The sequence below is a fragment of the Bidens hawaiensis genome, unplaced genomic scaffold (genome assembly GCF_021521415.1).
Source record: "Bidens hawaiensis isolate Kalapana, Puna unplaced genomic scaffold, B.hawaiensis_p1.1 tig00057772_1, whole genome shotgun sequence".
Classification (NCBI taxonomy): domain Eukaryota; kingdom Viridiplantae; phylum Streptophyta; class Magnoliopsida; order Asterales; family Asteraceae; genus Bidens; species Bidens hawaiensis.
The window spans coordinates 6,685-78,773 of record NW_027500414.1 but is presented as its reverse complement, the minus strand read 5'-3'; the positions used below and the strand labels follow the sequence as shown (position 1 = coordinate 78,773).

At 38.0% G+C, this 72,089-nt stretch overlaps 1 protein-coding gene across 1 annotated transcript; it reads left to right on the top strand.

The window, feature by feature from the left end:
• The first annotated feature begins 31,931 nt into the window (after nucleotides 1-31,931).
• Nucleotides 31,932-44,898, top strand: LOC143602016 (phospholipase D beta 1-like). The gene is given in 9 exon segments (XM_077079274.1): nucleotides 31,932-32,954; nucleotides 33,041-33,185; nucleotides 41,589-41,776; nucleotides 42,185-42,445; nucleotides 43,240-43,387; nucleotides 43,467-43,615; nucleotides 43,762-43,938; nucleotides 44,165-44,362; nucleotides 44,442-44,898. Coding segments are annotated over 9 exon segments (2,583 nt in total). The 3' UTR covers nucleotides 44,736-44,898.
• Nucleotides 44,899-72,089: the final 27,191 nt, after the last annotated feature.

Sequence of the window (72,089 nt, the reverse complement as noted above, 5' to 3'; positions counted from 1 at the left end):
ATTCAAGGCAAAGTGTAACGATTCTTGATGGTGAATTTATTGAGTTCACGGTAATCGATACACATGCGAAACGAGCCATTTTTCTTTTTCATGAAGATAACGGGAGTGCCCCAAGGGGAAGAGCTTGGACGGATAAAGCCCTTATTGGAGAGTTCTTGAAGTTGATTCGATAACTCTTGCATTTGTGAAGGAGCTAAACGATATGGAGCCTTGGCTACGGGTGTCGCGCCGTGCACAAGGTCGATTCAAAATTCAACAGGACGAATGGGTGGGATGCCAGAGATGTCTTCGGGAAAAACGCCGGGAAACTCACAAACAACGGGAATGTCTTGATTTTTTTTCTTCGGGGTCTTTCGCCACCGCTTTGGCTAGAAAAGGAACGTACTTTTGGCGCAAGTACTTTCAAGATTGAGAACATGACATGAGGTTGAGTTTCTTGGGAATTTTTTGCCAAAGACTTGGTTTTGCCATTGAAGAGCGGGATTCAAATAAACTTGTCATAACAAACGACTTCGGCACGGTGCAAAGCTAACCAATCCATACCTACTATGATGTCGACGCTTCCCATTTGCATTGGGATGAGGTCGATCGAGAATTCGTGCTTGCAAAGAGTGAGGATACAATCGCGAATAACCGAATCGATTGTGATGGAACTACCATTGGCGACATCGACGAAAAAGGGCGAGAAAGTTTAGTGCGAGACACAGAGATGATAGCTTCAAATTTAAAAGAAACAAAACTCCTATCAACTCCGGTATCAAATAAAATTGAAGCTAAATGCTCATTTACTAAAAGCGTACAGTTCACCACATCGTTGGCAACCTAAGTTTGGTTGTCGTTCATCATAAAAGCACGCCCTTGGTTTCCGTGGTTGGCTTGTTGAGCTGGAGGAGGAGAAAGAGCTTGCATAGCTTGCGAAAGGGCTTGATCTCTTAGAGCGGTTGAGCCGGAGGAGCCAAGAGTTGCGGTACTTGAGGTTGATAGGTTTGAACTTAATGGGATTGGGTTTGGTAGTACAGGGTAGGCATGATTTGAGCTTGGTTAACAAACGCAAGTCGAGGACAAGCATTGCGGAAATGGTACGGGTCTTCACAATTTAAACAAGCTCTAGGTTGAGGAGGAGGATTTGAGCAAAAGGCACGGAACGGTTTTGGTTAGATGGAGCAAACCTTGATGGAGCGACTTGCCCATGGTAGGTTTCCCCACACGTGATGCTAAGGTGACCATAGCGGTTACACTTCGTGCAATGGCGACAAGCAGAGTAAAAGGGATGATGGCGTTGGAAAGTGTTACACAAGGGATGCGAGCCGGATACGGTTTTCGGTTTTGGGGTGTTTTGGATTGAGATTGAGGTTGAGATGGATGAGTGACGGCATAGTTTCGGTAGTTGGGTTTGCTTTCTTCTTGGAGTGGTGGGATGAGTTGGAGTAGTTTATGGATTGAGGTTGAGGGTCAACTTTGGTGAGGGTTGATGGTCCAGGTGTACTCTTTCATTGGGTTTCTTGGAGCTTTTGATAGTGAGGGTACCAGCTTTGACATGGTTTTTGGAAAGAGCACCGGCTAAGGTAATTGCATTGTGGAGGGTTTGCGGTTTACTACTCATCACCGAGTCGCAGATTTGCATAGGCAACCCGCTTACATACTTGTCAATTGCCCATTCGAGAGGAGTGACCAAGTGAGGAACCAAGAAACTAAGCTCATGAAAGCGGTTGGAGTAGGCGGAGTTGTCACCACTCTTTTGCTTAAGTTCCCAAAATTCGAATTCGAATTTTTGGAGTTCATGTTTTAGGCAAAATTTCTTCATCATGACTTCCTTAAGCTTGGTCCATGAGTAGGCCATAGAAACTTCCGTCACATTGGTGAACATTTCGCTATTCCACCAAGTGCAGACGATCTCCTCGAACATGCTTGAGGCGTACGTGGTTTTCTTGGATTCGGGGCATTCACAAAGATTGAAAATGCTTTCTATCTTTTCGAACCATTGCAACAAGGTAGTGGCACAATTCTTGCCATAAAACGAAGATGGGTTAGCACAGGTGAAATTTTTCAAGGCGAAAGGTGCGGAGCTAGGCATGGCTTGGGTAACGGTGGGTTGGGTGGCTTTAATTTGAGTTATTAGTCCGGGAATCACATCGGCGATTTCTTTAGCAACCATAGCGGCCATCTGACGACCGGAGTTAAGCTTGCAAGTGTGGCGACGAAGAGGAGGCATTCTAAAATAATAAAAGAGAAATGATATAAGTTTTGGGTAATTGATATAAGCATGAGGATAATGAGTAAATATGGGGTTTTAATGATTGTGAGTCCTAAAGTTATGAGGATGAGAATGTTAAAAAAAATTTGTCAGTAAATCAAGTAAATAGATAAAATGTTAAATAGTTAAAATTTTGGAAATTTTGAAAATAATGTGTTAGGATTTAAAAGCGGGAAAACTTGCATGAACCACCATGACTTGATGTCCCAATATTAAATAAAATAATCGTGGTAAAGTGGGGAGTTGAACATGTGCACGTAATCACCATGTTTTACACGTTTTGTCCCAAATATCGTAATAATAACAGTAACAAGTAAACAATGAGGCAATCGAGATGTCGAAAACATTAGCCCACGTATCACCGTGTCTCTTATGGTTCCAACAAAAAAACATAAGGAGCCAATCGGAATGCTTGCATTCGACAACATAAAGTTTGACGTGTATAACATGGTTCGCTGGCTAGAAGACGAACATTACAATTCAATCATCCCAGGTAAGTAAATCACCTTCGATTCTTGGAATCTTTTTGTCAAATGATTGTTTCATAGTGTTTCGCCCCCTATGTTGGCTACAATCCCGTCATACAGTCAAGCTTTAAGGAGATTATAAATAACGGGATCCAAGTTAAGTTTATTATCAATAAAACATCATAAAAATCAACTTCTTGCGGTAAGGTAAGGATACCTTGGAATTCTATGAGAGTGTATGCATGTGTATATTTTTGGGATTAATGAAATAAATAAGTAAATAAATATATATAAGTGAAATGAACAATCAAGTAGGGCAACACGTATAAGGACCCTAAAGCAAAAACTATACTAGGTCGTTACGTCTAACCGTCTATCCTATAGTCATGGCTCTAATACCAATCTGTCACACCCCGACCAATGGCGGCAAAACATGTCGGGGTGCAACGGATTGCTCAAGAACACAAAACACTATTAAAGTGACTATATTTAAACAATCATTCACTTCATTTAATAGTAAAAAATAACACAACATCGTTCATACAAAATAACACCAAATGCAAGAAATACATTGTTCATTCTTCTAATAACCTAAACGGTCTCATAATAACTTAGCGTATTCCAAACTCCAATCAACCAATAATCAAACCTGTAACAATGCATAAGATTTTGAGTATATATAATATGAGGCAAAATCCACAAGTTGTATATGAAACTATAAATAAAAGCAACAATTGCGGTATATAAATCATAAATAAATGAGGATCCTTTCTAATTAGTAACAACCAACATACTCGGATAATGAGGCCCTATTCTACTAACACAAGGCTAAATAGTTAGGGGTGCGTGTGATCATACATATTGAGGCTCAACAACAACAAAATAAAAACTCGTGCACGTAAAGCATATGAAACATATAATACACAATAGAGCAAGTATTCTAAGTATCATACACCCTAGAGTTTGTGGTTTGAGGATCGAGTATATTAAATCATTCTTGTTTTGAATAAGTATGAATGTTACCCCCAAAATAAAAAAGTGAAAACGGGGGATGAAATGTACTCGCGTGAAATAAGTAACTTGAAGGATTAGTTGCGAATAAAAGGAAAGGTAAGTTCAACGAGCAAAACCTAGATTAAGAGGGTCATGAGTTAGTGTTAGTGCACGGTTTTTCGTCTATAGTCTTTGTATTTATCGTTAATGTTTTATTTATGTTTAATGTAATAAATAGTTTATTTATTAATCAGTTCGCTAACTTAAAGGCTAGTTCGCTGGGGGATGTTAGCGAACTAGCCAATCAATGTATTCCCTCCTTATTCGTTAGGGGATGTTAACGAATCAGGGGGTGCTTCGCTATGATTATTTATGTAACGAAAGGGAAGCTGGTTCGCTAGGGGATGTTAGCGAAGCAGATCACCTTCTATATATAGTGAACTACTGTTCACTTTTAATGTAAATTTTTGAAAAGAGTTTTTGAGTGTTAATTAACCAATTGCTCTATCTCAAGCTTCACCTTAACATTATTCATCTAATATATTGATAATATATACACATATTTATAACACTGAATCGGTTAATTATGAGCTAGATCCTTAATAGTACTAATCGGATATTCACATATCTGAGATCTGTTATTGTTATTGATTGGTAATCCGAGTTCAAACAAGTAGTATCAGAGCTGTTGGTGCTCATTACACTTGATTTGGTGTTTTAATTATTTCATTCTTGTTATTTTACTGTTTTGTTTGGTTTTGAATCAATTTTGATTTGAATTGATTGAATTATGGATAATTTGGATTGAATTCGTGTTGGTTAAGGTATTGTAGAGGTTCGGATTAGAGGAATTGAGGTGTGGTTTGGATTTGTGTTGTTTGGTATTGATTTCGGTTTAAGTCCGAAACAGGGTTGTGTTTTGGTCAAAATTGGTTTGGCTATTGATGTTAATCGGTTACGAGATGATGTGTATTGGATTCGGAATTTGATTACGAGAAGATTGATAGGTTGATTGTGCGATTTGGTTGAATAACAAAGTAGTATTACAGATTTGGTATTGTTGGGTTTCTGGGTTTGATCTTCAAAGTTTCTGGAAAAATTCTTTGAATGTTTGAAGATTTGAAGATGAACGTAATTCGCTATCATCTGTATGGTGATTCGCTATATGTTTATCTGTGATTCGTTATCAATTTTGCTACTTCGCTACCTAGTTCGTTAATCAGTTCGTGTGAGCTATTGATTCGTGTTATCTAATTCGTTAACTAGATTAACTGATTCGTGTGACACACGTCCAACTTGGGATTTGTGTCCTAACAACCTTTGCCACGTGGCATAAGGTGTCAGAGTTTGTTACAAACGGTTTTAACAACCTGATTCGCTATAGTGTGATTCGCTAATCAACTGTAGTTGATTCGTTATCTTATTTCGCTAAGCATTCCTTAGTGATTCGTTACTGATTATCATCTGATTCGCTATGCTAATCCTTTGTGATTCGCTAAACTAATCCTTGTGATTCGTTTGGTCAATTCGTTAAGTTGACTTGTCATTCGTTATCTGTTTCGTCATTTTCTTGATTAATTTTATTTGTGATTCGTTAACTTTCAATCTTAACTTCGTTAAGACTAGATTCGCTACACTATTCACAGTTCATTATAACTGTTCACTGATTCGTTAACTTGACTTGTGCTTCGCTAAACAAGTTTCTCATTCGTTAAGTTACTTCGCTACTGATCAATCTTAACTTCGTTAAGGGTTGATTCGTTAAACATTGTTCACAGTTCGCTATAACTGTTCACAGTTCGCTATAACTGTTCACAGATTGTTAAATTTTATTTACACCCTTTAATTTTTTTTAAACTTTTCAAAGATGGCCGGTATGTATGCATTAGCGTCTCAAAACATGTTGATGCAACAGATGTTGCAACTTGATACCGAGATAGGTTCGCATTCTAAATGTCCAAGATTGATGAAGTTCAGTGACTTTGCCAAGTGGGAACCTCGATTTCGTGCACATTTGGGATCTGTTCATCCTGATTGCTCTTACTGTCTTGATGAAGTTTATGTGGCACAAATGATTGGTGATGATACTATTGGGTATACTCCTAAAGCTGTTTCTCAATACTCACAAGAAAAGAAGAACGCTTTAGAAATCAAGATAAAAGCCTATTCTACTTTGACTATGGCATTACCAGAAAATATCTTTCATCAAGTTGGTAGTATCAAGAGATGTGCGTCTTTATTTCAACATCTGCGTATAAGAAACATGGGAAACACAGCTTAAAGTAAGAAAGTGATGCTCAAGTTTCAGTTTCGAAACTTTAATCTATTGAAGGGACAAACAGTTGAAGAGATGACTACAAGATTTAGTCATTTAATTGCTGAAATGGACAAGATGAAAATGGAAATTTCTGAAAGGGATAAAATTGACACTATTAAAAGTGTGCTTCCAAGTTCTTACTCAACATTTCTAATGGTTTTGAAAGAGAATGACTATTTTGTGAATGAAGACTTGACGGCACTTGAATTTCTACAAAAGATCGAAGCTAAAGAATACGATCTTAAGTGTCAAAAATCCTCCAAAGAAAATCAAGATCCTGCTTTCTATGGTGGAAGTATGCCTCTTAGTTCAACGATCTCTCCAATCACTGCTTTTCTTACTCATGCTGCAAGTGAACAAGAATCAACTATGTTTAATGATCCAAAAGTTTGTTTCAACTCTGCTGGTAATTCGGGTGGTTCTGGAAGTTCAACTAATACAAATCCATTTGCTACACCACCTAGTGTTAATATGAAGGAAGCTGAGAAAAACTTTGCTTTTCTGACGGCTTTTATGTCTTCATATGAAAACTTAGTGAGTAGTAAGATTGCCACAAGTGATTTAACAAATGAGGACTATGATCAGATAGATCCAGATGATCTAGAAATCATGGATTTAAAATGGAACATGGCTATGATCGTTCGTAAAGTTAAAAGATTCATGCAAAGAACTGGAAAAGATCTTCCAGCCTTAAACAAGAAGTTGGGTTTTGACAAATTAAAAGTAAGGTGTTATAATTGTCAAGAATTTGGGCATTTCGCGAAGGAATGTGACAAACCAAGAAAAGAATACAATGGACCTCGTGGTCAAAGTCAAAATGCTTCTACACCACGAGGAAGTGATGCTGAAAAGAAACCATCTTCTTCTACAACACAAGCAATGTTAGCAGATGGAACTGATTGGTCACAACGGTTATTATGCAATGATGTTCAAGCAAATTTGGCTATGTTTGGGTTACATAAAGATTGTCAAGATGCAACTGGTAGTGAGATGTCTTCCGATAATGATTCTGGATCTGATTCTGACGACTCTTGCGACAAGCCTTCCGAATCAATGTTTGCTTGCATGGCCAAGATCAATGAGGTTAGTAACTCTATTTCTACTACTTCTTTTGTTAAAACATCATGTGTTGACTGTGAATCTAACAAATCTAAGTTAGAATCATTGAAAAATCAAAATGATAGTCTAATAAGAGAAATTGCTTCTCTTAAGGATACTTATCGACAATCTCTTGAATCTCAAAGGAGATCTCGAGAAAAGATTGAAGCATTGTCGACAAATAACCATGATCTCAAAGCCGAGTTATCTGTGAAAATGACCATTAATGACCAAAAGTTTCAGGAAATCTTGAAACATCGTTCAAAGATAACTGAGCTTGAGAATGAGGTTCTTGAGTTGAAGAACAAATTGGGGAAATTTAGAAATTCATCTTTTCTGTTGAATGAAATCATTGAGGTATCTGGAAAACAAAAGGATTCCAAGAAAGGTATTGGTTTTGTTGAAATTCCACCACCTTTTCATAATGATTATAAAATTAATCCTTTTGCAAGAAAAGAAGAGGATTTGATTCAAAAAGAATCTGTGATTTCTGAAAAAACCTAAATTGGTTAAACATGAAATTGTCAAACCCCAAGTTGCTCCTCAAAAACCTCATGTGGAAAGTAAAAAGGTCTTTGTTGAAAATGATGACAAAGTGATTATTGAAGATGTGTTTGAACCTGAGATTATACACAAGAATAAAAACATTCCTAGTTCTAATCATATTTTGTGCGAACCTCAAGAGTTTGAGGAAGCTGTGTATGGTTCATTCAAATCTCAAATGAACAAGGAAGAAACTGTGAAAACCAAACCAGTGAGGGCAAAGAAGTCAGTTAAACCAAAGATTTCTGACGAGGACTTAATGCGTTTCATTAATCCTCCGAGTTCTAACTCTTCAGCGGATAGAGTTTTTAAGTTAAAAGGAATGGACATGATGTTCACTGAAAAAGATATTCCAATAAGTATCATCAAACCTGAATTTATTGAGAGTGTTTTTGTCAATGAAACTTCAAAAATTCAAGAACTTGAACGTGTGTATGCTCAAACAAAAACATCAGTTCAATCTGATCCATTAACTAAGGCAAAAAAACTTTTAACACATGCTACAAAAATTAACTTTGTGAAGTCAAATGGGAGAGATACACTAAAAAGTTTTTCGAACTGTTCTAATTTAGATTTTTATTTAAAGAAGAAATCCGAATTATCTGATGAGTTTTCTAAGAGCGTGACTAAAAATGTGAGTCATCATTAACCGTCTGCATCATTCATTCCAAATACTTCACAACATCATCGTGTAGACATGCGAACTTGTTTCTTGTCCGGTCAACAGGGTCATGTTGTGAGGAATTGTAGTCAACAGAACTATCAGAATCTTCATCCTTTTATCAAGGACAAATCTAAGCCAATTCCATTGGTCAAGGAGATCTTGAAACGACCTGTGTCGTATGCTGATGATACTCATATTTTGTTCTCTAATGTGAATCCTCGGAAGGTTCTTCATGTCAATGAGACACATGGTCAAGTGAAACCAAAATTCGTTCCAACTGAACCCATATGTCAGAACAAGAATTCAAACATTGTTCAGGCAGCTTACTTAAGACGAAAGTCTAGGAAGCCAGTAACTTATTCACAAGTGGCTGAACAACAGTTGAAATCTGTTCAAGTTAATGATCAAAGAGAAAACCAAAAGGTGCCCAAGACTGAGGCCTGGGCTGCCTTTTTGAACTAATCACTTTTGTTTGTGTGTAGGGTTCATCCAAGACCATTTCTGGTGAAAAATGGATCATGGATAGCGGATGTTCTCATCATATCACTGGGAATCTCGGCTTATTAACCAACGTAAGAAATATTGAAGGGGGTTATGTAGCGTTTGCTGGGAATTCTGGGGGCATGATCACACAAGAGGGTGAAGTTTCAAATGGTCACATTACGTTTGAGAAAGTAAATTATTGTGACAAAGTTGATCATAACTTATTGAGTGTATCGCAGATTTGTGATAAAAAGTACACTACGGTATTTACTGACAAAGAATGTCTTATCTTGAAACCGGGTTATGTTATTCCCGAAGACATGGTTGTCATGCGATCACCACGATCAAATGATATTTATGTCTTAAATATGATTTCTAAGGTATCCACATCGATCGAAACATGTTTTGTCTCGAAAGCAACCGAGAAAGACTCGATTCTATGGCATCGTAGAATGGGTCACATACATTTCAGAAAGATGAATTATTTGATGGCCAATGACTTAGTTGAAGGTGTCTCGTTAAAGAATTTTTAGTTATCCGATCACTGCATTGCATGCAAAAAGGGCAAGCAGAAGAAGAAGACACATCCCTCTAAGTTATTGAATTCCATTGATCCTCCTCTTGAACGACTTCATATGGATTTGTTTGGTCCAGTGAATCGTGCGAGTGTTTCTGGAGAATGTTATTGTCTTGTCGTGACTGATGATTATTCAAGATACTCTTGGGTGTTATTTATGAGTTCGAAGGATCAAACACCGGTTTTGGTACAAAACCTTATTACTAAGATCGAATCACTGTTAAACAAAAGGTGAGGAGAATCCGAAGTGATAATGGTACTGAATTCAAAAACACTATATTGGATTTCTTTTGTATTCAAAAGGGAATTCACCGAGAATATAGTGCACCTTATGTACCTCAACAAAACGGTGTTGCTGAACGGAAAAATAGAACTCTGATTGAAGCTGCACGCACAATGCTTGCTGATTCTAAGCTTCCTGTTCAATTCTGGAATGAGGCAGTGAATACAGCTTGTTATACGCTTAATCAAGTTCTAACTGTGAAACGACTCAAGAAGACAAGCTACGAGCTTTTAAATAATAGAAAACCTAATTTAAAGTACCTGGAACCATTTGGGTGTCCGTGTACAATGTTGAAGAAGGATTCGGGTAAATTTGAAGAAAACGCTATCGAAGGGTATTTCTTGGGATATGCATCTCCAAAGAAAAGGGTTTTTAATTTCACATCTGGTTGTGTTGAAGAATGGTACCATGTGGATTGTCAGAAGTACACTACTCCTTTATAAGGAAAAGGTCCAGACTGTATGTTTGACTACGATAGTTTATTTAATTCATTTACTCCTTCGACTGAACACATTGACGAAGATCTGGTTCGAGCATACTTTGAAGATCATTTTACCATTCCAAGATTTTCAAGTTCTAATGATGTTGAAGCTCAACCAGATGCTCCAACTGAAGAACCTCAAGTTGTTTCTCCAGTTGCTATTGATAATGTTTCTACTTCTTCTGATGATGATCAAACTGAAGTTCAAGTTATTAACCTTGACAGTGATAATGTTTCATCTCCCGAGTTAGGTGAACATTACACTAACTTATTTGAAAATGTTGTTGTTCTGTAAGGCCCCGAACCCGGTAGCCCTACTTTCGCGTCGGATTTACTCATAAACACAGTTCTTACAAATCAGAGTTCATTAAAACTTTCGCGGAATATAAAAACTTTCTTAAAACATTTCATATCAAAACACGTCTTGCCTTAAAACATCATTTTGTCTTTCAAAATAAACGAAACATTAAACTTATACGTCATGAGTCTTCCGATGCCAGCCTCTTATTCAGTGCCACGTGTCTCCTCAAGCAAGCTGCCTCATCCTACTTACCTGCGTGCATACTAAAAGTCAGCTACGCTGAGTGAGTTCTAGTTAATCACATAATCATACAATACCTTCTTACATTTCATACTTAACCTCTTAACTTTCTTTCATACACACATAATTGCATATACTTTCGTTCTTACCATCATACTTTCTTTACATACATAATCATACGTTTTAAAGAGCCTTTCGCCCTATAACCTCACAGATATTATAAGGGTCTGGTCCCTAACATCACAGATATTATAAGGGTCTGGTCCCTAACATCACAGATATTATAAAGGTCTGGTCCCTAACATCACAGATATTATAAGGGTCTGGTCCCTAACATCACAGATATTATAAGGGTCTGGTCCCTAACATCACAGATATTATAAGGGTCTGGTCCCTAACATCACAGATATTATAAGGGTCTGGTCCCTCTTTCCTCGAATATTAGTAGGGTTCGGTTCCCTAGTTCTCGAATATTAGTAGGGTTCGATTCCCTCTTCGTTACCATACAACCATACATCATACCTCGAGTATTATTAGGGCCCGGTACCCTCTTCGTAACCATACAACCATCCTTTCATTCTTTTATTAACTTTATCACATTCATACACATAAGCATACATATCATACTTACCTTATACTTAGCGTTACAATCTGACAGTACGTGCAATATCCGAAGATCGTTCACGTACCGTCAAACCATCATTCATACATATCACATTATTCACATAAGGCATACACTTATCTCTTAGTATAAGCGTATTAACAAACATATCGAGTATGCACACAGCCCCGAAAACATAACACACAAATGGGGCTAGAAACTCACCTGGACTCGGCTTCTTCCTCCGATAGTTGTAAATCCTTTCTTTAACTGAGCTCGGCTGACTTGAACGAGTCGAACTACAAACCCGGTTAAGCCTTGATGTTGTTTTGGTCCGTTGCGACGTTCCAGCACCAACAAGCTCGGGTTTTCGCCTTCGGATCTTGGTTCGGGTTATAAGATGGTGTTGTGTGTGTTTTGGTAGTGTATGGAATATGTGAGAATGAGGATTAAATAGTGATTAATGGTATTTATATTTAGGGATCATGGGCTTAAGCCCATGGACTCTCCTTCCTTCTTTCATAACCCAAGTCCATAACCCATATCCATTACCCAACACTAGCCCGACCCATACCAACTCCTACTCTATTTATTTATTTCCCGATAACCCGAGTAAACTTTCCCTCTATTATTAAGTAATACAATTAATATTATTTTGGAAATTTCGGGATGTTACAAGTCTTCCCTCCTTAAAGAGGTTTCGTCCCCGAAACCTAACTTATTCCCTATAAAAGGAAAACTTCTTATATTTACACACTTTATTGAATCGCCTTTGCTTTCTGGGTTATCCCTCTTACTCCTGACTTGTAGTCATCGAATGGTGGTCATGTGTTTTAGCTATTTAAGGTAGCTTGTCCATGAGACCCTCGATGTCTCAAGTCTCGTCTCGTCTTTCCAAGGGCTTCCTTTGATGCTTTTGTGACAATTTGGCATCTCTCTTAGCATATCTGACTACAAGCTCCAAGCGTGACTTCTTCATTACTTTTTGCAGTTGAAGTCATGTTGTTTTCGTATATCGCTCTGCCTCAGATTCTTCTCGTGTCCGCCTCTTTTGTAACAGTCATCTATCTTATCTCTAAGGAAACACAAATGTTATCACTCTAGGAATTATTTAGCACGTGATTCGTAAGGTAAGTAGTTAATGACGTTGATCAAGTGTAATTAACTATTTGCGTTACTCCTCAGGTTCTACATACTTCCCTTCATGATTTCACTTGTGCTTTTTTATACTCTTAAACAGTTAATCAGTTAAGATCAATTAATCCTATCCCTAACCTGCACTCATTCTTCATTTAGCAAATAAGCCAACATTAACATACACCATTTACCATACACTTTACCTTTACTGAGCTTGCTTGAGTGACACATGGCTATCTTGAACTGGCATCTTCTTTCTTTCTCATTTTAAATCTCATTCTCTGTTCGAGTCTAAGCATGTAGGATGCTTAAATCTCTCGAACTTATGCTCTGATACCAACTTGTAAGGCCCCGAACCCGGTAGCCCTACTTTCGCGTCGGATTTACTCATAAACACAGTTCTTACAAATCAGAGTTCATTAAAACTTTCGTGGAATATAAAAACTTTCTTAAAACATTTCATATCAAAACACGTCTTGCCTTAAAACATCATTTTGTCTTTCAAAATAAACGAAACATTAAACTTATACGTCTTGAGTCTTCCGATGCCAGCCTCTTATTCAGTGCCACGTGTCTCCTCAAGCGAGCTGCCTCATCCTACTCACCTGCGTGCATACTAAAAGTCAGCTACGCTGAGTGAGTTCTAGTTAATCACATAATCATACAATACCTTCTTACATTTCATACTTAACCTCTTAACTTTCTTTCATACACACATAATTGCATATACTTTCATTCTTACCTTCATACTTTCTTTACATACATAATCATACGTTTTAAAGAGCCTTTCGCCCTATAACCTCACAGATATTATAAGGGTCTGGTCCCTAACATCACAGATATTATAAGGGTCTGGTCCTAACATCACAGATATTATAAGGGTCTGGTCCCTAACATCACAGATATTATAAGGGTCTGGTCCCTAACATCACAGATATTATAAGGGTCTGGTCCCTCTTTCCTCGAATATTAGTAGGGTTCGGTTCCCTAGTTCTCGAATATTAGGAGGGTTCGATTCCCTCTTCGTTACCATACAACCATACATCATACCTCGAGTATTATTAGGGCCCGGTACCCTCTTCGTAACCATACAACCATCCTTTCATTCTTTTATTAACTTTATCACATTCATACACATAAGCATACATATCATACTTACCTTATACTTAGCGTTACAATCTGACAGTACGTGCAATATCCGAAGATCGTTCACGTACCGTCAAACCATCATTCATACATATCACATTATTCACATAAGGCATACACTTATCTCTTAGGATAAGCGTATTAACAAACATATCGAGTATGCACACAGCCCCGAAAACATAACACATAAATGGGGCTAGAAACTCACCTGGACTCGGCTTCTTCCTCCGATAGTTGTAAATCCTTTCTTTAACTGAGCTCGGCTGACTTGAACGAGTCGAACTACGAACCCGGTTAAGCCTTGATGTTGTTTTGGTCCGTCACGACGTTCCAGCACCAACAAGCTCGGGTTTTCGCCTTCGGATATTGGTTCGGGTTATAAGATGGTGTTGTGTGTGTTTTGGTGGTGTATGGAATATGTGAGAATGAGGAATAAATGGTGATTAATGGTATTTATATTTAGGGATCATGGGCTTAAGCCCATGGACTCTCCTTCCTTCTTTCATAACCCAAGTCCATAACCCATATCCATTACCCAACACTAGCCCGACCCATACCAACTCCTACTCTATTTATTTATTTCTCGATAACCCGAGTAAACTTTCCCTCTATTATTAAGTAATACAATTAATACTATTTTGGAAATTTCGGGATGTTACATGTTCCTGAGAATCCCACTCTTCGGATTCATGGATATCATCCACATGAAAACATCATTGGAGAACTTGATGTGGGTGTTCGTACACGTCATCAAGTTGCTTCGTCAAGTGATAATAACATATTGTGTGCTTATACTAATTTACATTCTTCGGGAATTGTAAATCTTGCTAAATTCTATTGCTTTCTATCTCAAGTTGAGCCAATGACAGCTCGTAAGGCACTTGAAGATCCTTCTTGGGTAGAAGCTATACAAGAAGAATTACAACAATTTGCACGTTTGGGTGTTTGGGACTTAATAGACAAACCTGCTAGAGTCAAGAAAGTCATTCCGACTAAGTGGATATTTAAGTGTAAAAAGGATGATCGAGGGGTAGTTGTGAGAAACAAGGCACGATTAGTGGTGCAAGGTTTTCATCAACAAGAGGGTATTGATTACACAGAGGTATATGCTCCAGTTGCAAGATTAGAGTCGATTCGAATTTTCCTGGTATATGCAGCTTATAAGAATATCAAGGTCTATCAAATGGATTTTAAAAGTGATTTTCTCAATGGTGAATTACACGAGGAAGTGTTTGTTGTACAGCCTCCTGGTTTTGAAGATCCTGATTATCCGGACCGTGTTTACCGATTAAACAAGGCCCTGTATGGTCTACATCAAGCTCCGAGAGCTTGGTATGGCACGCTCGCCGACCATCTGACTGATAATGGCTTTAAACGAGGGACTGTCAACTTCACTTTATTTCATAAGACTGTTGGTGACGATCTTCTTCTAGTCCAGATTTATGTCGACGATATTATTTTTGGGTCTACAAACGACACATTGTGTAAGGAGTTCGAGAAGTCCATGCAAACAAAGTTCGAGATGAGCTCGATGGGAGAGATAAATTTCTTTTTAGGGTTGCAGGTTCACCAGTCTGCTCATGGAATGTTTATTCACCAGACAAAGTATGTGAACGACGTCTCGAGCCGATTCAAGATTACTGCCGGAAAAATCCCTTCTACTCCTCTTCCAGTAGGGCACAATTTATCACCGGATGAATTGGAGGATTCCGTTGATCCTACCCTCTATCGTGCCATGATTGGTTCTTTAATGTATTTAACGGCTTCTCCCCCTGATATTATGTTTGTTTTTTGTCTTTGTGCTAGGTATCAAGCAAGTCCACGAGTGACTCACCTAGCTGCAGTCAAGAGAATTCTTTAGTATTTGAGGGGAAATCCAGACATCGGGTTGTGGTACCCCAATGATGATACTTTCGATCTTACTGCCTACTCAGACTCAGATTATGGAGGATGCAAGATCAATTTCAAGTCTACTACAGCGGGATGTCAATTTTTAGGAAACCGGCTTGTTTCCTAGCAGTGTAAGAAGCAGACAACGGTCTCCACTTCAACCGCCGAAGCTGAGTATGTTGCAGCCTCGAGTTGCTGTTCCCAGGTTTTGTGGATACAACAACATCTTCGCGACTACGGTTTGAAGTTTCTTACTACTCCTATTTTGATTGATAATTCTGCTGCTATTAGTATCACCAGAATCCCGTACAACATTCTAAAACGAAACATATCGAAATTCGATATCACTTTATACGGGATTGATTTGAAAAGAAATTAATCGATCTTGAGAAAGTACATACAGATTTTCAGAAAGCCGATCTGTTTACTAAAGCTTTTGACAAAACGCGTTTTAAATTTTTGCTTAATTTAAACGGATTGAAAACCCTCGCTGATATCCTTAAACAAGGATGACTATCTTTATTTTCTGTCATATTTTTCTTTTAAAATTTATTTTGGTTTTAGGGGGTGAAAATCTAGAAAATACAAAAAGAGTGTGTTTTTCGTTTGTATAGATAAAATCCAAAAACATTAAAAAAAATTGAAATTTAAAAAAAAATATATGTGATTTCTGTTCTTTAATGTTTTTCTTTTAAATATTTAGAAAAACCAAAAACATTTTAAAATAACCAAAAAGAATGTGATTTATGTTTTGTACAGAAAATTCCGAAAAACCAAAAAGATTATGAAGTTTATTTTGTTTATAAAAAAATTGAAAAAGACAAAAATATTGTGTTTTTAAAGTTTGTATAGAGAAAAACCAAAAAGATTTTTGCAGGCGTTTTTAGATTATTTTCTCGCTGAAAATTATGTCGGTTATTTAAGTTTGTGAAGCATGCTTGCATGTTTTGGTCCTATTATTCACTTGTGAATTGATGGTTAGCCATTTATTTATAAACTTAAGTTAACTGGGCGATTAAATTTGTTTTTTTTATTATTATTTTATGCTCCTCAAAATTTTGAGTTTTTGAAGCAAAAAGAGAACATGATAGTACATTGATTATTTTGACCCCAAATCCAGCAAAAAGTAAGCTTAAAAGACTGTGTGCTTAATTGCATTGGTGCATTGGTAGGTCTTAAAACAACCTAGTAGAGTAAAGTATGTGATATAAACATAAAGAAACGCCAAATTGAAAGGGGTGTTAGTCTCTAACAAAAGTCTCGGTGAGGATGGCAGAAATGTAATAACCAGTCATACACAAGCCTTATATTTGTTGATCGCCCAAAAATATAATAAAGCAAATAACAAGCGTTAGGATTCTGGATACTGTGAGTCTTTATGCGGCTTAATTATCTGGGTATTCATAAGCATGAATATTTCACTCGCTTTCAAGAAGCAAACCCAAAGTCATTAAACTTGATCACCGCTGTACTTCGTACAATTTAAATTACTGACTTGATCAAAATCCGCTGTTAGTCAAACAATTTGTTCCTCCCTTGTGTAACACCCCGACCAAAGGCGGATTATACATCGGGGCGCCACATATTGTTTCATTACTCGTGACACTATCGGGTGTCAATATTTAATAAATATATTCATTCACGCACGCGCAACGTAAACACGAGATAACATAAATCAATATATTATAAGGCAAAATATTCGAACAACAATAACTTGTCTTGATACATTTTAATCTAGGTCCAAAAGTAAAAAACGTCCTACGTGTCCACAAGCTCCAAATGTAGCTACAACAAACCTGAACATGTGTTAAAATAAAACGTCAAACACTTGCGTGTTGGTGAGAAATCAAGTTTAATACAATACATAGATAACAATAAATCTGCGCGCAACATGTGTATGTCTGGTTTTCAACAAGGGTGTAATCCGATCGGGACCAACTCTAAGATTCATACTCATAGACTGCCAGTGCTCACAATTGAGCTCACAAACAAGAAAGACTGTGCAAGTGTAAACAAAAGATAAAATCATAAACGATAGTTCTCCCGTGTTCATCTAATGGTACCATGAGAACTACGGAATAGACCGACAAGACGGTTAATGATCCACACATACAAATAAACAGCCAAGTCTACGTCCTCAACACATGGGATACTGCGCGACTAAAGTTCATAAATAAGTTTAAGACTCTAAGTTTGTATGAACACATGAACATCCCAAAACATTAAAAATAAAAAGGGATTAGGTACGAGATTACTCACTTGATAAACGATGCGGTGTAAGATAAAGCAAGAACCAACTTTAAACAAGCACAAGTTAACCTATAAATAAGATTATTGTTTTAATGATTTGATTTAAGTCTTGATTATAAGTTAGCATAATTAATAAGTAAATTATTATATATAATATATATATTACCGGAAAAGCAGGGCAGAACAGGATAGAAGACGAAGGCAAATAGAGAGGAGACGGCAGAGGAAGAACAACGGCAAGGAGCAAAGGAAGAGAAAGATAATAAGTATTTGTGTGTGTAGTGTTAAGAAAATAGCATTATTATTTATAGAGAAACCCTAGGGAACACAATCCCTAGAAAAGGGGAAAAGATCTCCAAAAAGCAAAAGATATCAAAAGATATGGCAGCTGCAGGGGGCAAAGGAAAAGCTGACAGGTAACAGTAAACAGGCATGGGAGGGTCAGATAAAGGTACAGGTCAAGCATGGAAAAAAGCAGATTCTCAAAAGATAATGTCAGTCACTTTTTCTGTCAACCAATGGGGTTGGTGCGCATGCTGCGCCAAAAGTGGCTTTTCAGACACAAGATAGGTCAGGTCAACAACACAGGAGATAAGACATCACAAAAGTAAACGGCTAGATTAAACAGAAGACTTAAAGGGTTTAGCGCGAGAAGGCATCGAGCGCACGCGCGAGGGCGAAGGCAGACAGAGAACAGTCCACAGCGCGCCGCGGGAAGAACTAAAATCCTTAGCGCGTCGCGGGAAGAACTACCATTCTTAGCGCGCTGCGAGAAGAACTACAATTCTTAGCGCGTCGCGGGAAGAACTTCCGTTCTTAGCGCGCTGCGAGAAGAACTACAATTCTTAGCGCGCTGCGAGAACAGTTCGCCTCGCGTATCGCAGGAACAACTGGTCTTCGCGCAGGCTTCCTTGTAAGGAGTCTGGCGCGTGGAGCTGCGCAGACAACCTTAGGCGGGAAGGAACAAAGGACAGTTAGGGGTTCAAGGCTTAAGGGCGGAACAACGACAAGAGAGAGAAAGAGGCGGGATGGCAACAAGAGGGAAAAGAAGGCGGAAAGAGAGAAGAAGAGGGACGGGACGGCGGGAAGGAAAAGAGAGAAGAAAAAGGAAGGAAAATATATTATTAAAAGTAAAGTATAAGTATAAATAAATATTAAATCATAAAAGAAAGAGATCGGATCGGAGAAACGGGTACCTGGGTCGGGTCGGATCGGGGCAGATGTCACAGTCTCCCCTACTTTAAGAAATTTCGTCCCGAAATTTATCTCGAAGTAGGTTGCACAGAGAACAGGTGCGGGTACTTGATCTTCATTTGATCTTCCCTTTCCCATGTAAACTCGGCTCCGCGCTTGGACTCCCAGCGAACTTTCATGATAGGGATGCGACTGCGCTTGGTTTGCTTAACCTCGCGATCCATAATCTCAACAGGCTTCTCAACGAAATGCATAGATTCATCAACTTGAACTTCATCAAGTGGAATGTGAAGGTTCTCGTCAGCTAAACACTTCTTGAGATTGGATACATGGAACGTTGGATGCACCTTACTGAGCGCGGGTGGCAGGTCAAGTCTGTAGGCAACTTTTCCCACACGCGCGAGAATCTTGAATGGACCAACATAACGAGGAGCAAGCTTACCTTTCTTCCCAAAGCGGACAACACCTTTCCAAGGCGACACTTTGAGGAGAACAAGATCACCAACTTGAAATTCGAGAGGCTTTCGCCTGCGATCTGCGTAACTCTTCTGTCGGCTTCTGGCAGTCAGCAGATGATCACGGATCTTGGCGATTTTATCGGTTGTCTCTTGAACAAGTTCGGGTCCTGTGATTTGAGCTTCACCCACTTCGCTCCAACAAATCGGGGAGCGGCACTTACGACCGTAAAGTGCTTCAAATGGGGCCATACCAATACTGGAATGATAGCTGTTATTATAAGAGAACTCGATCAAAGGCAGGTGCGAATCCCAATTACCTCCAAAATCAAGAACACAAGATCGGAGCATATCCTCAAGAGTTTGAATAGTTCGCTCAGACTGACCGTCAGTCTGAGGATGATATGCCGTACTCATGTCCAAGCGAGTTCCTAGCGCAGATTGGAGAGATTTCCAAAAGCGAGATATAAAACGGCCATCGCGATCGGATATGATGCTCAAAGGAGTACCATGGCGGCAGACAATTTCCTTGACATAAAGCTGCGCGAGTTGCTCAACACGGTAGTTTTCACGAATGGGCAGAAAGTGAGCAGACTTAGTCAAACGATCCACTATTACCCAAATGCTATCATGTTTGCTTGCTGTCAAAGGTAACTTGGTAATAAAGTCCATCGCTATACCTTCCCATTTCCACGTAGGAATTTCTGGTTGTTCGAGCAAACCAGATGGGCGTTGGTGTTCAGCTTTTACCTTAGAACAAGTCAGGCATTTAGCTACGAACACAGCAATATCCTTTTTCATACCGGGCCACCAATAAGTGATGCGCAAATCTTTGTACATTTTATCAGCGCCGGGATGAATAGAATACCGAGATTTATGCGCTTCACTCAGGATATCAGCGCGAAGATTCTCATCAAAGGGGATCCAGATGCGATTTAGATAGCAGAGAATTCTACTCAGATTAGGGACAAAGTGCGCTTCCGCGCCACACGCTAACTCGGCGCGAAGGTTATCATTACTGATGGATGCGCGCTGCGCGTCGCGAATGCGTGATTCAAGATTGCTCTGAATCGGCGCAAAGTGAAGCTGCGTGTGCGGCAAGATGCAGTTAAGCTGGCAGGGTTTGCGGCTGAGCGCATCGGCTACCACATTAGCCTTACCAGGATGATACCGGATCTCACAATCATAATCGCTGATGAGTTCGTTCCATCGGCGTTGCCTCATGTTGAGTTCCTTTTGGTCAAAGATATGCTGAAGGCTTTTATGGTCAGTGTAGAGGATACACTTAGTACCATAAAGGTAGTGTCTCCAGATCTTCAAGGCAAATACAACTGCGCCTAGTTCGAGGTCGTGAGTTGTATAATTCTTTTCATGAACCTTGAGTTGCCTTGATGCGTAAGCGATAACCTTGCCTCGTTGCATAAGTACACAACCGAGACCTTGGTTGGAGGCATCGAAATACACGACAAAATCATCATTACCCTCAGGTAAGGCAAGGACAGGAGCTTCACACAACAAACGCTTGAGCGTTAGAAAGGCTTCTTCTTGCTTCGAGCCCCAAATATACGGTTTACCTTTGTGCGTTAGAGCTGTTAAAGGCAATGCGATCTTTGAGAAGTTCGAAATAAATCGCCGGTAGTAACCAGCTAAGCCCAAGAAGGAACGGATTTCGGTAGGAGTGGATGGCGTAATCCAGTTCTTGATTGCTTCAATCTTGGATGGGTCGACATGAATACCCATCTTGTTTACAACATGACCAAGAAACTGTACTTCATCCGACCAGAATTCACACTTGGAGAGCTTGGCAAAGAGCTGCTCGGCTCTAAGCTTTTGCAATACCAACCGAAGATGTTGCTCATGCTCGGCCTTGGTCTTAGAATAAATCAGAACGTCATCGATAAACACAATCACGAATTTATCCAAGAAAGGCCTACACACCCGATTCATTAGATCCATGAAAACGGCGGGTGCGTTGGTTAAACCGAAGGACATGACCAAGAATTCAAAATGGCCATAACGAGTTCGAAAAGCAGTCTTCGGAACATCCTCATCGCGGATGCGCAACTGGTGATAGCCAGAGCGGAGATCAATCTTGGAGAAACAAGAGGCACCTTGGAGTTGATCAAAGAGGTCGTCAATACGCGGTAAGGGATACCGGTTCTTAATGGTGAGTTTGTTCAACTCGCGGTAATCGATACACATGCGAAACGTACCATCTTTCTTTTTAACGAACAACACCGGAGCACCCCAGGGCGAAGAGCTAGGGCGAATGAATCCCTTAGCGGTCAACTCTTGAAGTTGGCTTGCCAATTCTTGCATCTCAGCGGGCGCAAGACGATAAGGAGATTTGGCTACGGGGGAAGCACCAGGGACAAGATCAATACGAAACTCGACTTCACGAGCGGGAGGGATACCAGGAAGATCATCAGGAAAAACTTCAGGGAAATCACGCACAACAGGGATATCGCGAAGCTTCTTTTCTTCAGCAGGTTTAACCACATGGGCTAAGAATGCAATACACCTTTTCCGCATGAGCCTTCGGGCTTCGGCGCAAGTCATAAGCTTAAGACCACTGGAGGGTTTCTTGCCGTAGATATGAAGATCACCATTTTCTCGAGGAATGCGAATCAACTTCTTGGCGCAAATAACTTCGGCGCGATTCTTCGAGAGCCAGTCCATACCAATAATAACATCAAAGCTTCCAAGAGGCATGGGGATGAGGTCGATCAGAAAATCGTTTTCGTTAAGGTTAAGCGTGCAATCCTTAATCACGGAGTTAATTAAAACAGTTTCACCATTAGCCAATTCAACTGAAAAATTTTCTTTTAAATCGTTGCGCGGTCGCGCAAGCTTCTGCTCAAACGCGCGAGAAATAAAACTTCGATCGGCGCCAGTATCAAAAAGTACAGAAGCATAAAATCCGTTAAGCAAAAATGTACCATTAACTACGTCATTATTCGCTTGCGCTTGGTGCGCGGTAATGTTAAAAGCTCGTCCACGCATCACTTGGTTCGAAATCTGGTTCACCGGATTCGCTTGCGTAATCTGAACTTGTAGCCTCGGGCATGCGTTCCGGAAATAACTGGGATCACCGCAGTTGAAGCACGATCTGGGTCGGGGGTTTTGGTAGATTGGTTGTGGGTTTTGCGGGTAGACTGGTGGTGTTGGCGCAATTGGATTGGCGGGAAGGACTCTACAGTTTTCTGCAAGGTGACCAGCGCGGCCACATCGGTTACAAAGTCGACATGGGACTTGAGGTGGGTGGTGGAGTCTACAGGTTGGGCAAAAGGGGTGGTTTCCTGTGTAGGGTTTCTTAGTTGGCGGGGCAGGGAGTGCGGGATTGGTTAGGGCATAGTTGTGGACTATAGGGGGAGTTGGGTAGGCTGACAGTGGGTTAGGAGCGTGTACTAGGGGTTGGTAGGCGGGTTGTTGGACAATGGGCGGGTTGGTAAGCGCATAGGCTTTGCGCCTGCGCTTGAGGTTGTTACGGTTTGAGGGTTCTGGTTTGGTTTCTGCGGGTTCAGGGACAGTTTTGGTGGGTTTGGTCTTCTCAGTTCCCCGCAGGAACAGGGTTCCTGCTCTGACATGGTTGTCGCTGAGCACAGCGGCCAATTCGATGGCGTCAGAGAGGGTAACTGGGTTTCTGGCCCATACAGAATCTTGAATTTCCATGGGGAGACCCCCAAGGAATTTCTCTATGGCTCGGCGGGAAGGGGTAACAAGGTGAGGGACAAGCAGGCTTAGTTCATGGAAGCGCGTCGCGTACTCGCGCGCTTCGCCACTGTACTGCTTAAGATTCCAAAATTCTTCCTCCAGGCGCTTAACTTCGTTGGGAGGGCAGAATTCTCGCGTCAAGATTTCCTTGAATTCCTCCCAGAGCATGCTAGAAGCAGCCTCTGCGCCACGCGCATGAGCTACTCCATTCCACCATGTAAGCGCTCTAGATTCCAGGACACTGGAAGCATATAGGGTTCGTCTGTCAAGAGGGCATTGGGTATGGAGGAAAGTGTTCTCAATCTTCTCGAGCCATTGGAGCATCACGGTGGCTCCTTCAAGCCCTGTGAATTTCGGAGGGTTACCCGCATTAAAGGACTTAATGTTGTAACCGGAGGTATTGTTTTGGCTCAAAGCTTGGGCTATTGCGGCGGCCATTACCTGGGAACGTTGCTGTCTACGCCTGCGCGAGGCTTCTCTCCTCTGATGACGGCGAGATAGCGGAGGCATTCTATAAAAGTTTTAGTTTTGTTAATATCTTAGCGCAAAGTATAATCTTATAAAGCTTGGTTTCGCGGGGTTAGATACCATCAACAGTTAAAGTAAAACATGAATTTGAATGCAAACTTATTACAGATAACAAATTCGAATCGAGAATCGACAATTCATGTATCACCATGACTTTCCGAATTCTCAATTTAAAATGACTAGTAAACGAGTATTGGAGATTGACGATTCATGTATCACCATGACTTTTCAATCCTCAATATATAATATACAAGAAAATGAGTATTGGAGGTTGACAATTCATGTATCACCATGACTTTTCAAGTCTCCAACCTCAGAACATAATCGTAAATGGAAATTGAAAATCAACTATTCATGTATCACCATGACTTTTCGGATTTTCAATCCCAACAAACGAATATGTAAGTAAAATCAATAAAAATCAAAATTCAGCAAAAATCGAAATATCGCGAAATAAAACATAAAACCATACGCTGCGTCTGCGCAAGCATATTTATAAATAACGAGTAATTAACAATAAGCGCGCAAACATGAGATTTCTCTCATGCGCGAGAAGGGACTCTTAGGTATTCTAGGCCGTTACGTCTAACCACCTATCCTAAAGTCAACGAGCTCTGATACCAATCTGTAACACCCCGACCAAAGGCGGATTATACATCGGGGCGCCACATATTGTTTCATTACTCGTGACACTATCGGGTGTCAATATTTAATAAATATATTCATTCACGCACGCGCAACGTAAACACGAGATAACATAAATCAATATATTATAAGGCAAAATATTCGAACAACAATAACTTGTCTTGATACATTTTAATCTAGGTCCAAAAGTAAAAAACGTCCTACGTGTCCACAAGCTCCAAATGTAGCTACAGCAAACCTGAACATGTGTTAAAATAAAACGTCAAACACTTGCGTGTTGCTGAGAAATCAAGTTTAATACAATACATAGATAACAATAAATCTGCGCGCAACATGTGTATGTCTGGTTTTCAACAAGGGTGTAATCCGATCGGGACCAACTCTAAGATTCATACTCATAGACTGCCAGTGCTCACAATTGAGCTCACAAACAAGAAAGACTGTGCAAGTGTAAACAAAAGAGAAAATCATAAACGATAGTTCTCCCGTGTTCATCTAATGGTACCATGAGAACTGCGGAATAGACCGACAAGACGGTTAATGATCCACACATACAAATAAACAGCCAAGTCTACGTCCTCAACACATGGGATACTGCGCGACTAAAGTTCATAAATAAGTTTAAGACTCTAAGTTTGTATGAACACATGAACATCCCAAAACATTAAAAATAAAAAGGGATTAGGTACGAGATTACTCACTTGATAAACGATGCGGTGTAAGATAAAGCAAGAACCAACTTTAAACAAGCACAAGTTAACCTATAAATAAGATTATTGTTTTAATGATTTGATTTAAGTCTTGATTATAAGTTAGCATAATTAATAAGTAAATTATTATATATAATATATATATTACCGGAAAAGCAGGGCAGAACAGGATAGAAGACGAAGGCAAAGAGAGAGGAGACGGCAGAGGAAGAACAACGGCAAGGAGCAAAGGAAGAGAAAGATAATAAGTATTTGTGTGTGTAGTGTTAAGAAAATAGCATTATTATTTATAGGGAAACCCTAGGGAACACAATCCCTAGAAAAGGGGAAAAGATCTCCAAAAAGCAAAAGATATCAAAAGATATGGCAGCTGCAGGGGGCAAAGGAAAAGCTGACAGGTAACAGTAAACAGGCATGGGAGGGTCAGATAAAGGTACAGGTCAAGCATGGAAAAAAGCAGATTCTCAAAAGATAATGTCAGTCACTTTTTCTGTCAACCAATGGGGTTGGTGCGCATGCTGCGCCAAAAGTGGCTTTTCAGACACAAGATAGGTCAGGTCAACAACACAGGAGATAAGACATCACAAAAGTAAACGGCTAGATTAAACAGAAGACTTAAAGGGTTTAGCGCGAGAAGGCATCGAGCGCACGCGCGAGGGCGAAGGCAGACAGAGAACAGTCCACAGCGCGCCGCGGGAAGAACTAAAATCCTTAGCGCGTCGCGGGAAGAACTACCATTCTTAGCGCGCTGCGAGAAGAACTACAATTCTTAGCGCGTCGCGGGAAGAACTTCCGTTCTTAGCGCGCTGCGAGAAGAACTACAATTCTTAGCGCGCTGCGAGAACAGTTCGCCTCGCGTATCGCAGGAACAACTGGTCTTCGCGCAGGCTTCCTTGTAAGGAGTCTGGCGCGTGGATCTGCGCAGACAACCTTAGGCAGGAAGGAACAAAGGACAGTTAGGGGTTCAAGGCTTAAGGGCGGAACAACGACAAGAGAGAGAAAGAGGCGGGATGGCAACAAGAGGGAAAAGAAGGCGGAAAGAGAGAAGAAGAGGGACGGGACGGCGGGAAGGAAAAGAGAGAAGAAAAAGGAAGGAAAATATATTATTAAAAGTAAAGTATAAGTATAAATAAATATTAAATCATAAAAGAAAGAGATCGGATCGGAGAAACGGGTACCTGGGTCGGGTCGGATCGGGGCAGATGTCACACCTTGAGCGCGTCTTAATACCATTAAGAAACGGACCCCAGGGGATACAATGTATGTAAGCCGACAGATGGACTCGTGCATACTCACTCTCAGTAAAGGAAACTTGATGCATTGCTCAAAATTTCAAAATTGGTATAAAAAATTTTGATCAACAATATAATGGTTTAAGTCAAGTTGGGGTGATTTGGCAAAAATCAAATTAAGCTTGAACCGAGATTAGAGGCTGATAGTTTCTGATATTATGTGCTTTAATTGAACAAATTAATCATATCACAAAAATACTTGAATGTGTGTTATTATACTTATGTGGATAACAATACCAATGACCGACTTATCGTCAGTCATAATATCGCTAAAATATAAAACTGTGATGGAAGGGCAATTTGGTCAATATGATTCTCTGCTCAAACTCGACAAAAATACAAAAAATATGTACTGTTTTTGATAAATCTTTGAAAAAGACAAAAAGATTGTCTATTTTTTAATTGTTCGGATATTCTTTTGTAAATACATTCTTTATTTTTTTTTTAAAATACCAAAAATATTTTCGTTTTTCTTTGTACATATTATTTTAAGTTATGTTTCGGAAAACTAAAACGTTTTTAAGGTATTTGGTTGTCGGGATAAATAGATTCTCGATAACCTAATTTATTTATTTTATTTAATTATTTAATTCATTTAATTATTTAATTTTAAATTAAATAAAAGATTTATTTTAATAATTCGTTATTTATGGATAACGAACTAGGTGATTCTTTAGCGAACTAGCTTCTGGTTCGCTAAACTAATTCGCTTCCGCACTCTGTAACGAATCATCCCTTCGTTATGCATATTTAACGAATCATGACACGAATCACTCGGCCTCAAGGACCTGTTCAACCTGTTCACCCGTCTGTATACAACTTGCCACCAGGTCGTCAAACTGAAATGCTGCTAAATCTGCTACATCTATATGAAAATCAAATGGCAGCTGATCGTCAAACTCAAGAACGACTCATAGAGAATCAACGACGAATGATGAGTTATATTTCTTTCTGTCAGAAGGAGACTAAGTCGTTGCGTACGATTGTTGAGTCTCAGGGGGTGGAATTAAAGGAACAAGAAGAGTTGATTTTACAATTAACTTGCAACGAAGATGCCCTCAAGAAACTTAAGAATGACGACGATGATCCTAACGAATCTGATGCAGGAGATGAGCCTAAACAATCGCATGGTTCATCCTCTAGTGCTGGTGTTAGTGGCGGTGATGATTCGAGCAAGCAGATAATTATTTATCAAGATCCAACAGCTGCCAAGCCAATTGAAATGATTGCAGCTAACACAGTGATATTTGTTGATGGATCAGGGGTGGTTCGTATTGTGGTAAACAGAGATGAGATAGAGGTTGGTGAGTTTGTGGTTAGATCCTTGACACGGGAGCAGATTTCGATTCTGCTTGGGCTGAATGACGATCAGTTGACTGCTTTAGAGACTGAGCCCGATGTCGAAGTAATAACTGAGGAGGATTTGGAATTTGATCCGTTGTTTATGAATACGGATTTTTTTTATGAGGATGAAGAGATTGAGATAGAGGATGTGACTGCTGATGAGTACCCGGACTTGTATCAACACACGAACGTTGATCAAGGTGCTTCGGAATTTCAAGAAGAGGTGTTTAAAGAGACTGGGGATGAATTGGAAAAGGTTGTGCAGCGAACAGTACCCTCACTCAAAGAAGTGACTGATGAGGACGTAGAAAGATGGTTCAAACGTCATAAAGTGGGTAAAATTATCAGTGCTTATCGTTATGTAGATCAAGAAAGAAAAGATACTGCTGCTGCTTGGGTTAAGGCTAATCAAGTGACTACCTTCAAGACCGTTTCAAAGGTACATGGTGATATTGTCTCCTGGCTCTATGATTCAGACCTTAAAGTATGTATAGTCAAGTGGGAAAAGGGTGTCCAGTATTACGAGAGGATAATGGATGTTCTGACATTACTGCGGTGGGACATTCGTACCCTCGCGAGACGTCCATTTATCAATCGTGGGGGTTACCGAACAGCTGAGTGGTTTGACCAACACTTACTGTTCGAGGTCAATCATGGCTTCAAATTCTTCAAGCCCCAGGTCCCTAGACGTAAGCGCATTGACGAAATTGATCCAAGGACCGGCTGGAAGAAACTTGTCTTGAAAGTGAAGCCGCCAAAGACGATGAAAAAGGTTCATGTGAAGACGATGCCTCAAGATATTTATCTGTCTTTCAACCGTTGGTACTATGACAATCGTACTGGCGAAGCCGTTATTGTTCGTGGTCGAGGACTGCAGACCGAGCTCATCAAGATAATCGACCCGATGTGGTTGGTTAATTTATCAAAGACAGACAATGATGTGCTATACAGGAAGCAGATTTTGATCGAGCGCCAAGAAGATTACGACCTGGCTATTCAATTCCAACGAGTCGTTCATGTGTGTCATGAACATGGAATTCATAGTTGCAGAAACTGGCAGTCCAAGCGCTTCAAATAAGTTAAAGACAAAGAGCTCAAGACGAGGGGGTGTTTGTTAGTGCACGGTTTTGCGTCTAGAGTCTTTGTATTTATCATTAATGTTTTATTTATGTTTAATGTAATAAATAGTTTATTTATTAATCAGTTCGCTAAGTTAAAGGCTAGTTCGCTAGGGGATGTTAGCGAACTAGCCAATCAATGTATTCCCTCCTGATTCGTTAGGGGATGTTAACGAATCAGGGGGTGCTTCGCTATGATTATTTATGTAATGAAGGGGAAGCTGGTTCGCTAGGGGATGTTAGCAAACCAAATCACCTTCTATATATAGTGAACTACTGTTCACTTTTAATGTAAGTTTTTGAAAAGAGTTTTTGAGTGTTAATTAACCAATTGCTCTCTCTCAAGCTTCACCTTAACATTATTCATCTAATATATTGATAATATATACACATATTTATAACACTGAATCGGTTAATTATGAGCTAGATCCTTAATAGTACTAATCGGATATTCACAGATCTGAGATCTGTTATTGTTATTGATTGGTAATCCGAGTTCAAACAGTTAGTAGATGGTATTAAAAGCTTTAAAGTAAAATAACATACCAAGTAAGATAAATAATTAATATTTGGGGGTTAAAGTGTAAATACATAATAAATTAAAGTAATTGTTTTTGAAAAGTAAGTTTACTCGAAATCGGGTCTCGGTATTCTATCCATTAGTTTTACTTAACCTTTGTTAAGTAAATATTTGAGTATAACTACGATATTGCAAGACCCTTTGTTAAATAGATACTAAGACGAGATTTTACGAGTGTTCGGATTTGTCGGTTCGAGTCTTGATAATTGGTCAAACCCGAAGCCGAGATTCAAAGTGATAAATGTTATGAGATAACTCAATGAAATCAAAAGAAACTTAACCAAGTGTGTAGTTCTATTAGGAAGAACCTCAACGTCCGTTAAGCGGGTGTCTGGCTTTGTTGGTCCAAACTTGTTATAAGACCGAGTTGGATCCAACATGCCAAGTTTTTTTGAGAAAATAATTAAAATTAGTTTATAATATAGTTTTAGAGAAAAATACGAAATTCGGTGGCCCAAAACACAATTAGTGTGTCTTAACCGAGTGAACCCGGTTTAGTTCGGTCTTGGTTTGGTCTTTGACTCAGAATCAGACCAAGTATGGTTATCACATACTCAATACCATAGAACTTACTAAAATAAATTTAGAAATGATAATACTCAAGTCTTACATAAAAACATGTTAATAATAAAGTATTTAAAAAAAAGAGTTCGGTTTTGATTCGGTCCTTGACTCGGAATGAAACTGAGGATCATACCCAAATACCATTGAACTATTAAAATGATTTGGAAACTAAAATGACTAGAAACTAAACAATTATAATAAGCTTAAAGAAATTTAAAGTGTTAACAATGACAATAATAGTCTTTCATGTAGCCTTGCCTAGCAATACACCTAAACCAACCATGGCCGGAGAAGGAAAAGCCAAGGAAACAAGCGAAGTAGGTTTTAAACAAACTATAATAACAAGCTTTTTAATTACGAAGAATTAGTTAGAACAAAGATTAGCATTAGTTTGACCTTCAGAAGTCAAACTATCAAGAGTTTGAAAGATGAATACTTTGATCTAGATTGGGAGAGTTTTAAGGAAGAATGAACAACAAAAATTGGTGCATTAGACTTGTATTTATAATGAAAAAAGCAAATGTTACCCAAAAGAGTTATGCATGCATTTTGATTGGTTAAAATGATCAAACAATGTGGATGGTGGTGGAAAAAGTAAATGTTATCTATTAGTTTAAAACACCCATTTAGCTTTGGTTGTTTGGTGATTTGGGTCCCTGACGTTCGTTTTAAGTGGTTTTTAATAATAAAAGGGTGTTTTAAGGTGCCTTAAAGGGTTTTTTCTTGATCTGACAATTGTGAAACATAAAACCCAATATTTTATTATTAACGAAGGATCCAAAAGACAAAATGGGTCGGGTTTCCGATACAAATACAAGTTAAACTGAAATTGACGAATATCACAATTTTACTATGTTACTCCTCCACAACTTGTTTTGTTATTTGGTACCCATGTATTGCGCTATTGTTAGTTTAGGTTGTTTGGTTGGTTGTCTATTGCTTGTTTAGTGTTGATGGCCTCTCTGTAAGCATTTTTTCTATCCATATGTTTGGAGCTAATGTTTCGCTTCCCACCCTCCTAAGAATCTACCAGCAGCGATGCTATTCGTGGAATATACTGGGTACATGTACGGTTGTATTATTTTTTGGTTTATTGGATTTTAATAATACCTTTTAAATTGTATTGGCCAATAACAATCTCAAGTCGGTTTATCGTCACTGACGGTCCCAAATTTAAAAAAGATGACCCCAATGATCTCCCGTAAAACGGACTTAACGACATTAAGTTTTTTTTTGAATTTCAAACTAATGTTTTACGGTTTTTATAGAAAAAATGATACAAGTCGATTGATGTAAAAAGGAGGTGTTTGAGTAATATGACTTTTTAGATTTTTGAAGAAGGAAAAAAATGATTTTAATAAGTTAGGTGAAAGTAACTAATCAAAACAACTTAAAATAAAAGTCAAAAGACGGCGCAACTTGTTGACGAGTAAACATGTCCAAAAAGTTAGTTGGAATGGTTCTCCAAAGATTATTACCGAAATGCCAAAAGGGGAGGACAGTTGACAATCATGTAGTTAGATCATTAATTCAACCTTGTTGACTGACTCCTTCAGCTTTCACATACATACATAATGCAATTAATTCATTCCTTCATCGACAATTTCAATTTCAATTTCAATATCCGTGTCTAGAAGCAAGATAATAAATAAGTTTCTTGGCAACTACTCTACTACACCTTTCTTGTCATTTGATATAATCAGGTTAGATTGAATTAGAAAGCCAGCCTAGGTTCTATCAGTTTGATTGAATTAGAATCCCTAATTCAGTTAGAAACCCTAGGTTTGAATTAGAAGCCCTACAGCACAGTACAGTGTGTGTTATTAAATGGATCATAATTACAACATTAATCCATATCCTTATTATCATCATCCAAATTCTGCTGCTCAGTATCCACCACCTGTCGAATATCCTCCGCCTCCATCAAATTATCCCCAATATCCACCAGAGTACCATTACCCTCGTCCACAAGTACCCGTTTCTAGTGTCCAATACACTCCCCATCAAATAACTATCCCCACCACCAACAGAGTTATAGATGATCACTTTGCTAATTTATCAAATGTACCGTCCACTTTATCATAGCGCGAGTTCAAAATATGATTCCCACGCGCATCGTCCTAGTTATCAAGGGTCTCTTTCTCACAGTGGATCTCTTGATTTCTCTCATCGCCCTATGTTTGCACACTCGTCTTCTTTTTCCGGTCCACAAAGCAATCAACAGTATCAAATGGTCCCTAAAAAGGCGTTAAAAGTTCTGCTCCTACATGGGAATTTGGATATATGGGTTCACGAGGCGAAAAATCTTCCAAATATGGACGCTTTCCATAGTACAATAGGAGAACTTTTCAATGCATTACCGGGAAGCAAAAGTAAAATTACTAGCGATCCGTACGTTTCTATTGCTTTAAAATCTGCAGTGATTGGAAGAACTTATGTGATTAGTAACAGCGAAAATCCTGTTTGGAACCAACATTTTTACGTCCCGGTTGCGCATCACGCTGCTGAAGTTGATTTTTATGTTAAGGATAGTGATGTTGTCGGGTTCCAACTTATAGGAACTGTATCAATCCCGGTTGAGCAAATATACTCGGGAGCTAGAGTCGAAGGGCTGTTTCCGATAATTGGTACAAATGGAAAACAATGCAAAGCTGGAGCGGTTTTGGGACTCACAATTCAATACTTTCCATTAGAAGAAGTGAGTTTATATCGTAATGGGATCGGAGCGGGCCCACAATATTTAGGAGTTCCCGATACTTATTTCCCGTTGAGGCGAGGTGGGAAGGTGACTTTATATCAAGATGCGCATGTGTACCCCAGGTCTCTACCTGACTTTAAGCTTGACCAAGACATGCATTATGTGCACGGGTCTTGCTGGAATGATATATATGAAGCAATATGTAGCGCCCGGCATCTTATTTATATAACGGGTTGGTCCGTGTGGCACAATGTAAAATTAGTCCGTGGGGTGAAAAATGAAATTAGTCTTGGAGAACTTTTGAGAATGAAATCACAAGAAGGCGTGAGAGTTTTGCTTCTTGTTTGGGATGATCCTTCGTCAACGAGCATTTTGGGCTACAAATTTGTAACTTATTTTGTCATTTACAAGCTCTGTTTACGCTATGTATGGCTAAGTAGTTAATAGTTTTACATTTATCTTAATATTTTCAGGATGTACAAATGGCTACCCATGATGAAGAGACTCGGAGATTCTTTAAGAACTCCTCTGTGAAAGTAATTCTTGCTCCTCGTGTGGCTGGAAAAAGACATAGCTGGGTGAATGAAGAAACACTAATCGACCCCGGGCAGATTACGGGTAACCTGGGGGTTGAATAGATGTTTCCCACGAGGGGTTAGACCCGGCAAAGATGGTTCTTCTGATAACCTGCAAAACAGACACCGTGAGCTCGTCACTGAGAAGGGGAGGTTCCTCCTTGTGACCACCCTCCGGCGTGAGAATCAGACTAGATTGCTCTTGAATATAAATGTATATTAAGAGATTGCTAGAGCAGATATCAGGTATAATATGTAATACGAGATAGTATATGATGATAAGATGATCATACCATTTGGGGTATTTATAGCCGAAGGTAGGTTTCCAAGAAGGTGTGGCCGGCTGAATAGTATTCCTATTTTACCAACTGTGGCCTACGCACGTGCCCTGCTGGTAGTTGGTGGGTAGGCAGCGGCTGACAGTGACCAGGCCTGCTGTGTACTATTCCTTTTCCACCAACTGCCGGCTATGCACGTGGTATGACAGGAGTTGGTGAGGAGGCAGCGGCTAATAGTGACGTTCAGTACAAGAGCACGCTGCTCGCCATACTGTTGTCAATGAGCTGTCGTATCTTTGGTCAGATCTTTTGCCCATACCTCGTCAGGTACAGTACAGAAGATCTTCCCGTATCGTACGGACTGGCTTATTTGGGCAGGAGTATTCCCCCTCCCGCCTTTGTGCGGGATTGTTCCCGGCTTTGCTCATTCCTTCAGGTGACAACTGAATTATTGAGAGCTAAGTGCCTTGTGCGTGTAGCCTTGCTGCGCGGGTGGCCTTCCCTGATGGCTTGTATCCGCAGCTGCGGGAACAGGCAGAGTACTTCACCATTGGGAGGCATTTCTTGCGGGAACAGCTTGCGTACTGCGCGTAAGGACGTCACGTCTCTAAGCATGGTGGGTCCTGCGGATCCAGTTGGTTTCTACGCAGACGTCTCTCTTCAAGGTGAGTCTTGCGGGTCCAACTGGGCTCTGCTGGGACCTACCTCTTCAAGTCCCCCCAGTCCAATGTTCTTCTCATGAATGTTTAATAAAGTGAGGTGAACTTTTGGACTTAAGCAAAGGGTTTTGAAAAGGGTTTAGTTTTAAGGTTTTCCATGGGGATTCTTCCCGCGGAAGTCCTTGTCACTTGCAGAAATTCCCGACTTTCCTGCTTGATCTTTGGGTATGATGCGGGTAGGTCTGTAACCTCCTCGCAAGTCAGGAGCGTTGAGTCCCACTTGTGTGGATTCTCCATGAGGTTTTGTTAGTTTTGAACATAGTGATCAATTATGTTAAAACCACCAATTCCATCCTGGAGCTTCAAACATTGTAGTTCTCGACGTTCCCGCTATGCGGGGATGTTATTTCTGTTTCCGCAAGCATTGCCCAGAAGATCCTTCTTGGTTTCAATTCCCTGCGGAGCGCTAGGTATGTGTAGGGTTTTGCCTTGACACTGTACCCGCGCTCGTCTTACGGTTACTTTACTTCCAAGGTATTCCTGGCGTCAATTCCCTGCGGGTGCTAGGTATGTGAAGGGTTTTGCCTTAACACTGTACCCGCACCCGTCTTATGGTTACTTGGTTGCCAAGGTATTCCTGGCGTCAATTCCCTGTGGGTGCTAGGTATGTGAAGGGTTTTGCCTTAACACTGTACCCGCACCCGTCTTATAGTTACTTGGTTGCCGAGGTATTCTTGGCTTCAATTCCCTGCAGGTGCTAAGTATGTGAAGGGTTTTGCCTTAACACTGTACCCGCACCCGTCTTATGGTTACTTGGTTGCCGAGGTATTCTTGGCTTCAATTCCCTGCAGGTGTTAAGTATGTGAAGGGTTTTGCCTTAACACTGTACCCGCACCCGTCTTATGGTTACTTGGTTGCCAAGGTAAGGGGTATTTTCCCGCTTACTTTTGAATCTTTTTGAATTTTTGAAATTCGAAGAGTTGGTGAAAGGATAAGAATAGTCCAAACCTCTGAAACGTCGTGCGACGGTTTCTTCTGACTGTGTCAGGACGTGCAGGAAGTTATGGTGACGTGACAGTACATGGTCATTCCAGACGCTTTTTCAGGCGCGTGGGCGCGATTTTTCGGGCGCGTGGCCGTGAAATTAATGGTACGCGTCCTTTCAACAGCTGTTGCCAGCTTGCTTTTTGCCACGTGTCATAGTTTCATTGCACCTTCGATTTCTCTCTCTTCCGCATTAAATTCATCGCATTAATTGCGATTAGTATATAAAGGGGGAGAGGGTTCTTTGTAATCCACACTTTCACTTTTCTCTTCATCCTCAAAACGATTTCCGGCGAATACTCACCTTTTCAGTCGAGCATTCTCTTGAAATCGTTTTCTTCTTTCATCTGCAAGATGTCTTCTCATGATCTTGAGGCTACAGCCCAGGAGGCTGGGGTGTACGCCGATGACAAGAGTACTACTGGCGAGTGCCAGTGTGCTCTGCCTGTCGATCTATATCAGTACATCGTCAGGAAGTTCATGCTCGAGTCTCTCGAGCCTGAGTTTCCTGAACCCCATCAGACGGTGTATGATGCCCCCAGAGGCAAGATCGGGGTATATGCTGCATTCTTTGTCTATGGGAATCTTAGGTTCCCGTTGACAAAGTTTGTGTACCATGTCCTAGAGAGGCACGGTGTACACCTGACCGAGGTGCACCCGATGGCGATCGCGAAGATTCGCCACTTCTAGTGGGTGTGCCGGATTCTGGGCATTGAGCCCTTCGTCGACCGCCTGATGACCTTCTACTCTTGGAGGTGCATCCAGGGGTGGTATACGCTGATAACCCGGATCAAGGGTTTGAAGATTTGCGCAACCGAGCGCAGTCTTCGTTCGTGGAAGCGGGAGTTCTTCTACATCTCCGCTCGCGCCATCCCCCTTGCCATGAAATTTAAGAATGGGCAAGCTCTCCCCAGCCTTCACGCCTCCAACTACCAGGAGGCGGAATGGTTTTCAAAGATATCCCGAGTCCAATCTCCGGTTTACCGCTTTGCGGAGTCCGGGATGGTGATGCTCGGGATGAGCCGGGTGTGGAAGGATGCGGATGCGCGAAAGATCCCGATCGTCCTCAAATACGGTTTGAACTCTGTTCCTTACGGTATGCTCTGCTTACTTTGTTTATATAGGTTTGTCTTCTAACTGCTTTTCTTGTTTATTTTAGAGGGGAACGACTTGCAGTCGCTCCTGTATCCGCGGGAGGCTGACAGTCCCGCTCGGATGGGTACTCGCGCTCTAGATGAGAACGAGTTGCCCATCCTCGAAAAGACGGCGGATCGGTTCGTGGAGGTCTACCCGCTAGGCCACGAGATCCTGAGCGCCAGGCGGCCAGGTAAGGCGTTATTCAACCCTCGACCCCTCAATGCTGAAACCTCTGCTGGAATTCCTCTAATCTTATGTTCTGATGAGGAATCCGCAGATGGTCCTCCGTTGGTGCGGAAGAAGAAGGCTGCCGGCGGGAAGGGGAAGGCGAAGGTGGCCTCCACTGCCGATCCGGTGCCTCGGTCCGATTCAGAGACCGAGAGCGAATAGGTGGCGGGGAACCCCGGTGGTGATAAGACCACTGCTCCGGAGGCTGCGACGATTGTCACCTCCGGAGAGCCCAGGATGAAAACGGTGAGCGGCGTGAAGAGGCCGGCTCCATCGGGTTCATCCCCGCCTGTCCGCACTTTTAGGCTCAAGAAAACCCGTAAGTACAAACTTTATTTTTAACTTCATAGCTTTCCATCATTAATATTTATCTTCTTTGTAGGTTGTGCATCGAGTCTTCACGGAGACGTCTTATGACGATGCTATGAGCGCAGCCCTCAACGCTTCTCATGAGGATGGGGAAAAGGCCGGCTTCCTGCTTGGTCTAGGGTTCGTTGAGAAAGGCATCCCGCCTTCCAACTTCCCTTTATTTGATGTGGATACTGAAGCTGTATACGACCAAGCAGTGAATCAGTATGCCGCCTTCCCGCATCCTGTGGTGGAGAAGGTGAACGAAGCTGCTGCTGCTGATGATGGGCTATCCTTAAAGCTTTCCTTGAACTGCCACGCTCTACTGATGGTGCTGGTCCAAGTGGAAGTGGCCCTGAAGCTTGATCCTGAAGATCCCTTCCCACTGTTAGGATAGGTTTAGCTTGTATAGCTTTATATTCTTGTAGGCGGGTAGTTACCCGGCCATTCTTGTAATGAATATTATGAAATATAAATCTTTGTGCGGGTAAGACCGCTATTTTCACTGGATTCCTTGCTTTATAAACGTTATATGACTTGCATACTTTAGTTTAAATTAGCAATTTTCCAAGTGTTTAGAATAAGTTAACCTTTGAACGTGGTAGATAATAGGTTGAAGTTTTGCTTCCTCTTTCGTGATTGTGCGGGTAGGACCGTCACTTTCACTTAGTAGGATGGCTAAACTTTACCTATATCTGACCTGCGTAGAGGTTTTCCTCATCTTTTTAGAAATTTTCTAAGTGTTTAGAATAAGTTAACCTTTGAACGTGGTAGATAATAGGTTGAAGTTTTGCTTCCTCTTTCGTGATTGTGCGGGTAGGACCGTCACTTGCACTTAGTAGGATGGCTAAACTTTACCTACATCTAACCTGCGTGTAGGTTTTCCTCATCCTTTTGTTAGAAATTCTCTGTTTTGAATAAGTTAACCGTTCGACGCGCGGTTGTCAATAGGTTCGGTTTCCTCTCATGATTTGTGCGGTTAGGACCGGCACTTTCATTTAGTTGACCAAAGTTTACCTATGACTGACCTGCGTGAAGGTTTGCCGTTTTTTGGGTTTATGCGGGTTTTGCCGCCTTCCCCACGCAACTACTTTCCACGTAATTATGCGGTGAAAACCGGCATATCCGTGTTGAATAAATTAACCGTTCGACGCGCGGTTGTTAATAGGTTAGTGTTCAGTTTCCTCTATCATGATTCATGCGGATAGACCGGCACTTTCATTTAGTGGGATGACTGAACTTTACCCTTCCACTGACCTGCGTGAAGGTTTGCCGTTTTTTGGGTTTATGCGGGTTTTGCCGCCTTCCCCACGCAACGACTTTCCACGTAATTATGCGGTGAAAACCGGCATATCCGTGTTGAATAAATTAACCGTTCGACGCGCGGTTGTTAATAGGTTAGTGTTCAGTTTCCTCTATCATGATTCATGCGGATAGACCGGCACTTTCATTTAGTGGGATGTCTGAACTTTACCCTTCAACTGACCTGCGTGAAGGTTTGCCGTTTTTTGGGTTTATGCGGGTTTTGCCGCCTTCCCCACGCAACGACTTTCACACTTATGTATGCGGTGAAAACCGGCATCAGTGTTAAATATATTAACCGTTCGACGCGCGGTTGTTAATAGGTTAGTGTTCAGTTTCCTCTATCATGATTCATGCGGATAGACCGGCACTTTCATTTAGTGGGATGACTGAACTTTACCTTTAACTGACCTGCGTGAAGGTTTGCCGTTTTTTGGGTTTATGCGGGTTTTGCCGCCTTCCCCACGCAACGACTTTCACACTTATGTATGCGGTGAAGACCGGCATATCCGTGTGGAAAGTTCATAAGTATAAATGTAAAATCATCAGCGTCGGTGTTCTAAGGAGAATCATTTCCATTAGAAGTGGCTCTGGGTCTTTTCTTTACAAATTTGGAATTGATCTACATGCAAACTGTGTAATTGAGCTCCCTTCCATGTTGTTGGGATGGGAGTGCCATCGAGCCGATATGCACCTGGTTCGGGATCTCGTTCTTTACGCAGCATGTAGTCTCCAGATTGAAGCTGCAATTTTATTCGTGTTTTCCCCAGCTGGGGTTCTACACGCATCAGCCTGCTCAGCGTTCATTGCGCCACGAGGTGCGCAAGCGTCCCATCTCTGACAAATGCTTCGACCATGTCCTTTACGTCTGTGCATTCTTCAGTGTTGTGGCCTTTTGTCCTGTGAAAGTCACAGTATTTGTTCCGATCAGCATTGTGACGATGTCGGATTATTGGAGCCTTTGGCCATGGGAGCTCCTCAGTGGCGAATATCTCGGTGACGCTTTTGGTGAGTGGCGTCCATCTGGAGTTCTGGTTCGACTGTACGTTATCCTTTCCGCCTAACTGATGTTGCAAGCCGGATGAGGTGTCAAAGTTTACCCTTGACTGCCAAATGCCTAGCTTTCGCTTTTTGTTTAATCGGGCGGTAAGGACGTTGTCTTCTCTTGTTTTCTGGGTGTAGAGGTTTGTGCTCTAGGGGAGATCTCTACCCAGTTGCTTCTCCGTTTCCGCAAAGCGTTTAGCTGCTGTCATGATGGCATCCCATGTGGATGGCATGCCATCTTTACCCGTTAAGGTGCGGATGAGCTCTGGGTCGTTCGCGCCCTGAATGAAAGCAGCGCGAACAAGATCTTCGCTAATATTACCCAAACTTAGCTTCTTTGAGTTGAAGCGAGTGATGAAGTTTGGCAAAGATTCATCTTCCTCTCGAATGCATTTGAGGATTGTCCATTGTTCCTCGGTATACTTTCTTTGCTGGCTGAAGTGTTGGCTAAACTTTTGCTGGAAGTCTTCCCAACCGTAGATGTGGTGGACCGGTAGACGATCGAACCACGCTCTAGCAGCCCCAACAAGCGTCATTTGGAACATGTAACACCACGTAGGTTCCGTCCAACTACTGACGGTTGCCCCCGCTATGAATCTGTTCAAATGATCGTCTGGATCAGATATACCATCGTAAGTGCCGATGTTGGACATCTGTTTGGCACTTTTCGGGACGATTGCTTCCGCAATGTCCTTTGCAAATTTGGACGTTCCCGCCTTTGCAGCATTTGGTGTAAATGCTTTCGAGAAGTCACGTGGATTTCCACCTATGTTTTTTGGTTTAAAGGTTTCTCCAAAACGCCTTCTCGGTTGGGAGTCCGTTTCCTTACGCTTCCCTTTTGCCCTATGGCGAGGGTTCGCGTCGGTGTCGGATTCCTCCAAGTCATTGTCCCAGTACTCTCCGAATTCCTCAGGCTGTTGGAGTGAACGTAAGCGTTCATCCAACTCGGCTTGGAATTCTTTTTGACGTGCTTCCGCCCACGCTTTAACTTCATCGAGTGTTTGGCGGGGGAGCCTCGTTCGTTGTCTTTCTAACTGGGTATCGGTGAATCCCAGTGAGCGATTATTTACTGCACTTGCCCCAGCTTGGGTAACTGGGGTAGTGTTCGTAAAATTTACTGCACTTGCCCCGGCTTGGGTAACCAGAGTAGTGTTCGTAAAAACTGTGTAGTCGCCGGTATTCCCCCCAGTAGCTGGGGTTGTGGTTACCGGAGTTTCTTTAACCATCTTTCCAGAAGTTTGAAAAAACTGAAAAGAAATGAAGTTCTAGCTTTTATGCACGGATGGCACCAATGAAGAAACACTAATCGACCCCGGGCAGATTACGGGTAACCTGGGGGTTGAATAGATGTTTCCCACGAGGGGTTAGACCCGGCAAAGATGGTTCTTCTGATAACCTGCAAAACAGACACCGTGAGCTCGTCACTGAGAAGGGGGGGTTCCTCCTTGTGACCACCCTCCGGCGTGAGAATCAGACTAGATTGCTCTTGAATATAAATGTATATTAAGAGATTGCTAGAGCAGATATCAGGTATAATATGTAATACGAGATAGTATATGATGATAAGATGATCATACCATTTGGGGTATTTATAGCCGAAGGTAGGTTTCCAAGAAGGTGTGGCCGGCTGAATAGTATTCCTGTTCTACCAACTGTGGCCTACGCACGTGCCCTGCTGGTAGTTGGTGGGTAGGCAGCGGCTGACAGTGACCAGGCCTGCTGTGTACTATTCCTTTTCCACCAACTGCCGGCTATGCACGTGGTATGACAGGAGTTGGTGAGTAGGCAGCGGCTAATAGTGACATTCAGTACAAGAGCATGTTGCTCGCCATACTGTTGTCAATGAGCTGTCGTATCTTTGGTCAGATCTTTTGCCCATACCTCGTCAGGTACAGTACAGAAGATCTTCCCGTATCGTACGGACTGGCTTATTTGGGCGGGAGTATTCCCCCTCCCGCCTTTGTGCGGGATTGTTCCCGGCTTTGCTCATTCCTTCAGGTGACAACTGAATTATTGAGAGCTAAGTGCCTTGTGCGTGTAGCCTTGCTGCGCGGGTGGCCTTCCCTGATGGCTTGTATCCGCAGCTGCGGGAACAGGCAGAGTACTTCATCATTGGGAGGTATTTTCTGCGGGAACAGCTTGCGTACTGCGCGTAAGGACGTCACGTCTCTGAGCATGGTGGGTCCTGCGGATCCAGTTGGTTTCTGCGCAGACGTCTCTCTTCAAGGTGAGTCTTGCGGGTCCAACTGGGCTCTGCTGGGACCTACCTCTTCAGTGAAGCAGCAGGTATAACAACTGAATAAAATCCAAATATATTCTCAAATTGTATCCACTGCTTGGCCATTTTATGATAAATTCACGATCGTTCTATTTCTAATTTTCATTTTCTTAATTTGTTTTAGAAAGCTGTAATATTTACACACCACCAGAAAACTGTGATTGTTGACACGGATGCGGGATATGGTAAAAGAAGAATTCAAGCTTTTGTTGGAGGACTTGATCTGTGCAATGGCCGATATGATACTCCGCAACATCCCTTGTTTAGGACTTCACAAACAGTGCATGCAGATGACTTCCATAATCCTAATTTCTCGGTGTCGACTTTGATCTTTTTAAGATTATTTTCCAGTTTTAGAAAATTGCAGTGGTCTGTTATATTCTAAATCTTTTTTTTTTAATAATACTACCATAAAGATCAAATATCTTTATTAACTTAGATGCAAATTTGGAAACTAAAAAAAAAGATCAAAATTTTAGAATCTTACCACGATAAAGATCAAAAGAATATCCTAAAGATTAAAATATTATAATCCTACAACCATAAACATCACAACTTTATAATCTTACTACTATAAAGTTTTATCTTTGGTAATTTCTCCACAAATTAGGAATTAAGTGGGGATAATTGGATAATAAATTACTTTATGATGTATTATGGTTTCAATTTCTCTGTTTTGACCCACTATCCAATCCTCCTGACCCGCTCATGTTGTTATGTATAGGGTAATCTTGTGGGTGCTCCAAGAGAACCATGGCACGACATGCATAGTAAAATTGATGGTCCCGCACCATACGATGTCTTGACCAACTTTGAGGAACGATGGCTGAAGGTAGACAAATTGATACTAATTTGATCGGGAATTGGGATCCTGCATTAATGGTTTCTGTATCATAACTTCTTGTCCCGAATGCAGATATTTCGTTCGATTGATTCAAACTCGGTTAGAGGATTTTCAAAGGACCAGAGGGAAGCTCAAAGCAAGGTATGAAATATGTAATTATTATTTTTGTCTGTAAAGGGTAGGTGGGTCGGGCGGGTTGTGTCAGGTCAAATTGGGCTCGGGCGGAGTTGGCTTGGGCTTAAATGGTTCATCTTTTAGTATGGATCTGGTTGAGTTGAACTGTATATACTTCTCTGTCCAGTTTTGAAATTTTTATAACTAACTAACGCATTAATTCTAATTATAATTACAAAAAGAATTGCTATATCAAAAATAGTCTAAATCTCTAAACCATATGGTTTTTGAGATTGTATGCAGGACAGAGAGACTTTGAATGACTTCCAAACTGGTTGACCCATAACCCATTTGAACCATTTAATGACAAATCGACCCGTTCATGAGTAAAATGTCGAGAGTTTTGAAAATATCACCTCTAGTATTGAAATGGCACAACTTGCTATTTCCTATTTTTTTGTTAGTATCCAGGTTTTATTCTTTCAAAAACAAATTGTTATTTATAATTATTACTAGTCAGTATTATTTTCGGTTTGGTTGTCTTTTGCCTACGGACCCGTTATAGGTTTGTCTATGGTTTCTAGTTTTCTATACATTTGGACAGTACAATAAAATATTAATTATAGGTTTTCTGATTACAAAGGAATTCGTTACAATAACAACTAGAAATTCAAGTAAAACGGATCATGAGGCTGTATTCATTACCAATCGACTTTGGGCTAATTTTGTTCATTTGGCCCATATGGGATAAAACACAACCAGAATTCAGTTATCGCCTTCATAAATGAATAGATTGTTTAAAAGTAAACTTTTATGAACAGAATTTGGTTTGTGGGAAGAATGTGATGATTGATATGAGCATACACACGGCGTACGTGAAGGCTATTCGTTCTGCTCAACATTTTATATATATCGAGAACCAATACTTCCTTGGGTCATCATATAATTGGAGTTCACATAGTGACCTAGGTAAGGGTCATTTCGTTGACACGTACTCCGCTTCAGATTTTGTTTATCACAGTTATTTATATATGATTTTGTCTCTTAGGTGCCGACAATTTGATTCCAATGGAAATTGCCCTTAAAATTGCTAGTAAAATTAGAGCACATGAAAGGTTTGCTGCATATATCCTGATTCCTATGTGGCCAGAAGGTGCCCCTACAGGCTTTGCTACGCAACGTATTCTATATTGGCAGGTATGCACATGTAGTTTTGACTCTGCAGTTTGACTTTATGGTCAAACATATTACATTTCAAATTCAGTTTTTCATACGTCTTGTTACAAGTTTATTTTAAAGTTTACATTTTGTAGAGAATTATATATAATCTTTTAACTTTGCAGAACAAGACTATGGAAATGATGTATGAGACAGTTTACAAAGCTTTGGTAGAAGTTGGGCTTGACGGAGTGCATTCACCGCAAGATTATTTGAACTTTTTTTGTCTTGGAAACCGTGAAGCCATAGATCCATATGATAATGTACGTCAGGAGAGCCTTGGTTCTGTAAATACTCCACAGGTAGACCACACCCGTCTCTTTACATTATCAACATTGATAGATAAAGAATTGATTATTATTATCATTATTATTGTTGTCGTTATTATGATTCAATAAACAAAGAATAATATTATATATTTATGGTGTAAAGAATCAATATAAGGTGCTCTTTATATAGAGAACAATGCTACACTTGGATGCCTTCTAGATATGAAAATTATATAACTAGTTTATATTATTGATTCAGGGATTTGCCCGTAAGAACCGACGGTTCATGATCTATGTTCATTCAAAGGGCATGATAGTTGATGATGAGTATGTAATTGTTGGATCTGCAAACATTAATCAACGGTCTATGGAGGGAACCCGAGACACAGAGATTGCAATGGGTGCCTACCAACCTCATCATACATGGGCGACAAAACTCTCGTATCCACGAGGACAGGTATTTATCCTTAAATTACACCACCTTTTTATAATACAAAGACCAAGCATGTTAGTTTGTTAACCCTTTTTGTTTCTAGATATATGGATACCGAATGTCTCTTTGGGCCGAACATCTTGGGCTCGTGGATGATCGCTTTACACAGCCCGAATCAATCGAATGTGTAAGACATGTTAGATCATTGTCTGAAGCTAACTGGAGACAGTTTGCAGCAGATGAGGTGTCGGAAATGAGAGGACATTTACTAAAATACCCTGTTGAAGTGGATCAAAAGGGCAAGGTAAAATCTCTTCCAGGATGTGAAAACTTCCCTGATGTTGGTGGTAAAATTATCGGGTCGTTTACTGTGATTCAAGAGGATTTGACTATTTGATGAGTGTTTTTCGAGAGTTTTGACTTTTCAAGGTTAGGTTTCTTGAGATTTCTTGTTTTTGGTATAGCTTATGAGTGCAAATATATTCTCTATAGAGTGTTTGTGGTGTTAGACTTCGTGGTTGCAAATAGTTTGATGTTCATCTTTTGTTTTGCATATATAGGATAAATGCATGTGTTAGAACCACTTTTAATAAACTATAATCTGGTTTATGGATAACAAAATAGTTTTAAATGCAAATAAGCTCTTGAATTATGTAATGTAAAAAATGGATTAAAATTTAAAAATACGATTCAAAAAAGGGTAGCGGCGCACCTTACTCATTTGCCTTCTGTTTCGATATAAATAGTATCTTTTATTAGAAATATAAATGCATTTCCGCTGGTTTCTTACAACTAAAATAATTTGTGTCGTAACCTATTTTATAATTTAAGCAATAATATTTATTTAAGATTACATTATTAATCTCGTATCTCAACTTTGAGGCACATGTTATCAAGGTTGAATCTTAAGCTATGTCATTTTGCATATTTAATAACATTAGACTAAAGCAAATAGATTTCTTGATTTTTGTTCCATTATGTGTCACTTTTTGAAATTTTACCAAATGTTAAAGTTGTCATTTGCATGTATGATGTTTGCATCGATATGAAACCAAGTCATCTAAGATCCACAAATGAATAATCACCTCATTCTCTTAGCAAATATCCGAAGTAGAAAATGAATTTCATAAACAAAAAATAATGATCGTTAATTCCTTAAAAATTGCTACATAATAGCAAATTATTCACTCGTTTGTAGCCATTACATTATAATATTACATGAATTCATTTAGATAATTTAAATGATTCAAAATACATAAACTTTTCCCAATTAAATTATCAATGTATTTTATAAGCCAAAAATGACATTTAAAGTTATGTTTTATATGAGGTTGTGCTTTATCTCAAATGGCCCCTTTGCAACCTTAAAGTAAAATTGTCATCACCCGATTTCCTTAGTGCTTTATCTCCCTTATTTTGACATCTCGGCTACTGCATTATGATTAAAAAATAAATGTGCATGCCAAAGCAGCTTATCTCCTAATCTAGTTAAGTTCGTCTATGTTCATTTATATAGTTAATAAACAAACAAATACGGACATTGTTGGTTTCACTAAAAGAGGGAACATGAACTCCTGCATCGTTCGTTCATTTATGCATGTGAACATTCCTTTATGGTTGTTCATTAGAAACATGTTCATTTATGTTCGTTTATGCGCATTTTTTGTTAAGTATCAACTGAGCAAGTTGGTTGGTGATGGAAGGTGGGAGGTCGTCGGTGGCAGAGAATTATTTGTGTGGTGCATAGCGGAAGGAAGAGACGAGAATGAAAGCACTAAGATGACAAGGCCTTGTTTTAGTAAGCAACAATCCATAGAGAATTCATAGAGGAACAAGAGATTTTTTTGGGACAATTTTCTAATATATTCCAATAATGAAAATAAACAAACTATTTAAATATGCATAAGACTAGGTTAAACACCCATGTCACTTATTTCATGAAGAACATGCACTACACTATCTAAATGCAGTTACAAGACCACTTTAAAACGTGGAAATAAAATAGGAAATTGCAAACTAAAACTTGCAGGTTAACTTGCGAGGTTCTTGTGTTCATGCATGGGCCTTTCTTGGATGCTCATATCGGATGGGCTCGATTGATAGATGGTCCGGCCCAGGTCATAACAGATTACATGTGTGTGCCATTGTGAGTTTTACAATTATTAAAGACACTTATAGTTAGAGGTCTACAAAACTGGTTTCTGGGCTAAATAGGTCAAGTTAGGTCAACGCATGGTCAAAACCGGTTTGACCGAAACCTGTTCAGTTTAGAAACTGGTTTTGGTAGTAACATTGTTTGAATCGATCAAACCGGTTTAGTTCGGTTTATAAACAGGTTAACTGTTAAAAAACTGGTCTGAGGAAAAAACTTGTTATTTTCCAAGTCATATCGTTTTAAAACCAGTTTGGTTATAAAATATCTGAATCGCTATACGAACCGCTGGGCTGGGTCGGTTTGGAAACCGGTTGGTCCCATTCCAGTTTAAGTTGGTACCAGGTCGGGTTCTAAACCGGTAAATCCGTTTGGAACCGATTTTTTTTATCTCTAGTCACGATCACTTTTATTAATCTCTCACATGCAATGGTTAGGGCTAGATATGTTATAATTGCAAACTTTAGTATTTGTGATACAGTTTTGGAAGCAATCAATGGCTCAAGAGACTCATGATTAATCAAAGACGATAATTCGAACCAAAGTTCCAAAAACAATGTTCTTTTATATTAAAACTCAATCAAAAACTATTGAAAGCGTTTACAATCAATCCTATTTATACTAGACAAGAAAAGATAAACATGGAAACTAGATGAACATAAAATAATAAAAGATAATAAAAATCAGAATTTAAATTAGGAGATGTTCCTGCATCATACTCCCATTCTTCGAAAAACTCGTCCTCGAGTTTTGCCTTAAAACCAAAGCCACCTGGATCGAAAGGAACATCAACTCGCTCTTTATTTATCAACGCCATTCCCCGCCCAAACTATTCAACTTTACGGGTCGTCTCACCCGGATCTAAATTCATACCAGGTGGGTCTATCGGGTTCCCAGGATTTTTCACCTCCTTCTCCCCGTCTTCGAAAAAAACTCGTCCTCAAGTCTTGAGAACGTCGAAAAAATCATTGACAACCCGAGATAATAGACCGGCTCCTATGTTCTTGTTACTAGACAACTTAAAAATCTTTAAAAACAAACTTAAAAACTTTAAAGGCAAGCAACTAGATTCACACGGAATATTAACTCGTCTCTTACCCGCTTTTGAAATTTGCTTGGAATCAACAGTAGACGCCTCTGGTATTGGGCTTGGAATAGAAGGCTTTTCGTCTTGAACATTACCATCAATTTGAATGGGGGCCACCTTTGGAATTTCCCGGATTAATGATTCGTCTTTGAACATTCACATCTTCATTTTCCGACTTAAGTTTGAAATGAGATTTCATAAAATAATTTAAAGTATTCAAACCTTCCTTATCTTGTGCAACCACAACCTCTCTATATTTGTGAGTGGGTCCGCCAATTGGAATGAGTAAATTAAATGGCCTTTCACGTGATACACTACCATTATTATCATGAAGCATATTCACATCCTTTGTAACCACAATAATCTCAATTTGAAATTGCAAATTAATAGGAAATTGCAATCTTTGTAAATCAAGATTCAAATCTTCCATAACTACCGGCATTACTGTTGGAACTTCCAAAGCAAACTCATCACCACCAGTTTCCTCCTCACCACAAGTAGCCACCACCGAAGAAATTATCACGGACAAAATATGAGACCCGATAGCAGTCGCCGCACCATCTAGAACAACTATATATTCTTCCTCATCACCGTAGTTATCAAATACGGGTGGCGAATCCCAGCTAAAATCACCACCGGAAGGATCCTCAAATAAACACAAATCTTCATCATAGTCAATTCCATCTTTATCAAATTTAGGTTTGTCTTTCGAAAAACCCTCATGACAAGATTCATCTTCATAGATCGGTTCATAGAACCGTGGTGGGTGATTGCCAAACGGATGCTCCTCTCCGTCGTCACCTTCGTCCCCGATAACGGTGCTCGACTCGGTTTCCACCTTGCGCATCTCCCGTTGTAACTCGAGATCACGGACTCGCTTTCGGATCCGTTTGATTTCTTCCAGATCACGGACTCCTTGTCGGAGTCGTTTGATCTTCTTAAGATCCCGTGGGTTGGAACGGGCTACACCGTTGCCTCCGTCGGTGAATCTGCGAATAGGACGTCGATCTTCTCCACGAGCACATGAATACAAAACCCTCCTTTCGTTGCCCCTGTTGGCGATTCTACGAGCAAGAAAGTATTCATCTTCATGTCGAGCCATTTGAACAACCAAAGCTCTGATACCAACTGATGCAGTTTCGGAAGCAATCAATGGCTCAAGAGACTCATGATTAATCAAAGACGATAATTCGAAGCGAAGTTCCAAGGACAATTTTCTTTTATATTAAAACTCAATCAAAAACTATAAAAACATTTACAATCAATCATATCTATACTAGACAGGAAAATATAAACATGAAAAATTAGATAAACATAAAAATAATAAAAGATAATAAAAATCAGAATTTAAATTAGGATATGCTCATGCATCAATTTGCTATTTATGTCATCTAGAAGGTACAAACTTGTATACACACAAATCTTTGTGTGATATTGATTAGGGACAAACTTGGTCATGATATCAATTGACTAGGTTTTAGCCCGTATTATGAGAGGTTTTCTTTATCGTTACTAATATTATGAATATATGTTTTGGATTTTAATTTAATTTGTTGTAAGTAAGTTAGTAATATACTTGCAACTATTTTGTTCGATTTATGTTTGGTTATGTTCGTTTATATTCATTTTAATGAAACATTGAATGAATCATCTACTTAATGTTTTATATTTGTTTGTGTGTGTTCATGTAAATGTGTTTATTGATATTTGTTTATGCTGTTTGTGTTTGTTTAGTTTTTCATATATGTTCGTTTACCTTTGTTCAATTATGTTCGTTTATGTTCATGAACTATTTGTTTAAAATTTAAATGAACGAACATTTAACCCAGGTTTATATCAGAGAGCATTAAGATTCAAACTATATCATACATGCTTTTATAAATTTAAGATAACATAGTATGTTAGTAATCTGGCACCATTAACAACCGTTCTAGGACTGAAATCAAGGTTGGTGTGGTGGTGGTATGAGTGATGAAGATGAAAACGGGTTGACCCGGATATGATTTCATTAATTAAGAGGAGGTAAGGGGCGGCCATATCTGATGGTTAATTCAGCGATTCAGGAGAAATTCAACAAAGAATGGGCAGTTGATGTAGGTAACCATGGTGGTTAATGCAAGATAGTGGAGGTTGATGATATTGGATGGTAGGGGTGACAATCTTGATCCAAATCATTTCAAATTGATCAGTTTGGGTTGTTTTAAACATTATATGGGTTGGTTTGGGTCATAGATTTTAACTAAATGGGTCAAAATATGTCATCTGAAATTTGTTTTGGTTCTGACCCGAACCAAAACAACCTTTTTTTAATTAACTCATTCCGCTCCTATCCCGTTTCGACCCTAGCCCGTTCCGACCTGAACCAAAACAACCTTTTTTTTAATTGACTCATTCTGGCCCTATACCGTTTTGACTCTAACGCGTTCCAACATATGACCTGTTTCGACCATAACCCTTTCCGACCAACCCAACCCATTTGCCACCCTAGTGGGTGGTAATAAAAGTTAACTGCGATGGAGGGGATAGACTGGCGACGAAGAATATGTAGTGGATATATTAGTTATATTATAGTGTGACGATAAAAGAGTTTTACACATAAATGAGGTGTTATAAACAGTTTAAAGGCCATACCAGGGTTTGCCATTATATAGATTAACAATGAAATTCATACCTTTCTCTTCTCAATTCAATTACTTGTTATTAGTGTTATCAATCTACATCTCAATTTCTTATATCCTAGGCAACATTGGCATTAGAGCCACATTAATTGTTTCAATTAAAGATTCTAGTTAGCCATCTGTACGTTGATTCGATTTGGGTTCTATAAATTGGTTTGTGGAATTGTTTTAGACGCTAACAAAAGATCAAATTCAATCGTTTTTCAAACCGGTGAATCACATATTCGTGATTCTGAAGATCGGTTAAAAACTGGGTTGCTAAAATTCGAATCAGATTAATTACTATATTGTTTGTTGAAATTGTAATTGAATTCGAATAGAATGTTGTTCTGAGTCCTGGAAATTGGATATATTATTCAGAAAGCACTAGACATGTTCTTTTGGTTGAAACATAATCCTTTTTATCAAGGCCGGTTTTGGGGCGTGCAGCTCGTGTAGTGACACGAGGCCTAAAATTTAAAGGGCCCAAGAGATTTTAATTTGTTCTATTGTAGATATACATGTCCAGATTGAAAACCCCTTAAAAATACTCTAATGTTTATTATTATTATTATTATTATTATTGTTATTATTATTATTATATTGTGTGATATATATATATATATATATATATATATATATATATATATATATATGGTTCTACAACACCATTACACCCCTAATTGAAATGACAGGTTATCAAAGATTTTATCTATATATATAAACTAATTTTTATCCCCCGTATTACGGGGGTTGTTTTATATTGTTTGTTCTAATATTTATTTAATTTTTGAATTTTTTTTATTGTATGAAGTTAATAATGTACTTATAGTTTGATAATAAATTGTTTCATAAATAAATGAGATGTTATAACCCGATTTAAAAGTTTTGATAAGACCTAAGACCCATTTATTTTTTTACTATAAAATTGGTTTTTTTAATTATAAATAATATTTATGAAAGTTAATAATATACTTATGGTTTGATGAGACCCAAGACCCGTTTATTTTTTTTCTATAAAATTGGTGTTTTAATTTAAATAATATATATATCTTTTTTAAAATAAATAAGATATTAATTTTTAGTATATCCTATTTTATAGGATTTTTACATCAATAATTTGGTGAGAATATTTTTTAATTTAATGAGATGTTATAACCCGTTTAAGAAATATTTGGGTTTGGTAAGACCCATACCCATGAATTCGGGTCAAATGCATGAGAAGCCTCAATTTAAAAATCAAGCAAATCTAGTGACTCCAAAAAAAGGGGGAGCAACCACATCGCGACACGTAGGATTTTTATGTTTTCGTTTATATATATTATAAAAGATTAGAAACCTCTCACTCTACTCCTTCACTCTCTTCAACCACCGGACCAGTACCACCAGGCCGCCACCCGACCACTTTGACTGTTGCACTGCCAACCCACCACCCCATCATATATTTGTATAAGATCTGCATGTTCGTCAGGTATCAAACTAGATCCTGCAAGGGTTTTAAAATCCTACAACACAGGCCCATCGTCTTTCCGATCGCAACCTGTTCGTTTTTAGCTAACTCCATCGTTTTTTCGATACGGGCTTCACACCCCCTCGTTTTTACCACATGATTTGGTTATAACATCTCTTGTTGGAGGCGAGGCGCCAATGGTGATGGTAGTTGGCCGGAAAATCGATTTGTAGTTATGTTTGGGGTTGACAAAATGTTAAATTAGGCGGTGGTGTTGTTAATTTTGGCTGCTGTGGTGGTTACAGTCTTGGTGGTGGTGGTGGTGCTGATTTTTTCCGGTGATGGTGGTTAAAGTCATGTTGTGGTGGTCGGCAGCTGAAGGTGGTGGTGAGTGGCTGAGTTAGCTTAAAGGTGGTGTCGGTTGTTGATATTATAAACTGGGAAAAAGATGTTGAATGAAGTCATGAACTGTCACACCCCGACCTAAGGCGGAACATGCCGGGGTGCAACGTGATTGGACAAATACACAAGACACTATTTAAAGTGACAATATTCATTTAACTCATTTTATTTCAACAAATCGATAAACAACACTTCTCGTCTACACAAACAAACTGAATACAAGTAATAATTATATTGTTCGTTTTGCTAATATCCTAAAGGTCTTGGTAACGTTTTCCGTCAATCACTCGAGTCAACAAAAGTCAAACCTGTAACATTTCATAAAATAAAGTTTGTCAACACAAAGGTTGGTGAGCAATTCATAAGTTTGAGCATATAAGTGTATAGTATGAAAATCCACAAAACTTGTATACAAAACAATAAATAAGAGCTATAAACTGGAATAAATAGTTATCGCTAAACAAGTTAGCAACACCTAGCTATTGGCAATTAGTCTAGGATTTTATGACAGTTGCTAATAAGCTTACATTAGCACCACCTAGCTACAAGGGGATGCCGAGTAGTCTAGGATTTATAGTTATCGTTAATAGCATACGTTAATGACACCTTGCCATTGCCAGATGGTATAGGATTTATAGTTTCACCATCCAAAAGCTGTAAACACATAGTCAAATAAGCATACAACACCAAATCGAGCAATTATTCAAGTAAGGTATACAATCACGTTTGTGGGTTTAAGATGCAAGTAATTAAAGCATTTAGTTTGATAAGTATGAAATGTCACCCCAAAATGAAAGATAGAAAAAGGGGTATGAAAGTACTCACCTCGATTGATGAACCGAGAAATAAATAGATAAATAAATGAAGCTCGAATGGTAAACGAACAGATCCAACTTGAAATGATAAACACCGTAGCTAAAATAAATAATGTAATATATATTAATGAACTTGAAACCATAATGAAACTATATTGGAAACATTGGAGGAGAAGGTTCGGTTGTAAATCGGATTACCGGTTAATTTGTTAATGATTAAGGACTCGTACTTAATTGATAATTTAAAATAAAATATTATTATTTTATTGGGCTTTTAAATAACTAAATCAATATTAAATAGCAACGATACTGGTTTTAAATTAAGAGTTCGGTTTTTATAAAAAAAAAATAATAAAGCTTATAATGATGTTATAAATGATAAGATAGTAATGATAATAATAACTCTAAAAGATATGTTAGATATATATATATATATATATACATATACATATATATATATAATATAGATAGATAAGATAATGATGATAATAATAATAATAACGATAATTATTAATAATAATACCAATATGGTATAATACTAATAATAAAAGTTAAAGAATAACAATCTTAGTATTAATAACGAAAGTTGTTGATAAAATAATAATAATAATAATAATAATAATAATAAATAATATTCATTGTAAATAATGATACCACCCTCGATGTCGGTTCGAGTTCTAAACGAGTTCACAAAAATAAATATAATAATATTATTGTTAATAATTAATAATAGAAATATGGTTTTTAATAGATAATAATATGACTTTTAATAATATTAATAACCACTTTAATATTTATAATAATGATAATAATAATAATAACATTAATAATGAATACATATATTAGTAACTTTAACGTATTAATACTAATATAAATTTTTGTATAAAATATTAACACTAGTAGTAACCGAGATTTGTTAAGTGTAAAAATAACATAAAAAAAACGGTCTAAGATGAGACCCGAACCCGAGACCTCTAGTTTAACAGTTTATGGACAAAACTCAACCGAAACCAAGGTAAACAATTGTTAATAAATCCCATAAGAAACTTGATATATCTATTACCCAATCGTTCGTCTTTTACCCAAATCAAAACAACTCAATACCCAAATCAACCCGTTTCAAATAATACAACCAACAATAAAACCGATTTTTAACGTTTTAAATCTGACAATCTCTATACGAAAATAACAATACCAAAACTTGAATTAACTTTACCTATTATATGTTCACGAGTCGTGGTTCTGTTTCGGGAAGGAACCGAGTCGAAACTGCCGGAGATTTGAAGACGACAGCAGGAGAGGGAGAGAGAGCAGTGAGAGAGTCGGCGCGAGAGTGAGAGAGAGAGAGGCAGAGAGAGAGAGACAATGTGCGACGAGAGAGAGAGAGAGAGCAGACGGGAGCACCGGCGGCCGGTTTTCCGGTCGCCGGATAAACGACCTGAAGGAGAAAAGGGGTTTCCGGAACAGGGGGAAGACGGCCGGAGTTTATGGGGGAGGTGTTACAGACCAGAGGGTGGCTGAGAGGTGGTGGGGTCGCCGGATTCTCGCCGGAAAAACGGAAATCAGCGGCGGAAGAAGAAGGGAGCGGCTGGGGTTATAGTTGTTAGGGTTAGGGTTACAGGGAGGGAGTAAGGTGGTGTGCGGTGCGTCGGAGATGGTGGCCGGCAGGGGTGGCGGCGGCCGGATTTCTTGCCGGAAAGAAGGGAAAGAGATGGAGGGGGGGCTTGTGATGATAATGATAAAGATAAGGTTAGGGTTTTTTTGAATATGTATATGTATTGTATATTTACAGAAACACCTCCTCAAGTTTCAATGAATGTTATAAGCGAGCTTAAAGGTTTGTACAACTCGTAACGACTTTACGAAAATCGTTTTGAACTCCTTATGATTTTCTTAACGATTGTATAACATGACAAACATCGGTTTATTTATGGTCGAGGTATATTATAATATTATATAATAAATAAATAAGGTTCTAAAATGTTGAGTTGGGTTTACGTATTAAAAGTTTACAAAAACGAACATAATTCGAGATCTGAATTTGACGGATGTCACAGTATCCCCAACTTTTTAGAAATTTCGTCCCGAAATTAAAATAAACTTAAAGAAAAGTAATTATTAACGAATTTTGTCTTTAGTAGGATAATTGCATGAACAAATTTTTTTCTAGCAAACGAATAACGTCAAATCCTTGCATGATTTGAAAAACGTTACAAATGAGAAACATAATAAAGGCACTTATATATAGGATGTACCAGCGGCGTATCCACCATGCCCTTATCATGATTTCGCATTTTTATTGTTTTTCTGCCATCATCCTCGGGTCTGAGTTATCGCACACAAGTGTACTTACTATGGCTTCCATACGGGGATTTCGATAATTAAGTGTGCACCCAAAATTATTTAGATCGTCGTATGGTCCACATGGTTCGTTCCATTGTGTGGTTTAAGAGACCTATTTATTTCGAAATTTTTAAATAATAGATGAGTAAATAAATTTGTTGAACTTTATCAATATTGACAAATAGTACTAGCGGTTGAGAATTTCGGGATTTGACTTTTTTAATAAGTAGGAAAATGGGATACATAAATGAAACAGTTTAAGGTCTTAGAATATAAACCAAGGCGAAAATAACAATTTGGCTTAAATTAAGTAAAGACGATCAAATAGATAAAACAAAAAAAATTTAGGGTAAACAATATGAAATAAGATTCGAAGTCAAAAGTCAACAAGATAGTTACCAAAGTTTATAAATTGAGGTAATAAATAAAATTGATAAGATGAAACTCGATAAATAGAAATGAAAAGTCCAATAAATGATCACATAAAGTTGGGATGAACGATTATACAACTTGCAATAACGTCGTACGATGAATTTCACACGTGAACAAACTTGAGGTTATAAGTATTTGAGGATATGATTACATGAAATGTGATAATATGAGAATGAGGTGAGTTTCTTTGGGGTGACGCATACGTGCATCAATATAAATAAAATAGTATTGATTAATAACCAAAACAATCGATGAAATGTGATAAAACGTGAATACGGCCACTATTGTGAAACCATTTATATAATCGTCATCATAATAATAGTTTCTAATAGCGCCAAAACTTGTAGAAAGCCACACATAGGCCGTTAATAGATTAGATAAGATGATATAGAATAACGTATAGAATCGTGTTTACATAAATGCTCAAATATAAACAACATAGTCATGAACATATCGTTTAAAAGATAAACGAGATTTTTGGCGAAGTTAAAGTTTTGAAAGTATTACACAAATTGTTATTTAATAGTTTGCATTCGGTCACGAAATTCAAAACACAAAAAATGAAATCTCATGTGCATAAAGTTACCATTGAAATATCTCATCAAATGAAAGAAAAATCGCAATGATTGCGTGACTCGAATTAATGACTAAATATGTAAATCGCGTTTTATATGCTCATTGAAAATATAAGAATAACATCGAAAATGAAATCTCAAGTAAAGTCATTTTATTGTCCCCAAGAAAAAGAATATAATAATATCAATATACCGTGGTATCGCGTAGCTAGAGAAACGTTTAAATCATTATTGAATGCAAATCTTGTAACCCAAATTGTTAAAGGAGTTTGTATACATAAAGTTATTACGATGAAAATGAATTATATAAGGTGAGGATGCTTGCGATAATAAGAGGTAATAGTCGTGTAAATCGTTATTGAGCAAAAATTTGTGTAACCATATAAAATATTTATAAACGCGTCCCAAGAGATTTGCAAAGCCATGGTCATTGAGTTTATGCAATATGGTGAAAGTTGTAATTTATTACTAAATAAATCCCGCATTAAACATTCAAAATAAAACCTCGTATTTATAAAGTTATTAAAAGATTTATCACCTTAGGTGACAATATTTATACCCTTGAAAATATCTTTATATTTGTTTAATAATTTTCGAAACCAATTCCTCATAATAAAATTTTGTTGTCATGACAATATTTATATTCTACAAAGATGATTTATAAAATATGGGCAACATACGTAAACCGTTAACCTTGAAAGAGTTTAATATTTAAAAGTGATTATTTAAACACATGAGGTTGTTATAAATACACTAGTTGTATGCAGGTATACATATATATATATATAAAAATTTTAAGGGTAAAGCGAAGCTTGCGTGTGTATGGAGAGGTTTTAGGCTTCGGTTGGTGAATGGTTTGGAAATTTGGTGAAGAGTGAGTATGTTTCGGTTGGCTTGCGTAATTGGGTTTTCTTGAGTTGGATTTATGAGGTTTGTCAGGTTTAGGACTTTTGAGTGGGTTAAGTTTGGATGATTTGTGTGAGTAGTAGTTGGGCAATTAGGATGAGGTTTGGCTTATTTGAGCTCGGGTTAAGTTGATGGGTTAGAAATTTTGATCTTGGCTAGTTTGGGTTGAGATTTGGTTAATACATGTATTTAATAAGGAGTGTTTGGGTTACTATTTTGACATCAACTCTATGGTTGGATGGAAATGGTGTGGCGATATGGTTTGTTACTCGACGTAGCATGGGTCGAAGGGTTTTTGAGTCATAGTTGGGTAAACTTTGGTTTGTATATGTTTCAAGCATTCGTGAGTGGGTTTGTCGGAGTCTTTGAAGCATTAGGATGGTGAGTTTGATAGGTTTTCGTTTATATTGAGAAAAGATTTGAGTGCGCGGGAAAACTTTTGAAGTGTAAGGGTGGTTTGATTTTAAGGCGGTAGTTTGAGATGGGATACGGGTGTTTGGGAACTTGTGGTTGTGTATAGGGAGGTGTTTTTTTTTTTTTTTTTTTTTTTAACTAGTAATAAATATCAATTTGAAAATATAATAATTTATAACTAATGTTTGAAGTATCTATGAAAATTTTAATAATTAAATTTACGAGTTAATATATGTATAAATATATATATATTATGTAAATAGAATTTCTTGAGATCCGAGTTTGTGAATCACACAAATTTTAACGGTTAAAATAAATTTATTTATTTATTCCTTATGAGAAAATTTAAAATACGTACATTGAATGTTAAAATTTGTTATGAGGTTTCAATATTAAAAGATGAATATCGTCTTGGAAATATAAAGTTGCAAAAAGAAATCCTTTTTTTTACCAAGTTCGTTATTTAATATCTTGTAATGAAGAATATCATGGTGAGTTAAAATGACCGGCATTGTAAATAGAGAAATCACAAGTAAACGATTTTTTTGTCTTTAAAATAAAATTTCTATGAGTTTTGCGTGAGGATTTCAAGAAAGTTACAAACTATAAGCTTGCGAATTTTCTTGAAAAATTAAAGCTAAACTACCATAAGAAATTTAAAACGAGTTGTATCATAAGATGCAAGTTTTTATTGGTGAAAATTTATAATGAAGCAAAAATGCATAATGAAAGTTGTCGTAAAATAGAATTTTTGTAATGAGAATTCTACCATGGGTATTATGTAATATAATTTAAACATCGTGAAAAGTTTAAATAATTAATATTGTGAAAGGATCGTTTAAAATAAACGGAATAGTTATAAAAATGAAATTTTATACAATTTTTTTTGTACAAGAACTTTAAAGAAATTTAAAGTTTATATAATAGATTTACTTGAAAAGTTGAGGTAAAATTTATCATAAAACCTTTTTTAATATGATGGAATTTATATAATAAGATTTTCGTTTGTAAATCGTCTTAATGAAAATAAATGGTATATTAAAAATTATTATGAATAGATCAAACTCTATATATACATATATTTATTTATTTATTTTCCTTTTTATAACGAAGAGATTTTAATGAACGAATTTGCAATAAAAATTCCTTGAAAAATCAAAATGAGAAAATTGGTGTAAAACTTTACCATATAAAATCGAGATATAAAAGTATTATTAACAATAAATAAAAATATAACATTCATAAATGAAGACTTGTGATAATAATTTATAACTAAATAAAGGTAAAATGGTTTAAATTCTTGAAACGTAATAATAATGTTTTAAGATTTAAAGGTGGAAATATCGTGCATGAATCACCATGACTTGATATTCCGACCCTAAAACCTTTTTACAAAATTACCTTGTTGGAGTCTAAACATGTGCACGTACCATCGCGGCTTTTTCAAGTTTTTGACTCAAATAAAAATAATAACACAATAAATCGAGATACAACGTCATGTCAAAACACTAGCCCACGAACCACCGCGGTTCTATTGTTTCAACACCGAAAATTAGGATGGCGAACGGAACGCTCGTATTCGACTACTTAAAGTGGTCATCTCATATGAGACAATCTTTAAGGAGATTTGAAACAACGGGATCCAAGTTAAGCTCGTGATCCAAAAAACACAATAAAAACTAATGTTTTTGCGTTTTAAGGTAAGGATACCTTGGATTACTATGAACGTGTGTGTGTGTATATTTATGATTTGATAAAATAAATAAGTATATAAATAAACAAGTGTATTGAACAATCAAGTAAGGTAAACATGTATAAGCAACACGTATAAGGACCCTAAAGTAAAGACTATACTAGGTCGTTACGTCTAACCACATATCCTATAGTCTTGTGGCTCTGATACCAATCTGTCACACCCCGACCTAAGGCGGAACATGCCGGGGTGCAATGTGATTGGACAAATACACAAGACACTATTTAAAGTGACAATATTCATTTAACTCATTTTATTTCAACAAATCGATAAACAACACTTCTCGTCTACACAAACAAACTAAATACAAGTAATAATTATATTGTTCGTTTTGCAAATATACTAAAGGTCTTGGTAACGTTTTCCGTCAAGTACTCGAGTCAACAAAAGTCAAACCTGTAACATTTCATAAAATAAAGTTTGTCAACACAAAGGTTGGTGAGCAATTCATAAGTTTGAGCATATAAGTGTATAGTATGAAAATCCACAAAACTTGTATACAAAACAATAAATAAGAGCTATAAACTAGAATAAATAGTTATCGCTAAACAAGTTAGCAACACCTAGCTATTGGCAATTAGTCTAGGATTTTATGACAGTTGCTAATAAGCTTACATTAGCACCACCTAGCTACAAGGGGATGCCGAGTACTCTAGGATTTATAGTTATCGTTAATAGCATACGTTAACGACACCTTGCCATTGCCAGATGGTATAGGATTTATAGTTTCACCATCCAAAAGCTGTAAACACATAGTCAAATAAGCATACAACACCAAATCGAGCAATTATTCAAGTAAGGTATACAATCACGTTTGTGGGTTTAAGATGCAAGTAATTAAAGCATTTAGTTTGATAAGTATGAAATGTCACCCCAAAACGAAAGATAGAAAAATGGGTATGAAAGTACTCACCTCGATTGATGAACCGAGAAATAAATAGATAAATAAATGAAGCTCGAATGGTAAACGAACAGATCCAACTTGAAATGATAAACACCGTAGCTAAAATAAATAATGTAATATATATTAATGAACTTGAAACCATAATGAAACTATATTGGAAACATTGGACGAGAAGGTTCGGTTGTAAATCGGATTACCGGTTAATTTGTTAATGATTAAGGACTCGTACTTAATTGATAATTTAAAATAAAATATTATTATTTTATTGGGCTTTTAAATAACTAAATCAATATTAAATAGCAACGATACTGGTTTTAAATCAAGAGTTCGGTTTTTATAAAAAAATAATAAAGCTTATAATGATGTTATAAATGATAAGATAGTAATGATAATAATAACTCTAAAAGATATGTTAGATATATATATATATATACATATATACATATATATAATATAGATAGATAAGATAATGATGATAATAATAATAATAACGATAATTATTAATAATAATACCAATATGGTATAATACTAATAGTAAAAGTTAAAGAATAACAATCTTAGTATTAATAACGAAAGTTGTTGATAAAATAATAATAATAATAATAATAATAATAATAATAATAAATAATATTCATTGTAAATAATGATACCACCCTCGATGTCGGTTCGAGTTCTAAACGAGTTCACAAAAATAAATATAATAATATTATTGTTAATAATTAATAATAGAAATATGGTTTTTAATAGATAATAATATGACTTTTAATAATATTAATAACCACTTTAATATTTATAATAATGATAATAATAATAACATTAATAATGAATACATATATTAGTAACTTTAACATATTAATACTAATATAAATTTTTGTATAAAATATTAACACTAGTAGTAACCGAGATTTGTTAAGTGTAAAAATAACGTAAAAAAACGGTCTAAGATAAGACCCGAACCCGAGACCTCTAGTTTAACAGTTTATGGACAAAACTCAACCGAAACCAAGGTAAACAATTGTTAATAAAACCCATAAGAAACTTGATATATCTATTACCCAATCGTTCGTCTTTTACCCAAATCAAAACAACTCAATACCCAAATCAACCCGTTTCAATTAATAAAACCGATTTTTAACGGTTTAAATCTGACAATCTCTATACGAAAATAACAATACCAAAACTTGAATTAACTTTACCTATTATATGTTCACGAGTCGTGGTTCTGTTTCGGGAAGGAACCGAGTCGAAACTGCCGGAGATTTGAAGACGACAGCAGGAGAGGGAGAGAGAGCAGTGAGAGAGTCGGCGCGAGAGTGAGAGAGAGAGAAAGAGGCAGAGAGAGAGAGACAATGTGCGACGAGAGAGAGAGAGAGCAGACGGGAGCACCGGCGGCCGGTTTTCCGGTCGCCGGATAAACGACCTGAAGGAGAAAAGGGGTTTCCGGAACAGGGGGAAGACGGCCGGAGTTTATGGGGGAGGTGTTACAGACCAGAGGGTGGCTGAGAGGTGGTGGGGTCGCCGGATTCTCGCCGGAAAAACGGAAATCAGCGGCGGAAGAAGAAGGGAGCGGCTGGGGTTATAGTTGTTAGGGTTAGGGTTACAGGGAGGGAGTAAGGTGGTGTGCGGTGCGTCAGAGATGGTGGCCGGCAGGGGTGGTGGCGGAGGCCGGATTTCTTGCCGGAAAGAAGGGAAAGAGATGGAGGGGGGGCTTGTGATGATAATGATAAAGATAAGGTTAGGGTTTTTTTGAATATGTATATGTATTGTATATTTACAGAAACACCTCCTCAAGTTTCAATGAATGTTATAAGCGAGCTTAAAGGTTTGTACAACTCGTAACGACTTTACGAAAATCGTTTTGAACTCCTTATGATTTTCTTAACGATAGTATAACATGACAAACATCGGTTTATTTATGGTCGAGGTATATTATAATATTATATAATAAATAAATAAGGTTCTAAAATGTTGAGTTGGGTTTACGTATTAAAAGTTTACAAAAACGAACATAATTCGAGATCTGAATTTGACGGATATCACATGAACTTTTTGTTGTGATTTATGATTTATCTTATTTGATTTATTAATTTTAATAAAACCTAAATAACCAGTTATTCAGATAAATAATTTGAAAACTTAAATAATATGTGATTCAATCAAATATCTATGATTGAAACAATTTTAAAAGTTTAGTGACATGATTAAAACAAAATATTTTATCAGTAACCTGATTAGAACAATCCTAAAATTTGTTTACCATTTTATAGAGCAATCCCTTCTTTTAAACAAAAAAATTTAATTTTTCTATGAACAGCGTTATAACTTATATGGATTAAATTTCTCAACCCAAGAAAAGATACTTATAGTTTTATTGTAGTTAGTGAGTTTTCATTTTCTTTTTTTTAACGACTGCATATGTTAAAGAAAAACGAACACTCCAACAAGAAGTTGGAGAATCCAACATAGTACAATTAATTCAACTTACATCACAAAATAACTATTAGACCACCCGTAGTGGCAACGTTGCCACCAACGTTGAGGACGAAAACGCGGGGGTACACCGCCCCCCTACGTTATATGAAATTGATTTTTGGCTGCGTTGTATACAAAACGCGGGGGTTGGCACACAAATCAAAAAAATAGCCGTTGGGTGGGTGTGTCTTGTTGTTATGGTGGTGGTGGGTGAGTTACAGATCGGAGAAGAAGGAGAAAAATAGTGGTGGTGGTGGGTGGTATCGGGATTGCCGGAAAAATGGTGATGGTGGCCGGCGAATTGAAGAAGACGAGAAGGAGTGGTGTATTATATATTTTTATTTTAATTTATAACCCACACCATTTTGTTATTGTAATTTTAAACCCATAATATATTTTTTATTGCAATTTTAACCCCACACCATTTATAGGTAAATAAGTTTCAAAATCTCCATATTGGTAAACACTTTTTACCCAAACCCTTTGGTAAAAAAAAATTTGGTTTATGCTTATGTTTATGTTACTAATATCATAACTATATCAAATATTCATAGTAAAAATAATAATAATATTAGATTACTACATCCGTTTAATGTATTTTTTAATTTTAATGTAGTGTTTTAATTATATATTTAATTATTTAAATGAATTATTATTTAAAAAAAAACAAATAAAATTAATAATGACTGGGCGCCACGTGGCGCATAACCCCTGGATGTGGAGAGTTATGACTACAGCCATTTTTGTACAAAACCATAACTCTGACTGGGCGCCACGTGGCGCATAATCCCTGGATGTGGAGCTTTATGATTACACATGGTCTTACAGTTACACCAACAACCCTATTCTACATTTGAAAATTCATATAAGACTATGGAATATAAAGACTTGATCGAGAGCTTCGCTTTACAAAACGCTAGGAGAGCCTCAAAATTTGCTTAAGTTTGTTCATTTTGATACACTACTTTTGTTTTATTTATTTTATAACATTTATATATGTATTGTTGTTTTTTTATATATAATTAGTGAATTTATATTATAAGAAGCCCTAAAATTTTTTTCCCATGAGGCCTAAATTTCTTTAATCATTCTTGGAGACGGCCCTGCATTTTATTCGTAGAAATAGAACACAAATCTGTTTGTGTTTGCTATTCATAGAAAAATCAATTCCTGTTTTGATTGTGTTATTTTGGTGATCAAACAGAAAGTTTTGATTAAACATAAATAACTTTGGTGTTCATAAGTAGTCAATTAACAAACGTTTGTTGTTGTCGTAAATCCACAAAACATAAGTAGTTGTTTTGTTTCATTGAGTGTGGCTGGTAACTTAACAAGAAAAATACCACTCCGAGTTGTGTTTGTTTGTCAGTCTAGACAAAGAGGAATAAACACCATCAGCTTCATTCTCTTTGGCCATCTTACCCCTAATCAAGAAATTAAAATTCTTGAAAACTACACTCAAATTTGGATCTTTAGAATTGCCTCAAATTAGTTTGATTATAAAATTAATAATGATTTGCTCTTTATTTAATTAGGAAACTGTTTTTGAAAATTAAACAAAATTCAGGTCGTTAAACTCTGTTAGTATATTGGTTTAATTAAAAACTTAATAAAAGATTTATTCTTGGATTAAACAAGAACCAAGTTTTGTTAAGTTTTACTTCTATTAATTTGGAAACCCGGACTTAGACGGTATAAAACTAGTTAGTTGTTTGGAGAAAAGTAAGCTATGCTCGGGGCATGTCCTAAGATGGTTTCTCTCTTTTCTCTCTTGTAAGTAATCTTGAAAAAATTATAAAATTTGAATTTAGATCATGTTCGTGACTGTAGCTCAGTTGGTTAAAGGGGCGCGTAAGACTAGGAACAATAACTTAGAGGTCGTGTGTTTGAAACCAATCCTAAGCGCCAATCACCTTGCCGTTGAGTGAGGCTGACTTCCTCACGTGATGGGCCTGAGATGGTTTGGCGTGGGTCGGTTTGCGTGTCCGGAACAACACGTTTTGGAACAATAACCCAATACAACTAGTTTTATACCTGCCCGGTGGACGGGTTGTGTTTAATGTTATAATGTCATAATTAAATATTTATTGCATTTTAAAAGAAATCAGTATTGCTATATATATGAATCCAAAATCCTATAAATTATAAATTGCTATAAATATAAATTCTCTAACAATTGAGTTAAACAATATTCAAACATGAATCTGTATGTTCATATATTTAAAATATACCCAGAGTGCCCTCGCAAGCTTATATGAAATATGTACTGATCAATATACCCTTGCATCCAAATAACCAAATATTGACCCGTATCAAAAGCAAAGTTGGCCCGTATTTTGATCTGAATTATCTAAAACAGCTTATCTGAAATCTGCACAAATCAAAATACCCTTGTAGCCAAATTACCAAACATTGACCCGTATCAAAAGCAAAGTTGACCCGTATTCTGATCAGAATTAAGCAAAACAGTTTATTCCAAAACTGCAAACTAACGATCTGAAATCAACCTTTAGCCCGTATTATGATCTGCGGGCTCCCTGTTCCCATTTTGCAACTCGTTCTGTCCCATAACCTAAAAGATATCATGGCATTGACTTTTTTTTTTCTAGGGATAGTGGGAGTAATAAATCTTTTGTGTGCTCCAAAGATGCAAATTTACTTTCGTTTGTGACACAATTTTGAAACTTGACCTGAACGTGTTTGAGTAACTTGACCTGAACGTGTTTGAGTATTAACTTAAACCCACCCGACGTGAAATGTTTGCCAGGCCTACTTGGACCCCTTCAAACCAAACACGCCATAAGTATTTAAACAGTTAGCAAATCTGAATTACTCAACTGTATCAACAAATTATAATCCTTTCATTTCAAAACAAATGCAACATTTGATTAAATACATGCTTTAATAGGAAAAAAAGGTGATCACTCATTAAATACATATACAAAAATATAAATCAGTATCCTTATTGGATTACTGAGTATACTCACAAAGCTGCTCATCAACAAAATAGCTTATAGGGACCTCTTGCTCAACATTGACCTCCTTATTCTTTTAGCTTCGCCTATATGAGTTATGAGGCATATAGGGCATATTCCTCTGATAAATTCATAATAGGGAATGTAAGGACGATGTGGACAATTTCTGGCAATATGACCGGGAGTGCCACAATTAAAACAGATTTGTCTTTTTATGAAATCATTTTGGGCAACTCCTTGTCTGGACTGGTTGTGTGGACCAGTTTGTTTTAAATTACAAGGTTCGTTCTTCACCTTATTGAACTTACCACCTTGTTTGTTACTAGAGCATCCCTCTTTCACAAATTTTGGTGGTGAGTATATGTTCGTATTTTTTGAATTTTTACTTTTATTAGAAACCACATTATCAGAATTCAAAGTTTTAACATAATCTTCCACATAAGAATCCTTGCTCTTTAAAACAGAGCCCACACAAACAGTCGAATTAACAGAATTCAAAACATGTAATTTTAAAGAAACATCAGAAACAATGTCATTATGAAATTCAAAACAAGGGTCGTCATCCTCATCAGTCCATTCCTTCACAATTACTGTTTCTGCACTTGAAGTAAACATGTTAGAATTGTTCATATCTGAACTGGACGGACCAACATTCACAGAACTGGTTCCATCACATTTGTCATTTTTACTGTACTTCATGTCCTTTACCTTTTTCTCCTGTTATTTGGTAACAGGGGTATGGACATAATTGTGGTTGTAAGGTGGAGGAACTTGACTGTATCCTATTCCCTCACCTTCATTTTCTTTCCACCACAATTGATTTTCAATCATTGAGTTGACTACTTTACTGGAACCATCGAATTTTTTAAAGTCCAGTTCAGCCCTTTCAAATTTATTAGCTAGATTCGAAATTTCTAACTTGGAGGCTTCCAGTTTAGCAGTTAATTCAGCGATTTCTTGTTTGACATCAAGGTGGTGACAACACTTTATATTAAAATCAGATTTAAGCTTAGAGATGTTCTTTTGCTGTGCTTCTATTTTATCACACAAAGCTTTTTCATTTTTCAGAAGTTTGAAATTTTCAGATTTTATTCTTTCCATATCTCTAATTAAGTTGTCATTATGAAGCTTATATAATTCTATCTTATCAACACAATCTAAAGAGCATGGTTGAAAACTTACCTCAGATGAATTTTGAGAAGTGAACGCCATATATGCGAATTGAAGTTCCTTGATCTTCTCCTCGGTAGCATTTTCTTCTCCAGTGTCTTCAACAGTTGCGAAGTTTGCGGTCTGATTTCCAATGTTGAGCGCAGCCATCTGACCCTCCCAAGAGAATTGTTGAGCAACCATCCCTCTTTCATCATTTCCTGAACTACCTCCAGCTTCACCTCTAGCATTACCAACTGGAACCAGTGCCCTTTCCGTGTTTCCATCCTTTGCTGGGTTAGTACATTCACGAGCAAGGTGACCCGGCTCGTGACAGTTGTAGCATCTAAGAGTGTCTTTGTTAAAACCCACCTTCTGTTGTTAGGCATGTTCCAATTGTTTCTGCATGTCCTCTTAGTGAAATTCTTTGCCCGAAATACTGCCATGGCGATTTGCCAAGAAATATCCATTTCTTCAACATCATCAGGATGGATCTGATCGAGTTCAGCAGCAACCACAGGTTGAACCTAGTCGCCAGCTAAAAATGCATTATAACAATTCATGAATTCCGCCATTAGAGCTATATTCTCCTGAGTCTCTTTTGGGATGGAAGTAATCTGAATGGAATTCTGACTGGAAGTTACCCCTGAGAGTGAAGCTTTTCCATTATCAACTGAAGATTGACCGGACTTAGTGAAGAATACTGGAGCTGGTTGGGGTGGAATGGAAGATGGTTGGCCTTGAGTGGATGTGAACATTTGAAACTTTCCCTGAGGTGGTTTTTGAGTAGCCTTGAACATTGAAAAACTGTCTTGAGAGATGAGAGCACTGTTGGAAGCATCGTTGTACCCAACCGCACTGTAGGAGTTTGTATGATTTATTGCACGTTGCTTATCAATCATATCACATGTCTTGATAGTAGCCATCATCTCAGAGAGAGACATTCTGTTGAGATCTTTAGTCTGATTGATAACGGCAACATTCATATCCCAACTCTTTGGCAATGAGTTCACCAGCTTGTTTTTTATCTCAGAAGTTGCCAGATAAATACTTGCTGATCTCATTCCAGTCACCAAAGCTATGAACCTTTGAAGTTGAGTTTCCAACGTTTCCCCCAGAACATGATTAAACATGTTTAACTTTTGTCGCAACAAGTCTTGGCGACTTCTTTTCAAATCTTCATTTCCCTCATACACCTCGATCAATGCCTCCCACAACTCTTTAGCAGATTGAATTTCTCTAAAGACAAGGTCAATCTCAGGTGAGAGTGCCATAGTTAGACTAGAAAGAGCTTTTTCATCTTCCTCTACTTTAGCAAAATCATCATCGTCATACAATGCAATAGGCTTTACAATAATCTCAGTTGAATTTTCCCTTTGATAAGTGATTCTTTGAGGCCCCCCTAACAATACTTCTCCCAAATTTGGCATCTTTCATCATAACATATTTCTCAAAACGAAATTTCCATTCACTAAACCCCTCATGAGACAAGAGACGGGGTATATGAGTGGTGGTCCCTATGATGGAGTCGAGTTCTTGATGGAGTGAAGAGTTTATTGAACCATTACCATTAGTTAATTGATCCATTAGTTCACAAATAGTTTCAGTCCAAAGGTTTTATAGTCCTAGCAAAAAGGCCCAAATTGAAACTAGTCAGGCCCAAACAGTTTACTGGGCCGAGAACAGGTGTTACATTTTACTAGGCCGAGAACCATCAATGTTGACCGAGAACTAGTTTTGGCCGAAAACTTTGACAAGTAAACAGAGAACCAAACTTGACCGAGAACAATTAGTGACCGAGAACAGTTGTTGACCGAAACCCCCAGGTATTGACCGAAAACCTTTTTTTCCACCGAAAACACTAAGATTTGGCCGAGAACAGGGTTAGCCGAGAACTAGTAGTAGTAGAGAACTCTTAATCAATGCCGAGAACCATTAATCTTGGCCGAGAACCCAGTTATTTACCAACAGTCAATCTAAAACGTAACAAACTTTCGAGAAAAATGGGATTTGATTTATTTTCCAAACCAAAACCAATCTTTACCCAAAAATAAATCTCTTTCTTCTCCGATCACTTTTCGCCGGTAATACGAACACAACCACCAAAAAACAAGATCTTGAAACCTTGATATCACAATAACGAGCCTGAATAGGTCTAAGGCTCTGATACCAATTGTAAGTCCCGAATCTGGATCACTACAATTATGATATCAACAAACTAAGTATTGGTGCGGAATTCCAATACTAGGTGATTCAAGAACACAAAAGAACACAAACGAGTAACATAATAGTTGCTTCAAAACACACGTATTATTATACGTCTGGTGCTTAAGCACGACGATTACACGCACGTCTAGTAAACACTTAGACGGCCAAAACAAAACAACTCAGTGAACAACCACTAAACCCTATACAAAGTGTTCTATATATAGGGAACCAAAACAAGCTAGCCCAATAACCCAATAACAACTAAAAGCCCATCAAGATCCATTAGGATCTCGGTTTACATATGCGGCCCAACCCCATATTACATACTTAGCCCAAACACATATAGACTAAGTACAAACCACTCTAATCTAGGCCCAACACACTCCATTCTTCCTTGATGATTATTAAGTAAACATGTGATAAACTTGCCCTATTAATATATGATAGAATAGCCCCTCATTTCTTAGTGAACATATTCTATGACATAAAAGAAAGTAGCATGCGTATTTTCAAGTCCATCATTGCTTAATCTCATACTACCACGAGAATGTCAATTTAAGTAGGCATGTAGTTTGGTAAAGTAGAAAGATTTGGATTGACTTCAATTTTTTAAATGCCAATTCCAACAACTTCAAGTGATTGTAGTTAACTCACACAATCTCCCCTTGATTGATTTAATTAGGCTATAATTACACATTCCATTAACATATGATTTCTTTAACTAGCATGATAACCTAAGCAATCGTGTTAACAATGTTATTTTAGAATTATCAAAGCTAGAGAAATAGATCATAACTTATATATCATCATTTCTAAGTACAATATAAGGATCCATATTTTATCTTGAGTAAGTTATCAAGGTATTCTTTTTACCATTTCTAGTCTCCAAGAACATGAGTGAATCATGAAAGATTATTAGTCATCAGCCTTGATGTATTGAGTTAAAGTGATGAAACATTTCTTCATCAAAGGATAATTGCAAAATAACCATGTACTTCACCAAACCAACTCACATGTTTAACATAATCATCAAGTAAAACAAAGCTTCTTCATAGAAGTTAGATGGTAAATGGAGTTTAGCTCATAATGAGCATAGTTATGAACATTAAAAGAGATGAAGATAACAAACACATGATCAAACTAGATCAATCTAACTAAGTGTGGATGAATCTTCCTTCTTAATGATGATGTATGATGATGATGATGGATGATGATGATAACCTCTTAGCCTTCAAACTCTCTACAAGATCTTCAATATGAGTGTAATGTGGGTGTTTTTTTATAAGAGAACCCCATGTAAAATTTTTCTTCAAGCACACCAATGTCCATAACTACCCTTTTAACCACCTAAATCCCATTCTCCTTAACCGTTTTTCATTCCTTATCAACTCATCATTAAACCTTAACTTGTTTTTACCATAAAGCTTGAACCTTTATTACTTTCAAAACCCATTTTAGCTAAGTCTTTAGGTAACAAGTAGATTAGGTTCACTTTTAACACCAAGTTTGCATTTTTACGAAACATCTAGGCCCGATCTACTCTAGGGTTAAGTTTCATGGCAAACCGTTCATAAAAATGTAACCTTTAAGGTTAAAGCACGTACCTTTAAGCGTTTTTAGACTTCGGGTTAGCTTGTTTATGAACTATGATCTTGTATCTTTCTTGAATGTTTAAGATTTATCAAGATTCTTGCTCCTTTTTGTGACATCTGCCCCGATCCGACCAGACCCAGGTACCCGTTTCTCTGACCCGATCTCTTTCTTTTATGATTTAATATTTAATTATACTTATATTTTACTTTTAATAATAATATATATTTTCCTTCCCGCCTCTCTCTCTTTCCGCCTTCTTTTCCCTCTTGTCGCCGTCCCGCCCTTAAGCCTTGTTTCCCTCAACTCTTTGCTTGTCCTTTGGTTCTTCCCGCCTAAGGATGTCTGCAGCTCCACGCGCCAGACTCCTTACATGGAAGCCTGCGTGAAGACATCTTGTTCCTGCGATGCGTGAAGAGAACTCTTCTCGCAGCGCGCTAAGAATGCATGTTCTTCCCGCGATGCGCTAAGAATGTATGTTCTTCCCGCGATGCGCTTAGAATTCTTGTTCTTCACGCAGCACGCTAAGGATTTGTGATTCTTCCCGCAGTGCGCTAAGGATTGTTGTGCCAGCCTTCGCGCTCGCGCACTCAGCCTTCCCGCGCTTAACCCTTGTATCTTCTGTTTATTCTAGCCGTTTGCTTTTGTAAATGTCTTTTCCTCTGAGCTGTTGACCTAACCTATCTAATGTCTGAAAAGTTACTTTCGGCGCAGCATGCGTACCAACCCCATTGGTTGGTAGAAAAAGTGACTGACATTATCTTTTGAGATCTGCTTTTGCCATGCTTGACCAGTACCTTTATCTGACCTGCCCATGCCTTTTTACTGTTCGCTGACAGCTTTATCTTGCCCCCTGCAGCTGCCATATCTTTTGGAATCTTTTACTTTTTGAGATCTTTTCCCCTTTTTCTAGGGATTGTGTTCCCTAGGGTTTCTCTATAAATAATAACATTATTTTTCCTAACACTACACACACAAAACACTTAATCTCTCCTGTTCTCTTGCTCCTTGCTCTCTCTGCCGTCTTCCTCTCTGCCTCCGTCTTCCTCCTTGTTCTTCCTGCTTTTCCGGTAATATATATTATAATTTACTTATTAATTATGCTAACTTATAATCAAGACTTAAAACCAATCGTTAAAACAATAATCTTTAATTATAGGTTAACTTTGCTTGTTTAAGAGTTGATTCTTGCTTATCTATCACCGCATCGTTTATCATGTGAGTAATCTCGTACCTAATCCCTTTTTGCTTTTAAATGTTTTGGGATGTTCATGTGTTTGTACAAAACTTGAGTCTTAAAACTGTTTATGAACTTTAGTCGCGCAGTATCCCATGTGTTGAGGACGTTTACTTGGCTGTTTATTTGTATGTGTGTATCATTAACCGCTTTGTTCGGCCTATTCCGCAGTTCCGTTGGTACCATTAGATGAACACGGGAGACCTATCGTTTACGGTTTTCTTTGTTTA